Source organism: Phacochoerus africanus, chromosome 10 (genome assembly GCF_016906955.1).
Source record: "Phacochoerus africanus isolate WHEZ1 chromosome 10, ROS_Pafr_v1, whole genome shotgun sequence".
NCBI lineage: Eukaryota > Metazoa > Chordata > Mammalia > Artiodactyla > Suidae > Phacochoerus > Phacochoerus africanus.
The window spans coordinates 67497872-67563458 of NC_062553.1; the positions used below are offsets into that span (position 1 = coordinate 67497872).

General features: G+C 40.1%; 1 protein-coding gene across 2 annotated transcripts; it reads left to right on the forward strand.

Moving 5' to 3' along the window:
- Window positions 1-8615: 8615 nt before the first annotated feature.
- Window positions 8616-59082, forward strand: MOB1B (MOB kinase activator 1B). Of its 2 annotated transcripts, XM_047798956.1 has the most exons (6): window positions 8616-8941; window positions 33411-33577; window positions 40001-40094; window positions 48294-48427; window positions 51959-52122; window positions 55509-59082. In XM_047798956.1, the coding sequence occupies exons 1-6, from the start codon at window positions 8928-8930 to the stop codon at window positions 55584-55586; spliced, it is 651 nt and encodes a 216-aa protein (XP_047654912.1). In that variant the 5' UTR covers window positions 8616-8927; the 3' UTR covers window positions 55587-59082. The 2 variants fall into 2 exon arrangements, with proteins under 2 accessions (XP_047654912.1, XP_047654913.1); XM_047798957.1 differs by lacking the exon at window positions 51959-52122.
- Window positions 59083-65587: the final 6505 nt, after the last annotated feature.

Genomic DNA, 65587 nt, shown 5'->3' on the forward strand with positions numbered 1-65587 from the left:
CATCTCTCGGTCTTTGACAACATGTCAGCAGCTTGCTCTCTGGGAAACTTCAGCAAAGTTAAAAGTTAAGCTTCTCAATGGACATACTCAGTGGGGACTCCCCCATCCTCCACTACATTGCTGTTAGGCCTTGTCAGATTAAAGAAGAGACTTATTTGTTTAGTCTCCATGTACTTTTCAAGCTGCTTAGTTACCAAATCTTGTGCACAACATACACACCAGGCAAACAAACTTTTAAGAGCACAGCAGATTGAAGAAGCAAGCAAGCCTAGTGGACTGAGACTCCTGAGTCCTTGTGCTATATGAAGCAAACCAAAACACAGCTGGTGAGGTTAATTTTAGGCTTTCTGACCTTGGCAATGTCCTATCAGTTGGGGAAAAGCAGCTTTGGATGGGTTCAAAAGGAGGCTTCTTCCTCCTCCCCAAGCAGCTCTCTGGTAAAGTGGCCACGGGGTTTAGTTTAGTGGAAAAAACCATGCTAAACTTGACAGATCAAGAGAGTCAACATTTATTGAGCAAGTCTAAGGTCCATGCAAGAAATTTTTTTGGATGTTTGTCCTATGGACTAAGATTTTTTTCTTTTTTCTTTTTTTTGATATGCAAGAAATAGATTAAGATAGGACACTTATGAGAGATGCAAGCAGGCAGGCAAAGAGGCTTTGCCTGATTTTCAATGTTATACTCAAAGTATCACCTTCTGAAAAGTTCTACGAGACTGGCTTTTCAAAAACAAAAATAAATTTCCATACGCTGGTGCTTTTAGACACCAAAATGATTTGGGAGTGATGATTGGGGAAGTAGAAGTTTTGTTAACTTATGTTGTTTATAAATATATCAAGAATTTGTGAGTTCCCTTTGTGGCTCAGTGGTTAATGAACCCAACTAGGATCCATGAGGATTCAGGTTTAATTCCTGGCCTTGCTCAGTAGGTTCAGGATCCGGCGTTGCTGTGAGCTGTGTGGCAGGTCACAGATGCGGCTCGGATCCTGATTGCTGTGGCTATGGCTTAGGCCAGCAGCTGTAGCTCTGATTCAACACCTAGCCTGGGAACTTCCATATGCCTCGGGTGCAGCCCTAAAAAGTGGAAAAAAAAAAAAGAAGAATTTAAATGCAAGGAATAAATATATACTAATCACTTCTGAATGCATAGGATCCAATTCTCTGACCACTGAAATAGGTGAGGCCTCTGTAATACACTCGAATACAACATGGACTTTTCCTTCCTGACACACAATCTCTAATTTTGCTTTTATTTGTTCAACTGCCTGTATTTCCCAGTGTTCTGTAAGATTCATGATGGCAGTGACTACATCCTTGCTTTTTGCTCACAGAGGCCCATAAGAGACAATTAATATTTGAGCTGATAAATGAATAATTTGCCCCTAATCATTCCCTTAAACCTAGCATTCTATTGCACAAAATTCACCTTCAAAGGAATGAACAGCTGGAAGGGGAAGATACTGAGTTAGGTTTGAGATCAATGGAAGATTCTTCTTCTACTATAACACATTATAATGTGTTTTGACGCTTTATGGTTTTAAGTGATAAATGAAGGCACTGAGACACCAAGTTTTAGAAACCAAGCTTTAATATTTTCATTCTTTTCCATTACATTAAAATAATATGTCCTTGAGAAGCATTTATAACCATTCATTGGTTTGTCTCTAATGAAGATATAGAACTAAAATCTAAAGAGCATTGATAAGGATCAGGTTGAATTGTTAGCTATGTTAAATAGGACTGTGTAGCATGCCAAAATTCATTTAGAATATATTCATTCTAATGAGGCTACCCTGGGAAGGGGAACAAGAAATGGACTTTACTGAATTCGGATTATACTTACTATCTATGTGATTTTTTTTTTCTTTTCATAGCCCCACCTGTGGCCTATGGAAGTTCCCTGGGCCAGGGGTTGAATCAGAGCTGCAGCTGCAGTCTACACTACAGCCATGGCAATGGCCACATTGGATCCTCAACCTACTGAATGAGGCCAGGGATTGAATCCGAATCCTCACAGAGGTAACACTGGGTCCTTAACCAGCTGAGCCACAACAGGAACTCCAAGTTATGTGATCTTGAGCAAGTTACATAAATAACCTCTCAGCATTAGTTTCCTTATCCATAAAAGAGAGAAAACTAACACCTAATATCAATCTCATGGGCAAGTGTAAGGAATAAATGAAATAGAGATAAAATATACAAAAAGCTTATCAGAGTGTCTGGCCCATCAGAAATATTCAATAAATGGTAGCTATAAAAACAAAAACCAGAGTTTCCATGGTAGTGCAATGGGATCGGTGTCCTTTCTGCAGTGCCAGGACTGAGGTTCAATCCCCAGCCCAGCAGAGTGCTGGGGTTAGATCTCAACTGTGGCTCCTATCTGATTCTTAGGAACTTGATATGCTGCAGGGCAACCAGGGAAAAAAAAAAGGAAAAAAAAGAAAAACGAAAACCATATTATGTAACAAACTAATTAGATAGAATGATTATTACATCAATCTAGATATTATGTAACCAAAACATTATTGCACAACAGAATGTATTTTATCAGGTTACTAGGGATTCGTTGCCCAGATATACTTTATATAGGATTTGTTGTTCGGTATCTCTTCTTTCAGGGTCAGATCGCATTTCCAAACCAGAAAAGAACAGTTACTCAAGAAATGCCGAGGCTCAGATTTAGGTACAGGGTTGGAATTCAGCATTTCTTCTCTCTGGCAGCAGGAATGTTTGCTTTTAGTTTTACAGGTAAAAGAACATCTTTATCTATATATAGGCAGAAAACGGTGGCTAATGGGAGGACAGGGAATGAACTCTCTAGTCCAAAACCTCATTTTCTATGTTGACACTTTTTCTAGGCCTTTTCAAAATGAGACCGCCATTGGTTCGTTTTCTTTTTATTACAGAAAATTTCAGAACTAAACAAGAATAGACAGCACAGCATAAGGATGCTCATGTAACTCATCACCTGGCTTCGACAATTGTTAACTCATGATCGCTTCATCTATATTCCTACTGCCTTCCTCCTCCCACACTATTCTGAAGCAAATCCCAGGCATGTTCCTATTTCATCTGTAAATATTTCAGTACGTATCTCTAAGTTCTAAGAACTGTTAAAAAAAATAGTCACAATATCATCATCACAATTAATGGTCAGTCCTTAGTACCATCAAATATCCAGGGGTTAGATTTTTGGGTTGCCTCTAAAAGGCATTCAACTTTTGCTATTGTTCTTTGTCGGCTTGTTTGAATTGAGATGCAAATGACTTTACACAGTACAGTTTGTTCATATCTCTCTTATGTGTCTTTCAACCTTTAAGTTTCTCCTTCAGTTCTATTTTTTCCTTGCAATTCACTCGTTGAAGATATTAGGTCCCACATATTTTCCCTGCAGTTTGGATTTGTTGACTGCATTCACGTGGTGTCATTTAACCGGTTCATTACCATATTTTTCTGTTCCGTGTATTTCCTCTAATTTGATAAATTTGTTCTTCACATGTGATAACATATTCTTCCACCAGGATGCACATAAAGTGTGGTTGTCTCTCTTGTGATACTAGCAGCCACCAGTGATCAATGTCTAGATCCATCAATCCATTAGGGGATGCAAAACTGGTGATATTCTAATATTTCAGTCATTCCTATTTCTTTTTTTTAAACTGAAATTCATCTATAAGGAAAAACTTCCCCTCGTGTACTACTTGGGAACTTGGCTTTAATCGGTGTTATTTTCTTGGGGAAGGGTAAACGTTAATTAACACACTGGCATGATTAATTTATCCTATAAAAAGGTATAATAAATCATTTTCTTTTAGGTTGTAGAAACCCTCACTTTGAGATAAAAGGAGAATATAATTACAACTAAGGGAGAAGTAAATGATGATCCAAAAACTGAGATTTCTGGGAAGAGAAGAAAGAAGAAACAGAGATGGTTAAAGGTAACACTTTGTTACATCATTTCTTCCCCGGCATTTAAATTACTATCAAGGAGTTCCCTTGCGACCTAGCGGTAACAAAGCTGACTAGGATCCATAAGGACACGGGTTTGATCCCTGGCCTCGCCCAGTGGGTTAAGGATCCAGCATTGCTGTGAGCTGTTGTGTAGGTTGAAGATGAGGCTTGGATCCTGCGTTGCTGTGGCTGTGGTGTAGACTGACAGCTAGCTCCGATTTGACCCCTAGCCTGGGAACTTCCATATGCCTCGGGTGTGGCCTTAAAAAGCCAAAAAAAGAAAATTCCTATCTAGAAGCCCACCTATGGCTTTGAATACTGTTTACTTATGGAGGAATCCTGCATTCATACCTCCTGTTCGGATCGCTCCCGGAATTTCGCACAGTAGTCAAAACTCTACCTGACATGGCTATCTTGATGTCTAAAAAACATTTCAGAGTTAACATCTAGAATGGAACTTTTAGCTCCACCTCAGAATTGTGACTCAGATCTTCCCTATGTCAGTAAACGGCAGCACCATTCACCCGTTACTAATGCCAAAAAAATAGTCTTTGACATCTTTTTCTAATTCCTATAATCGATCAATCAATCATCAAGTGCTGTTGCTCTTGAGATTATGAATTTCTCCTTTCTATTATTAGAGACTCTACCCTAAACTAAGTCACAACTTGTGGAGATACAAGTGGGCTATGACAGGAGTCTTGTGGCTTTCCCTACTGACATGTCGGCCCCCTCTAGTCCATTCTCCACAAAAAGGGAGAGTAATCTTTCTAAAATGTTAACTGAGGATCAAAAAAGAATTGATAATTATGATAGTTATTAAAAATAACTGGGAGTTCCCGTTGTGGTGCAGTGGTTAACGAATCCGACTAGGAACCATGAGGTTGCGGGTTCCGTCCATGCCCTTGCTCAGTGGGTTAACGATCTGGCGTTGCCGTGAGCTGTGGTGTAGGTCGCAGACGCGGCTCGGATCCCGCGTTGCTGTGGCTCTGGCGTAGGCCGGTGGCTACAGCTCCGATTGGACCCCTAGCCTGGGAACCTCCATATGCCACGGAAGCGGCCCTAGAAAAGGCAAAAAGACCAAAAAAACAAAACAAAAAAAACAAACAAACAAAACCTGACAATTGTGTGATAGATTCCTTATGCTAATTTCTTTCCCTTTGCTTATGTTTGAAATTTTCCAAATTAAAAAAAATGTTATTCAGATTCTTTATCTTCTTACTTCTCCGCTGACTCCTTGGTGTTCTTAGAATAAAATCCAAACATCCTGCCTAGGCCTGTGAGCCCAGCCGGCCCTCTGTGTATATGTCCAGCCTTACCTGATGTCACTCTTCTTGTCCACTCTGCCCAGGCCGAAACCTGTCAGTTCTGAGAACTCTTTAAGTTCTTTCCGATCTTAGAGCATTCGTACTTGTTATTTCCTCTGCCAGAAAATGATTATTCCCTAGCTCTTTGCAAAGGTGGCTCCTTCTCTTCCTTCAGGCCTCAGCAATACTCTCACCTCCTTAGAGAGGCCTTTCTTAACAGCTCAATCTAAATCAGATCCTCTTCCTTCACCATCGACTCTCCATCACACTATTGTTTATATTTCACCACAATGTATAATTATCTTGTTGGCTTATATTTACACAAATATACTCACTTGTTTATTATGACGATAAAGTAACTTGAATGACTAAAGACATTTGTGGGTGCATACCCAACTCACCTTCTATTCTACACATTTTATAATTCTAATTCTTTGAAAAACTGATGGATGGGATATATGATTTAATAGTCTTGCCTCATAAACAAAGATTTATAAAGAAAATAAGATTTTGATCAGGAGAGCAACTTCTTGAAACTGAAATTTTAGGAAGAGAGCACTATGAAACATGGATTGGTGAAGGAGAATTTGGAAGTAGAAATCTCTATTTGAATATATCCGGTCTTTGATTCTAAATTGCCCAATATTTTTAATTGCTGATTAACTTTATTTATTTATTTATTTTTTCTTTTTTTTTTTTTCCTCCTCAGGGCTGTACCCGAGGCATATGGTGGTTCCCAGGCCAGGGGGCCAATCGGAGCTACAGCTGCTAGCCTACATCACAGCCATGGCAACGCAGGATCCGAGCTGTGTCTTCAATCTACACCACAGCTCATGGAAATGCCAGATCCTTAACCCACTGAACAAGGCCAGGGTTCAAACCCAAAACCTCATCGTTCCTAGTTGGATTTGTTTCTGTTGCACCAGGATGGGAACTCCTTGTGCTGATTAATTTTAAGGGACATTCATTGATTTAAATGTTGACTCTCTGGAATTATAATTTGTATTGTTAACAGAACACCTCTCTCATTTTTAGGACCAATATATTTAAGTTTTATCAGTTGTTAATTTCAGACAGTTTTTCTAATGGTATGATAAAGAAGAACTCAGCAGGTATCTCTGCGGATTCTATCCTCTGCCAATCATTGTCCTGACTCAGAGTCATAGGATTCATTCAAATTTAGTTAGACCAAATGCAAGGCTACATAAGCCAGCCTACAAACTAGGGAGCAGATGGAAACTGTCTGCCAGTCATTTGAAGCATGACAGAATTTTAGAAAAGTAAGATAACTTAGAAATCATTAATTACCCAAAGCCCTCATTTTATTATTATTATTATTATTATTACTATTTTGCTTTTTAGGGCCGCATCCATGGCATGTAGAAGTTCCCAGGCTAGGAGTCGAATTGGTGCCACAGCTGCTGGCCTACACCACAGCCACAGCAATGCCAAATCTGAGCTGAGTCTGTGACCTACACCACAGCTCACGGCAACGCTGGATCCCCGACCCACTGAGCTAGGCTAGGGATCCAACTCGAGTCCTCATGGATACTAGTTGGATTCGTTTCACTCTGTGACGATGGGAACTCCCAAAGCCCTTATTTTAAAGGGGTGAAACTGTTGTACTAACAGGTTAACAGACTTACTTTTGCCAAAGTAAAAGATAATATCCCAATCTGGTAACTCGTCTTACTTTTAGAAGACTCTTAAGGAATTGTATAGTATATCAGTGTCATATCAAGATCTGGAACACAGGGCCTCTATATCATATATCCATTATTTTCTTTTCTTTTTGCTTTTTAGGGTCGCACCCGAGGCTAGAGGTCCAATCAGAGCTATAGCTGCTGGCCTACACCACAGCCACAGCAACGCAGGATCTGAGACACATAATGCAACCTACACCACAGCTCACTGCAATGACAGATCCTTAACCCACTGAGCAAGGCCAGGGTTCAAACCCGCAACCTCATGGTTCCTAGTCAGATTCATTTCTGCTGCACCACGACGGGAACTATTTTCATTTTAGTAAGATAACTCCTCTTTTCCCCTCGTTTCCAACATCTTTGGAACCTTTAAGTCTTTTCAAATTATTCCAGTGACCTCTGCTATTCCTGAGATAGTATCAAGGCTTCAATATTTTTTTGCTTTTAAAAATGGTTTGATTTACCGACATGCCAAACTACTAATATGTAAATGCAACCTTTCATATTGGCACCTCCTTCAGGTCCATTAGCCAAGGGTGGTTTACTAGCTGCACATAATTTATGCTTTGTTTAGATTCTTTGAAAAGTTACTTGTAGATTTAGTGGGTGTTTTAAAGATGGACGTCTCTTTGCAATATAAACGGTTACCCAAAACGATAAAGCTGTGGTGGGCTTGTCATCGCTGGCAATTCTGATAAAGCATTTCCGAGGTTAAAGTCCATTATAGCCATTTGGCACATGATACACAAAACATTCTAGCAGTTAGAAAAGATTAGTCCCCCTTACTGAGGGACTTGCATTTCACACACTTAAGGGACCCAGGGCAAGGCTTTATAATCCATTTAAGAATGCTCCACATATCTTGAATATGCCATCACATCAATTTTCCCAGCTGCTGACGACAGCCTCACTTGCCTGTTAGTGACGGGCTTTGACCATCTCCTAGTTCAGGGTTTTAAAATATGCCCATAAAATGACAACTTGGGGAGTTCCCGTCGTGGCGCAGTGGTTAACGAATCCGACTAGGAACCATGAGGTTGCGGGTTCGGTCCCTGGCCTTGCTCAGTGGGTTAAGGATCCGGCGTTGCTGTGAACTGTGGTGTAGGTTGCAGATGCGGCTCGGATCCCACGTTGCTGTGGCTCTGGCGTAGGCCGGTGGCTACAGCTCCGATTGGACCCCTAGCCTGGGAACCTCCATATGCCGTGGGAGCGGCCCAAGAAATAGCAAAAAGACAAAAAAAAAAAAAAAGACAACTTAGATCCTTTCCTCTCATCTGGTGGAACCACACCCTAACCATTCCAACCAGATGAAACTCTCTCCTGTTTTTTATACACTTAGCAGAGAGACTCTGTAACCTTTCATCTGGGCACTCACAGTGGGCAGAACTCTGGTGGCAATTCCATCCCTCACTGCAGGACCCTGACATGCGGGCTTTGAAGCCCATTTCCTTCCTGACTGCTAGGCAGCTCCGAGTGCTCTGCCACGACCCCCACCCGGGTAGATTGGACTGACCCACGGGCTGGCCCTTGCGTACTCGTGGGGCGTGGTCCAGGGCTGCAAAGGTGTCCAGACCAAGAGAGACCCGGGACCACAGAGGGAGGGACGGGGTGGGCGCGCGTCTCTCTCGCGAGAGCTCGCTGGTGGAGGCGGAGAGGGGCTGGGGACCAGGAGGTGGGGAATAGCGCGGCGGCCGCGACGCTGTTCTCCCGGGAGCAGGCGAGCCTCCCTTTCCCCGCCTCCCTTCGCTTCCCCTCCCATTGAGTGATTCAAGCCGTGAGCTTCCCACTTCCGCCCCCTCTGCCTGCCATTGGAACTAGCAGAGCCGAAGAAGTTGCGGCCGCCGAGCAGCCGGCGCTCCCCGCCTCCTCTTCGTCCTCGTCTTTCTCTTCCTCTCCTGGCCTGGCCTGACCGCCGCCGCCCAGAGGCCTCGCGACCGCCGAGCCCGCAGCCCGCCCCGCGGCCGACATGAGCTTCTTGTTGTGAGTAGCCGGACCCCGCGCGCGCCGGCTTTGTTCAGGCGACCTGGGCCGCGGCCCCCACCCGCCTGCCTTGTCTCTCGCTGCTCGCGCCGGGCGTCCCCATCGCGCAGGTCTCCGGGAACCTGCCTCGAGAGCTCGCGGAGCCTGATGGCCGCCGCCTCCCGAACCCGCTTCGAGCACGCAGGGACTCCTCCAGCCCCCTCTCTCTACCCCGACCCCAAACTCGACACATCCCGATTTCTGCTCCCGCATTTCTGCATCACCCCAGCCTTTGCTCGTGTTCCTCTCTTGCGCGTGTTTGCACGCTTAGAGACCTCCCACTCTCCTGCACGGCCCGTTTCCGACGCGTGCCGGTTGCCGTCTCCGTCTGCCCTGCCATTGCTTTTTTCTAGGTCCTGAGCACAGAAGATAGAGCTTTCTACTTGCTCCTTTCACCCCAGGACCCTTTCACTCCCACTTAGGTTTTAGGAGTGGAAAGTTGGGGTGATAAGTCTTGTGAAGGTAACACTTTAACGAGGCTGCTTGTGGGCCAGGATCCCCTGGTGACAACCTGGGGTCTTGGGGGCTGGAGCGCCTTGCTTTCTCGAGGTGCCCCCTCCTGCCGGCGTGCTCCCCTGAAGAGTAAGGCTTTATCCTTTTAGACAACCACCAAGTAGGATCTGGGTGTGTGCCCTGGGTTGCTTAGGTCCACTGGGGAGTTGTTTTGCAAATCATTTGTAAATAGCAACTCAACGTCACATTTAGTGCTGGTCATTATTTCCCTTATCGTTTATTGCAGACGAGTTGAGGGGGGATGGGCAGAAAGATAGGGTGGCTGGATGGGAGTTTGGTGGCAGCAGACAAGCCTCAGGTCCTCATAAAACAGGACCTCACACCCTGAGGAATTACTTTTTTGAAGGCTTCGTTGTGATTCATCTCTGTTTCTTCTGTGGTTAGAAAGCTAATAAAAATTTGGAATTAAAACCCACCCTATATGTCCTTTACTGTTGTGGAGAAAATTAGCATTTATATTTTCTGTTCCAGTTTTCTTTTTTCCCCCACATCCCATAATTTTTTGTCATCACATTGATACCTGAATTTTGAGAATTCAACCCTTATTTTCACAAGCTGATATCTCCAATGTTAATCCTTTTTAGGGTGTTTAAGCAAAACTGAGTGATCACAGAAGGCTAACCCGCAGGCGAGCTTGCCAATATTTCTAGTGAGCACAGAGACGTCTGGCTTGTGTCAACCTGCCTAACACGTTTGAGCTTGTGAAACCTCTCTCTTAGGCTCATCCTAGAAGTGGATTCTGAGTTTGTCACATAGATAGTGTTAGATGAGATGACTGAACAACTTGGAAGTCTTTGTTTCCTATTTTAGTTTGACTCAAGATATCCAGGCATCTGGGCTTGCAGCTTCTTCTCACCTTGAGTAGTTTTTACATTACCCATGTTGGGTTTCTTCATAAAGTTAGAAGCTGTCTTTGAAATAGCAGTGTAGATGCGGTCCTTGGCTGCTTCTGAAGGGCCTGTGTTTCTTGGAACTCCTAGGTAAAATTGATTGAAGCAGGGAAGAACTGTATTTAGCTGAAACTAGGCAATAGAGAAAGTTTTGGTGGTATTTTCTGAATAAAAATACAATAGTACCCTACTTTTCCATGGCTCAGTATTTAATACTTACAGAAATGTGGTGGTTTAAGTTCATTTCTCCTGAAGCATATTAGCTACATAAGAAAAATCTTCCCATAACTACTGTATATAAGCACATTAGTGGGTCTGTACTATTTGGAACACAATTTTTCGGTCAGGTCACATGTAACAATTAGTAAATTCTCAAATATTTTGCTGGTGGGTTTGACAGTCCAAAAATTTAATCTAACATTTTTTTGGTTTTGATTTTTCCACCAGCAGTTTAGAAACAGAAGTGAAGACCTTATACATAGGTATATTTATTATCAGAAGTGAAAGAACAAAGTTTTGGTTATTATCTCCTTGTTGGTGTAGTTACTTTCCTGAATAGTATTTCTGTACCAACAGACAAGCAAAGAAAAAAAAAGAGCTGCAGTTTAGGAGTTAAATACAAACACTTTCCTCCAGTTCTTGGGAGCTTACTTGTAAGGCTGTTATAAGTGGATGAAACTGACGAAATAAGGGCAGTATGAGATAGGGTTATGAAGGTGATGATTCATAACTCCTGAGGGCTTTAAGATAGAAGGAAAGAATTATTGATTTAAAAAAATCATTCAAGAGTTCCCACTGTGGTGCAGTGGGTTAAGAATCTGACTGCAGGGAGTTCCCATCATGGCTTGGTGGTTAACGAACCCGACTAGTAACCATGATGTTGCAGGTTCAATCCCTGGCTGGCCAGTGGGTTGAGGATCTTACATGGCTGTGACGTAGGCTGGCAGCTACAGCTCTAATTCAACCCCCAGCCCAGGAACCTCCATGTGCTGTGGGTGCGGCCCTAAAAAAAAAGAAAAGAAGCTGACTGCAGTAGCTTGGTGACTGCAGAGGCATGGGTTTGATTCCTGGCCTCATGCAGTGGATTAAAGGATCCTTTGTTGCCACAGCTGTGGCTGAGATTCAGTCACTAACTTCCATATGCCATGAGTGCAGCCTTTTAAAAAACAAAAAGGAGTTCCTGTCATGGCTTGGCGGTCAGCAAACCTGACTAGTATCCATGAGGATGTGGGTTTGATCCCTGGCCTCGACCAGTGGGTTAAGGACCCGGTGTTGCCGTGAGCTGTGGTGTAGGCTGCAGACGCTCGGATCCTGTGTTTCTGTGGCTCTGGTGTAGCCCAGGGGTTTCAGCTCCAATTGGACCCCTAGCCTGGGAACCTCCATATGCCACGGTATGGCTCTAAAAAGACAAAAAGACAAAAAACAACAACAACAACAACAAAAAGCACCCCAACAGGAGTTCCCATCGTGGCTCAGTGATTAACGAATCTGACTAGGAACCGTGAGGTTGTGGGTTCAATCCCTGGCCTTGCTCAGTGGATTAAGGATCCGGCGTTGTCGTGAGCTGTGGTGTAGGTTGCAGATTTGGCTCTGATCCAGCGTTGCTGTGGCTCTGGCATAGGGCGGTGGCTACGGCTTGGCTCCGATTAGACCCCTGGCCTGGGCATTTCCATATGCCACAGGAGCAGCCCAAGAAAAAGCAAAAAGACAAAACAAACAACTCCCAACAAACAAAACCAACGAGGAGTTCCCATTGTGGCTCAATGGGTTAAGAACCTGACTAGCATCCATGAGGACGAAGTTTCATCCCGGGCCTTGCTCAGTGGGTTAAGGATCCGGTGTTGCCTCACACTGTGGTGTAGGTAGAAGACTTGGCTGGGATCTGGCATTCCTGTGGCTGTGGTGAAGGCCGGCATTTGCAGCTCTGATTCGACCCCTAGCCTGGGGATGTCCATATGCCAAAGGTACAGCACCCCCAAAAATCATTCATTGTGCAGGCACTGGTGTAGGCACTGATATCATTTATGAATAAAAGAGACAACAATTCCTACATTAGTAAAGCTTATGTTCTGGTAAATGACCATGAACACTGAACATCAGTATGTTACATAGTATGGTAGGAGGTTGTCAATGCCATGGAACAAAGTAGATCAGGATAAAGAGGCTTTAGGTAGGAAGGTGAGGTAGGTTCGGTAATCCTCAGATGGTATTTAGATAATCTGCAGCAGTGATACCTTTGTGTAGCTTTTTGTTTTGTTTTGTTTTTATTTTTTCTCACATCTGTAGTTGTATAATTATCATCACAATCCAATTTCACAGGATTTCCATACCTTTGTGTAGCTTTTGTACAAATGGCTCAGAATACATTTGCACTGTGTATGTGAATCTGACTGGGACAAAGCTTTGGTTGTGCTGCAGTTTGACCTCTGTGCATCTTCAAATTAAGCTAAATTCCTGGATGGTACATCCAAAAACTTTACAGAACCTAATTTAACTTTGTAGACTCAAATCTTTAAACACATCCTTAGCACCTGCTGCGTGCAAGGCATTGTGTAAGGTGTGATGGATAATTAATGGATGGTATAATAAGAGTTCTCTAAAAGGGTAAGGGGAAGTGGGAGATTTCAGTCAGAGGAAACATCATGGAGGCATGGAATTGCCTGTGAATTGTCCATTTTCAGGTTCTTCAAGAGGGTGTAGAATTTGAGAGCTAGATGGGACCTATCAGTAACATAGCTTACTCTCCTCTTTTTTGCTACAGTGGTAAAATCACCAACTTCAGGTTTCTGGCCTGATTTTGGCCTTGGTAAAATTAGAACACGGAGTTTTTCCTCTCCTGACATTTTTTGCATATAAAATTCAGGGAAATTAATGATCAGAGTGATCCTTAATAACACTCAAAAAGTACATGGAGGAGTTTCCCGATGGCCTAGCAGTTAAGAACTCTGTATTGTCACTGCTTTGGCTTGGGTTTTTTTTTTTTTTTTTTTTTTTTTGCTATTTCTTGGGCCGCTCCCGGGGCATATGGAGGTTCCCAGGCTAGGGGTCCAATCGGAGCCGTAGTCTCCGGCCTACGCCAGAGCCACAGCAACGCAGAATCCGAGCCGCGTCTGCAACCTACACCAGAGCTCACGGCAACGTTGGATCGTTAACCCACTGAGCAAGGGCAGGGACCGAACCCGCAACCTCATGGTTCCTAGTCGGATTCGTTAACCACTGCGCCACGATGGGAACTCCTGGCTTGGGTTTTTTTTACTGCTGTAGTTAAGGCTCCATCCCTGGCCCCGGGAACTTCCACATGTTGCCAAAAAAAAAAAAAAAAGTATATAGAGTGTTCTCTATGTTTCTAGCATTTTTAGATTACAAGTCTTTGTAAGCCTCTTCTGACTGATGGAATTCTCCAAAAACATCTGACTAGGAAAAGACCAAGCTATAAGCTTCTAATAAAGGCTAGCTGGTTGGAACAGAGTTAAAACAAATATAGTTAACTTTAAAATAGAAGTCTGTAGGAAAGGTGGTTTGGGAACGTGAATGAATACAAACCAGGTCTGCTTCCGTATAGAAAGAAACAAAGAGGTTGGGAAAGGAAGGAAGAAAGGAAGGAAATATGTATTGAGCATTATGCTAGGCAGTTTCCATTTATATTTTCAAGACAATAGCAATTTAGGAAAGGAGACCCAGGGTTTTAGCTGTGTTTACGTGTGTCTCTCTCTTCTCTCTTCCTATCTTCTTTCCTCCAAACACTGTCCTCCTACACCCCCAGATCCCAGCATCTTTGTTTTCAGGCAGATGATTTAACTGATTTTAGTGCTTCAGCATCTTCACCTGTAAAAGAATAGCTTGCTAGTGCTTACTATGTGCCAGGCACTAAATGCTTTAAATAAGTAACTCAGTTTAATAACTAGCAGCAACACTGTTTTTACAGATAAAGCAACTGGCAAAGAGAGGTTAAATAATTTGTTCAAAATTATGTAGCCAGTCAGTGGGGTAGCTGGGATTTGAATCCTAGCAGTCTAAATCCAGAGAACCTGCCTCATATTTCCTTATTTATAACTGATAAATTCTATAAAAAGGACTGATATTCAGATAGGCCTTGTTTTTAAACAGAGAAGTCCTTCATGACCAGTATTAATACCTCATATTGTTGGGACTGTTTTTCTTTTTTGGCCGTGCCTGGGCCAGGCCAGTAACCCAAGATGCTGCAGTGACAATGCCAGATCTTTAACTTGCTGAGCCATATGGGAACTCCAGGACTGTTTTCTAAGGGTCATCAAGAATATGGAGTTCCCGTTGTGGCACAGCTGAAACGAGTCCGACTAGGAACCATTAGGTTGCAGGTTTGATCCCTGGCCTCGCTCAGTGGGTTAAGAATCTGGTGTTGCTGTGAGCTGTGGTGTAGGTTGCCAAAAAAAAAAAAAAAAAAAAGGAGAATATAACAATGTCCTGGAGTTCCCATCGTGGCTCAGGGGAAACGAATCCAACTAGGAACTATGGGGTTGTGGGTTCCATCCCTGGCCTCGCTCAGTGGGTTAAGTATAAGTATGCAGCGTTGAGCTGTGGTGTAGGTCACAGACCTACCTAGGCCGGCAGCAACAGCTCCAATTAGATCCCTAGCCTGGGAACTTCCATATGCCGCAGGTGCAGCCCTCAAAAGACCAAAAAAAAAAAAAAAAAGAATATAACAGTGTCCTGATAACATTTTTTGCTTTCTCTCTCTATGGATTTTTGAGAATCATTTGGACATTTCTTATAAATGGAATCATACATAAAAAAAAAAAACAGTGAAAGAGAAAATAGAAATCTTTAAACTCAAATAATAGTTAAAAATCATTTTGACTTTCATTTTTAGCATAAAAATCATACACATGTTGGAGAAATCACAAAATACTGATAATAAAAAGAAATAAAAAAACACTCATAATCACACCTTGAGAAATAGTTACCGTATTTTGTGATATCACTTCCTAATCTGTTCTCAGTTTTGTTTGTATGTATTTAAAAATATATAAATGGATCGCTACTGCACATAGATCAGGTTTTTCATTTGTGAATTTTGTATGTCAATGTATACTTCTGGGAGTTCCCGTCATGGCTCAGCAGTTAACGAAACCAACTAGCATCCATGAAGATTTGGGTTTGATCTCTGGCTTCACTCAGTGGGTTAAGGATCTGGCGTTGCTTGAGCTGTGATATAGGTTGCAGACGTGCCTCGGATCCCACATTGCTGTGGCTGTGGTGTAGGCCAGCAGCTACAGATCCGATTGGACCCCTAGCCTGGGATCCATATGCTGCAGAAGTGTGTGTGTGTTTGCGTGTATATGTCTTTTGTCTTTTTAGGGCCGCACCTGGCAGCATATGGAGGTTCCCAGGCTAGGGGATCTAATCAGAACTGTAGCCACTGGTCTGTACCACACCTCACAGCAACGCCAGATCCTTAACCCACTGGGTGAGGCCAGGGATCGAACCTGCAACCTCATGGTTCCTAGTCGGATTCGTTTCTGCTGTGCCATGACGGGAACTCCCAGAGTTGTGTATATTTTTGAGGATTACACACTAGTCATGTTGTAGAACATCTCTGAGTTTGAAGGTGTCTGATGTTTCTGTGTGGTTAGACCTGATTATGCACTTGAGGTGAAAATATCACAGAAGTAGGAGTTCCCAGTGTGGTGCAGTGGAAACGCATCTGACTAGTAACCATGAGGTTGTGGGTTTGATCCCCGGCCTCACTCAGTGGGTTGAGAATCTGACGTTGCCTTGAGCTATAGTATAGGTTGCAGACATGGCTCAGATCCCAAGTTGCTGTGGCTGCGGTGTAGACTGGCAGCTGTTGCTCTGATTCGAACCCTAGCCTGGGAACTTCCATATGCCTTGGTGCAGCCCTAAAAAGCAAAAAAAAGTCACAGAAGTGATGTGTGGGTTTTTTTTGTTGTTGTTTTTTTTTTTTTTTGGTCTTTTTGCTATTTCTTGGGCTGCTCCTTGGCATATGGAGGTTCCCAGGCTAGGGGTTGAATCAGAGATGCAGCTGCTGGCCTATGCCAGAGCCACAGCAACACGGAATCCAAGCCGCGTCCGCAGCCTACACCACAGCTCATTGCAAAGCCAGATCCTTAACCCACTGAGCAAGGCCAGGGATCGAACCCGCAACCTCATGGTTCCTGGTTGGATTCGTTAACCACTGAGCCACGATGGGAACTCCCAGAAGTGATGTGTGTTTACAGTATCTTATCAGGTGTGCATAATGTGTGTCCATTATTGGAGGTGATTCATTTGATTAGACTGTCTATAAAGATTCTCCACCATGAAGTTATTATATACTTTTTCTCTTTGTAGTTAATATTTTGTTGGGAAGTATTTGAGACTATCCAACTATCCTATTCCTCATTCCATTTTCACCTACTGGTTTTACTGTCCATTGATATTTTTTCACTGTATTATGATTGTGATGCTTGCCAATGTTCTAATTCTGTCATAGCTTTTAAATTTATTATTTGACATTCTTTCTATAAAGGACACTTATTCTTCCCATTTATTTATTTCTTTAATATCAGTGTGGGCTCATGGTTTCCTGTTTTATTTAATGAATTATGATGTGTAAGTACTATTATTCATTTTGGTGCCTAGATTGTCTCAGTTTTGGCTAGTGGGAGTCCTGTTCGGACTGGCTTCTGGGTGCCTTTGATTTGCTCCTGTCTTTCCCTGAGCAGCCCCTTATCTTCTGGCATAACCAGATGTTCCAGGTTTATCGTGAACAGCCTCTGCCCCAGCCCTGTAACTGGCCATTTCTCTAAGGGCCTTAGTTCTGGCCAGTGAGAATAGTATTTGGAAACCAGAATTTAGATGACAGGTGTTCTTCTTACTATAGATGTTTTGCTGCTTTGAGCTATTTTTTCCAATACCTATCCATGTATATCAATTAAATTCACATTAATGCCTGCAATTCTGAGCACAGGCTCATTCTAGTCTTATCCGTTTATGAATTTTTCACTTTCTCCTTTGTCAGGGAAACCTAGCTCCTGTTATCCACAATATACCTTTTTGTTCAGACCTCTGTATATGTAGCTGTTCTCCTCCAGCTGTCATCCAGCCAACATAATTCCTCTCCAGAGCAGGTGTGGGCCCCTGCTTCAGTCATACTAAGGATGAAAGCAGTCTGAGATGCCACTGTGTGTGGTATGAGTGTGATAGTATCTTATGTTTCCTCCATAAATCCTGTGTTTATCTCAGAGATGTTGGGAGGATTAGAGACACTGAACGTAAAAGGCCTTGCTCAGTAAATTGTAATTGTGTGCAGCAGTGATACTGTCAGTATCTCAACAGTGTGATGGTTGCTTGTAGCTGTTATTTTTTATAAACACAGTCATTTTTTCTGATTACTAAATCATAGCCAGTTTCTGTAGGTTTATTGTTATATGTATCAGCGCTACTTTGATTTTCTAAAGCTAGAATTTAAAAGCAAGAGTTCGAAGGTAAACAAACATTATTTGGGCAATAGTAACCTAATTGTTCCTTGTAATGAAAAGATCGGATCTTCTTTTATTGCTAGTATTGTTTTATTTTCTTTTTCTTTTTCCTTTTTTGGCCTCACTGAGGCATATGGAGTTCTTAGGTCAGGGATCAGATCCAAGCCGCAGCTTTGGCAATGCAGGATTCTTAACCTACTGGGCCTGGCCGAGGGTTGAACCTGTGTCCCAGCACTGCCAAGATGCCGCCAATTCTGTTGCACCACAGTGGGAACACCATTATTGTTTTTTTTTCCTCCTAAGTTCTTTTGTTGTTCTCAAATTGAAATTTGATGAGACTAATTCAGTAATTGTATTAATTTTTGTGTGTTTCTTTGTAGAAATAGTTAACGGTTTAACTTATTTTCTTAGCAGTTCAGTGTAAATATAGACTAAAGTGGAAGCAGTGGGATAAAAGTCTTTTATGGGAACTTTGCTGGTATCTTGGTGCCCAGATCATGTTCCAGACAGATGGGCAGCAGTGTGACCTCCTCTTTGGAGAATCTGTTTGCTGGTGCCCTGTAGCATTGGATTTAACTACTGAAATAGCTCTTTGTTTAAAAACTCCCTGCTGGTTATAGGTTTTACCCACATATGCCTGGTTCCATTCTCCCCACTTTCTGCTGAATGTTCAGCTGGTTCTCTTATTTTCAATCCTTAAAAATTGCATTTTTGAGTCCGTGAACAACAAACTGATTTGTCAAAACTGAAGCCTCCAGACCAGAGCACAGTGTGGTTTGGAGGACTGATGCTTGTGTCTGTACCCCATGGTTAAGGACTCCCCAAGTTGTCTTCTCTGCCAGATGTTCATTCTTTTAATCAGTCCTTTGTTAACCTTCTCAATTTTTAATTTGGAAAATGGCAAGTTATCAAGGACTGAAATAAATTTATTTTTTCTTCAGTTATAGTTAGAGCTGAACTATACCAAAAAGCATATTCTTTTTTTTTTTCTTTTTGTCTTTTTCTAGGGATGCACCGGTGGCATATGGAGGTTCTCAGATGAGGGGTCCAATCAGAACTGCAGCTGCTGGCCTATGCTGGAGCCACAGCAATGCCATATCCACAGCTCATGGCAACGGTGGATCCTTAACCCACTGAGCAAGGCCAGGGATCAAACCTGAAACCTCATGGTTCCTAGTCAGATTAATTAACCACTGAGCCACTGCGGGAACTTCCCCCAAAAGTGTATTCTAGGTGGCTAGAGTTTTGGGAACCAAAATGTTCCTCAGTTGTGCTGCATTAATTTTAGCTTTTGCTCAAGTGGTAACATATTTATAAGGTGTTGGGACTATGTTGTTTAGTGATAACTACAGGTTCTAGAGATATCTTTACTTTTTTTTTTTTTTGGTCATTCAATATTTAGAAAAGGAAAGTACCACTGTCATTTTATTTAGCACTGTGGGAAGAAAGGCTACTCTTGACCCTGTGGTGACAGAAGGTCACCCCCAGGACCTAGGAGACCAATATCTATGCATAACTATAACTCTTGAGAAGTCTACTTTATAATTTATTCATTTATTTTCTTTTTTTGGCTGCTCTGCAGCATATGGAGTTCCTGGGCCAGGAAACAGATCTGAGCTGCAGTTGCAACCTACACCACAGTCGTGGCAATGCCAGATCCTGAAGCACCAGGGATCAAACCTGCAACCTGGTGCTGCAGAGATACTGTTGAACCCATTGTGCCACAGCAGGAACTCCAAGAAGTCTACTTTAGACTCTTAAAGTGTGGAGTTTTGGCATCACCTGGGAGTATCTTAGAAATGCAAGCTTTCAGGCTCTAATCCTTGAATTAGAATACATTTTTCATAAGGTCCTTAGGTGAAAAGCTCCTTCAAGTTGGAGAAGCCTTAGGCAATAGTTAGTAGAGTGGATGCCTGTGTATGATACAAAATAAAGTGAAGAAAAATCCTTGGGATTCAACATAATACTACTTCTGTCCTGGAGAGACTCTGAGGCCCTGACGAAGATTCTTTGCTTGACGAGACTTTCTTAAACCTTCTCCTAGGCCCATCTGTGCTCTTAATTGTAGAGTGTAGTTTTAGCAGGAACGCTGCTAGTAAGTTTAACTAGAATCCCCTGCTACCCTCAGTATCTGATCAGCTTCCTCCTCCACCACCATGCCCAGGTGATTATAATCAGTCTCGGCCTGTCTTTAGCAAGAATCTTGTTAGGTCAGTTTAACCAGAGTCCTTTTTACCCTGGTAATTTCTCTTAGTAATTTTCTGTCCACTCACCCCTGGACCTTGCTCCTTGGTTATAAATTCCCACTTGCCCACGCTGAGAAGTACCACTGCAGTGGTCCCTATGCCTATCTCACTCCTGAATAAAGTCTGTCTTACCATCTTTAACAAATCTCAGTGAACATATATATATTTTCCTTAGTAGGCCTCAAGTTTAGATTCTCTGGTCGTCTTTGCACATTGTAATTCTTTATTACTATTTAAGGTCTTTCCCCCCTTCCTGGACTGTGTTGTAACATTTGTTCACTGTTATATTTCCCAGCATGTTAGTACATTGCTTGGAGAATATGTCCTCAATATATAAATATTTTTGATTGACTGAAGGTTGTCATGGAAAGAACAGCCTTTGAGTAAGGAGACCTGGGTTTCAGAGTTTTTGGTCTGTCACTAGCCACACGACCTTGGGCACATCACTTAGTTTCTTCTCTATTTACTCTCTTTACCAGGGAAAGAAATTCCTATTCCATTGGGTAGATGTGAAAATTGAATGAGAGAATGTAAATGGAGGTTTTCAACAACCGGAGAGCCCTGTACAAACACTATGATTATCCTTGCTCGTGAAATTCCCAAGTCTAGTATGTAAACTCTTTCTGCATCCAAATTTTGTTTAACTATTTTAACAAATGCATGGTATTGCTGCATAATAACAGTACATATTTATTGTAATCTCCTGTGTATAAGCAAAATGTTAGGTGCTGCTGGTAGAGAGGTGAGGGTTCAGAAATAAATAGGATGTAGTTTCTGTCCTCAAGAGTCTTTAAACTGGAGACCAGCATGTTATATGGATGTACTTTTCAACAGTTTTGAATTCATTAGTTTTAAGTCCACTGGCTAATGAAGGTTAAAGATTATTGATATCCCATTGAGTATACACATTTCTTTGGGTATATGTGTGAAGTAGTTGCATTTGGTATTTATAAAAGTGATAAGATGTGTCTAGTATGTTCATGTATCCACAACAGCAGGAGTTTTGCAGATATGTGCTACTGTATTTTTAGGCAGAGGCTATTTCTTTTTGGATGGATTTGGGGGCCTGCCCTGCTTGATTTTGGCACTGCTGCCTCTCTTACTACACTTCAGCATTGTGGTTTTGAATAGGGAAAGGAGGTGGCCAGAATCTCTTGGCCCACTTTCTTCCTCCAGTTCCCTTGGGCTTCTCAGGGAGCGACTGGATGGGTGGGAGGTGGCTGGCAAAGACCCAAGGCACAGAGAGCCCCCATAACAGTGGTGTTTGCTTACCACTCCAGCCTCATCTGCTCCCTCCTCTCTTCTTTCCCCTCACAGCAGCCTTTAGCTATTTTATTAGTATTTCTTACAATGCCTTTCTCCTCCTCTGCCTGCCTTTGTAAATGCTGTTCTGCTGTTCTGGCTAGACTGCCCTTCTCCATTCCACCCCCATTTCTTTAGTTTAGAAGCCACCTCTTTTTTCCTGACCTGTGCCACTTCCCAATTTGTTAGATACCATTTCACTGTCCTCTCTAGTCCTTAATGTAGCCCATATCAAAAAGATACTGTATTGTCAGTTTTCAGGCCTTTCTTCCTTAGCAGAGAATGATGCAACAGTTTTAAAAACTATTTTTAAATCTCTACCATCTAGCATATGCCTATAATATATTACATACTTGGAAACAAAAATTTTATATGATATTACTTATTAGAGTTCCCGTCGTAGCTCAGCGGAAACGAATCCGACTAGGAGCCATGAGGACGCAGGTTTGATCCCTGGCCTCGCTCAGTGGGTTAATGATCTGGCGTTGCCATGAGCTGTGGTGTAGGTTGCAGACATAGCTAGAATCTGGCATTGCTGTGGCTGTGGTGTAGATCGGTGGCTACAGTTCTGATTGGACCCCCTAGCCTGGGAACATCCATATGCCACAGGTGCAGCCCTATAAAGAAAAAAAAATAAAAAAAAAAGATTAGTCTCATTAGAATTTGTTTATATAAGTACGTGTAGCCTTGGGGAATCACAAGATCCCAGAGTCTCAGCAGGTTCACTGAGCCAGGCCAGGGATTGAACCCGCCTCCTCACAGAGTCAACATTGTGTCCTTAACCTCCTGAGCTACAATTGGAACTCCCCACTGAGCATTTTTAAGTGTCATTTCCTGTATTGTGTATGGTCCTGCAGAACTGTGATATCTTGTCCAGGCTGATTTCATAGCTAGTAAGTTACAGAGACAAGATCAGAAGCTGGATCTTTACTCCAGATTCTTTGCCTTTATGCCAGAGATCATAATAGGCACTGCAGATACAAAAATGAAGAGGAGGAGTTCCCGTCGTGGCGCAGTGGTTAACGAATCTGACTAGGAACCATGAGGTTGCGGGTTCGGTCCCTGGCCTTGCTCAGTAGGTTAAGGATCCAGCGTTGCCGTGAGCTGTGGTGTAGGTTGCAGATGCGGCTCGGATCCCGCGTTGCTGTGGCTCTGGCGTAGGCTGGCAGCTACAGCTCCGATTGGACCCCTAGCCTGGGAACCTCCATATGCCGCGGGAGCGGCCCAAGAAATGGCAAAAAGACAAAAAAAAAAAAAATGAGGAGGACACAGCCTCTCATTTTAAAGAGCTATCTTGAACGAGAACAAGGCCTTTCTGATTTCTTATACCATTGTTAGCATTATTCCTGATGTCCTAAAATACCTTTTTACTACTTTTCCTGAGAAAGTCACTTTTGTGCTGTTTTATCCTATAAGTTTTTTGGTTTTTGTTTTTTTTTTGTCTTTTTGCCATTTCTTGGGCCGCTCCCGCGGCATATGGAGGTTCCCAGGTCAGGGGTCCAATCGGAGCTGTAGCCACCGGCCTACGCCAGAGCCACAGCAACGCGGGATCCGAGCCGCATCTGCAACCTACACCACAGCTCACGGCAACGCTCCTTAACCCACTGAGCAAGGGCAGGGACGGAACCCGCAACCTCATGGTTCCTAGTCGGATTCGTTAACCACTGCGCCACGACGGGAACGCCTATCCTATAAGTTTTGAATGTTCTTCCCTCTTCCCCAGATTGTCATATGGCTGGTTCCTTCTTCTCAGCTTTCTGGGCCTTGGGAAGGCCTTCTGTAAACACCTAATCTAATATAGTGCCTTGTCATATCACATTATTTGTCACATCATTCTGTTATTTTCACTATAGCACTTGCCACTGCCCAGCAATGTTTTGTCGGTTTCGTGTTTTGTTCCCCCTCTCCCCACCATTAGAGTAGGGATCTTGTCTCTTATTTGGTGCTGTAACCCAGGGCGGTGCTTAGAATATAGTAGGTGGTCAGAATATGCTAGTCAGATCAAAGAATGCAAGAGTGAATAAATGGATGAAAGAAACTGACTTATTGGGGTGGGGAGGGAATTTATTGGGAAGTACTTATTTAATTTTTTTGGCCATGCCTGCCACATGTGGAAGTTCCTGGGCAAGGGATCAAACCTGCACCACAGCAGCAACCCAAGCTGCTGCAGTGACAACAGCAGATCCTTAACCCGCTGTGCTACAAGAGAACTCCACCTTATTTTTTTAATAGTAAAGATTTTTCTTTAAACATTTAAAAAATTGAACTGTAATTCACATACTATGAAATTCATCCTTGAAGGTGTGCAATTCAGTGGATTTGGTATAATATTCATAAAGGTGTGCAACCATCACAGGCTCTGATTCCAGGACATTTTCATCACCCCTAAGAGAAACCTTGTATCATTAGTAGTCTCCCTCAATTTCTCCTGGCAACCACTAGTGTACTTTCTCTTTCAGTGGATTTTTCTATTCTGGACAGTTCATGTAAATGGAATCATATGGAGTTCCTGCTGTGGTGCAACAGGATCGGCAGTGTCTTGGGAGCTCTGGGATGCAGGTTTGATCCCCGACCCTGCACAGTGGGTTAAGGATCTGGCATTGCCGCAGCTGCGGTTTTAGTTGCAACTATGGCTCAGATCTGATCCTTGGCCCATGAATTTCGTATGCATCGGGGCAGCCTAAAAAACGAAAAACAAAACAAAACAATAAATGAAATCATGAAATATGTGACACTACATATTTTGTTTCTGAGTTTTTTCACTTAGCATAATAATATCGTAGAGATTCACCCATGTTAAAGTACTTCTTTATGGCCAAATGATATTCCATTGTATGGATATACCAAATTTTATTTATCAACACATCAACTGATGGACTTCTGAGCTGCTTCCACTTTTTGTCTCTTATGACTAATGGTTGTATGAACATGAATGTACAAGTTTTTGTGGACCTATGTGTCTGTTTTCTTGGGTGTATACCTAGTCATCTCTCTTCTCTTCCTCCAAACCCCAGGCGAGCACTGATTATTTTACTGCCTCTATAGCTTCTCCTGAGGGCCTTGTACTTGAAATCACACACTGTGTAGCTATGTCAGTCTGCCTTCTTTCACTTAGCAATATTCACGTAAGGCGTCTTCATTTTTTTTTTTTCTCTTTCTTTTGTCTTTCTGGCTTTTATAGGGCCGCTCCCGCGGCATATAGAGGTTCCCAGGCTAGGGGATGAATCAGAGCTGTCGCCACCGGCCTACACCACAGCCATAGCAATGCAGGATCTGAGCTGAGTCTGCAACCTACACCACAGCTCATGGCAACGCCGGATCCTTAACCCACTGAGCAAGGCCAGGGATCGAACCCTCAACCTCATGGTTCCTAGTCGGATTCATTAACCATTGCGCCATAACGGGAATTCCCTCATGTTTTTTGTTTTATATTTTTTTGACTCCATAGTTCATTTCTTTTAAATCCCTGGACATAATATTCCATTTTATGGCTATATTACAGTTTGTCAGTTCACCTATTGAAGGGCATCTGGGTTGCTTCCACCTTTGGCACTTGTGATCGAAGTTTCTGTAAACATTCACAGGCAGGCTTTTGGGTGGACATAGATTTTTCAGCTCAATTGGGTATATACCTGAGACTGGAATTGCTGGATTGTATGGAAAGATTCTGTTGAATGTTGTAGCAAATTACCAGACTGTCTTCCACAATGTCTGTGCCATTTTGCATCCCTGCCAGCAATGAATGTTGCTCTGCATTCTCACCAGCTTTTGGTATTGTTGGTTTTTTGGATTGTGGTCCCTTTCATAGGTGGGTAGTGGTATCTCACTGTTTAAATTGGTAATTTCCTGATGACAGATGATGTTGAGCATTTTTTCATATGTGTATTTGCCATCTGTATATCTTCTGTGGTGGGATTTGTCCATATCTTTTGCCCATTTCTTTGTTGGGTTGTTTTCTTATTGTTGAATTTTAAGAACCTTTTATATATTTTATAATAAGTCCTTTATCAGATATATGATTTGCGAATATTTTCTCCCAGGCTGTGGCTTACAGTGTCTTTCACAGAGCAGAATTTTTAATCTTAATAAATTGCTTATAGAGGAACCTCCTCCCCTGAAAGTTCTGAGCTTTAGCCTAATGTTAAATACCTGCTGCCACTTGCCTGCTTCTCAGAAGAAGGCCTGCAGAGGAGGGCACTGGGATTCACCTGCTCAAAGACTGAATCAAGGTCTTGTATGATTCCTAAAGAGTCTCAGGGTCCTTTCCCTCTCCTGCAGTCCAGATGGTGAGCCTGTAGCACAGTGAGAACCACTCTTACCTTCACTGAGTCTTCCAGTGGGCATGTTTTAGGCTAGTTTTTTTAAGACCTTCTCTGTCACTATATCTCATCAGTTTTTTTTTTTTCTTTTTTAGGGCCCTACTTGCAGCATGTGGAGGTTCCCAGGCTAGGGGTTGAATCAGAGCTTTGGCTGCTGGCCTGCGCCACAGCCACAGCCACATCCACACCAGATCGGAGCCTCATCTGCAACCTACATCACAGCTCACGGCAACGCCAGATCCTTAACCCACTGAACAAGGCCAGGATCAAACCCCTTGTGGTTCCTAGTCTGATTCATTCCTGCTGTGCCACAATGGGAACTCCCTCATCAATTTTTTTAATCTTATCAGATTTTTTCAATTTCTGATCTGCTCTTGGCCTTCTTTTTTGCTTTCCAGCAACATTAAGAGGTGTTTTTTGTTTGTTTGTTTTTTGGTCTTTTTGCCTTTACTAGGGCCCCTTCCCTCCGCATATGAAGATTCCCAGGCTAGGGGTCTAATCGGAGCTGTAGCCGCTGGTCTACACCAGAGCCACAGCAATGCCAGATCCGAGCCATGTCTGTGACCTACACCACAGCTCACGGCAACACCGGATCCTCAACCCACTGAGCAAGGTCAGGGATGGAACCCGCAACCTCATGGTTCCTAGTCGGATTCATTAACCACTGCGCCATGACAGGAACTCCCTTTTTTTTTTTTTCTCTTTTAACTCTTCTGACATTAATAGTAACAGCAATAGAATCACCAATAATAATAGTGATTTTAGAAAGATGTAAGGCAGAAGTGTAAATAGAGGTATGTTTGTTCTGAATCAAGGTTACTTTTTGTTACTCATAACTTTTAGCCTTTAGCTTTATTATTTATATAATACATTCTACTTGATTTTGACAATTTCTAACTTTTGCTGGTGCATATATGCCTTTCTGAAAGTATGAGTGTGTTTGGCAACCTTTTGGGGGAAATTGTATTTTTCCTTAGTGCAGTACTAACTATTCATATAAATTAGAAGAGATGTGAGGAGAGGAAATGGAATTAGTAGTTTGAAGATTGTTTTTAAAAATGTGCCTGCTGGAGTTCCTGTTGTGGCTCAGTGGATTAAGAACCCGACTAGTATCCATTAGGATGTGGGTTCCATCCCTGGCCTTGATCACTGGGTTAGGATTGAGCTTTGCCATGAGCTGTGGTGTGGGTCACAGACAAGGCTCAGATCCTGTGTTGCTGTGGCTGTGGTGTCGGCTGGCAGCTATAGCTCCAATTGGACCAGTAGCCTGGGAACTTCCATATGCTGCGAGTGTGGCCCTAAAAAGCAAAAAAAAAAAAAAAAAAAATAGCCTGCTAATAACACTCTCAGGATAAATGAGGCTTGTTTCATAAGTGACTTGATTAAACTGTGGTGATATAGGAAGAAAATTGTTAGAAATAATTGAATAGAACCAAAAGGTAGGCATTATATAGTGTTGGGTAATGGATGAAAGAATGGGCTTTAAATATTTAAATCCTAGATTTAAATTCCAGCTCCTTACTTTACCGGTTTTTGTAAGCATTAGCAAATTATTTAAATACTTTAAGTCTCAGTTTTGTTACCCATAAAATAAACTAATAGCATGTACATCATAGAGTTATGAGGGTTAAATGAAATATTACATGTAAAATATTTACAAATATAAGGCCTGCAGTAAGTATTAGTTAGTACTAATCATCATCATTACTGTCCACTTGTAGGAGTTCTCAGCCTGAAGTTGACTGGAACAATCAGTTAATGAGTATTTATCAAGTACCTGATCTCTAGTATTGGACTTAGACCTATAAAAGGAGCTACTACTGGGAATGACAGGGTGGTACCTAGAGGAAGAACGGAGAGAACTAATACTTGTGGAGTTCTCACCACAGGGTTCAGCAGCAGGGCAGGTATTATTCCCATTTATAGATGAGGAAGCTGAGGCTTGGTGATGTTAAGTAGCTTGTTCAAGATCATGGACTGTTGTTGAATCCTGCTTCTGCTATTTAATTAGCTGGGTAGTCCAAGTAAGTCACTTAATTTTGAACTATGGAGTTATTGACAAAGAGAAATTGATGTTAATTTGCTTCTAATTTTGAATGTATTTACATGTTCTTCAGTGTCAGAAATATACAGATATATATATTCTTCTAATCTTTACTAGTGTCCCTGTTTTGAGATCTTTATAAATCCCCCCTAATTCCTTCAGCCTTCAGATTTTCCAGTCCACCTTAGAAATTATCAGAAATTTTGTTGATAGTAGGATTGAACAATAAAGAGTTAAAATTAAAGCTCATGGTGTGTGTGGCTGTGTTGAAATGGTAAGAAATGGTTTATGGGGAGTTCCCGTCGTGGCGCAGTGGTTAAGGAATCCGACTAGGAACCATGAGGTTGCGGGTTCGGTCCCTGCCCTTGCTCAGTGGGTTAACGATCTGGCATTGCCGTGAGCTGTGGTGTAGGTTGCAGACGCGGCTCGGATCCCGCGTTGCTGTGGCTCTGGCGTAGGCCGGTGGCTACAGCTCCGATTCAACCCCTGGCCTGGGAACCTCCATATGCCACGGGAGCGGCCCAAGAAATAGCAACAACAACAACAACAACAACAACAAGACAAAAGACAAAAAAAAAAAAAAAGGAAATGGTTTATGGGAATAAATATAGGGTCACAATGGGGACTAATTATTCTTTAGGGTCTCAGAGGAATTAAATGATGCTTTTGAAAGTTACAAAAGTTGGATCAAATTGGATGACTAAGGGATGTGTGTTCAGAGTTTTCCCTAAAAACTCAGTTATTTACTTGTCAAACCATCCTGTCTTTCTCTAGAAATTGATTGGCCTTCAAATATGAGTAAGAGGATTGGGATAAACAAACCCAAACCTGGATGTTTATTTGGAAAGAAAAGACCTCAGGGTAATGCTGTGAATTGTCAATCACATTTATGTACTAATCAGAAAGCTTTAAATTCTCATATAGTTACAATGCCCTGTTGGGAGCTATACAAGGGAAACTGGCAATTGAATCCCTGTCCTCTGAGAGCAAAAAAGTATATAGCTACTCTCATACCTTCTTATGGGATTTCAAAAGGGTACAGCTTATTTTGGCGGGAAATCAGAACTTATGTACAAAAAAATGTATATGCCGTTTGGCACAGCGATTTTGTAATAGTTTTATTTTTCATAATATGAGGATACTTACGGAAGCATTGTTTGAAGAAAATGATTACCAATAGGTGACTGGTTAAAAATACTATGGAGTTCCCATTGTGGCTCAAGTGGGTTAAGAACCCAAATAGTATCCATGAGGATGTTCTGTCCCTTGCCTCGCTCAGTGGGTTAAGGATCTGGCATTGCTCTGAGCTGTGGCGTAGGTCACAAATGTGGCTTGGATCTGGCATTGCTGTGATTGTGGTTAGGCCAGCAGCTGCAGTTCTGATTCCACCCCTAGCCTGGGAACTTCCATGTGCCACAGGTGTGGCCCTAAAAAGCAAAAACAAAAAAACAAAAAATTATGTATCTCTATAAGGAATTACTACTTAATCTTTAAAAAGAATAAAGTAAGGTCTACTTTTATGTTAATATACAACAATCTCCTAGATATGTTATGTGAAAAACATTGTTTAGTATAACATGATATCCAACAATTGAGTAAAAATAAACAAAAACAGGCACAAGCATTCTTTTTTTTTGCTTTTTAGGGCCACACCTGCTGCATATGGACGTTCCCAGGCTAGGAGTCGAATTGTAGCCAGCCTACGCCACAGCCACAGCAGGCACAAGCTTGTGTAGACAGTCTCTGGATACATAAGATATTTCTTCTGAGATTCTTCTGATACACAGATTTCTTCTGAGGAGGGTGGGGTAGGAAGGCTACATACTTTCTGTTACTGAAAATATCTTTGAATTTTGGCATCACATATCTTAACTTGTCTTGAGATATATGCATTTTGCCATGTACATTATTACTATAAGAGCTTGCACTCATTCATGAGGACCTTTGTGAACATGCTTTGATATTTGTGCTTTTGAACTTGAGGACTCTTGTCAGCTGGTCTTTAGACTTGGGAATGAAGAACAATATTGACCATCTCTTCCAGAGTAGGGTGCATCCTGGTTGAAGTTTCAAGTTTCAGGTAAAAGTTGAAGAAAAAGCTGAATATAGTTTTAAAAAATAATATTTAAAAAAAAACAGAATTTTTTTTTTTTTTTTGTCTTTTTAGGGTCACACCTGCGGCATATGGAGGTTCCCAGGCTAGGGGACGAATCTGAGCTATAGCTGCTGGCCTACACAACAGCCACAGCAACACCAGATCCCAGCCACATTTGCAACTTACACCACAGCACATAGCAATCCCGGATCCTTAACCCACTGAATGAGGCCAGGGATCAGACCAGCGTCTTTAATGGATCTTAGTCAGATTTGTTTCTACTGAGCCATGACGGAAACTCCAAAAAATCAGAATATTGAAATGGTTATTTGTTCAAGTGGAAGGGTCAGAGAGAAGGGAAATTTGATGGAGGACTTGAAAGCATTTTGGAAGTACAAATGTACATGGAAATGAGGAACGGAAAAAGGAGTCGCTTAGGGAACTAAAACAATTTTATAAACATTATCTCATCTCTAGATTATACCCTTTTGTAAAAAGTTATTTTTTAGACTTTCAAAAAACAAAATAAAGAAATTGAAGCCCAGATGATAATGTGAGTTTTCTAAGTAACATAAGAAGAAAATAGCAAAATGAGGACTAGGATCCTGTTTTCATGATTTCCTGTCCAGCCCCATGATTATTCTGAGATCATCTGAACCTTCATATGGGAATAGCACCAAAACTCAAAACGAAACATTAGAAAAAATTCTACTTGGAACTTAGTGTGTAAAATCATTTGTTTCCAAAGTAAGGCTATATTTTTCCCCATCAGTCTTAGGTAGGAGGTGAGAGGGGGAATAGAGGTTGAATCCAGCTTTGGACATTGCACTACCTTTTCTTTTCTTTTTTTATTATGAGTCATTCTGGTTCAGGAAAAGAAAGGATACTGACATTTACACAGCATTTTACATTTTTTTAATTAATTTTTTTGGTCTTTTTAGGGCTGTACTCGCAGCATATGGAGGTTCCCAGGCTAGGTGTCTAATTGGAGCTGTAGCTGCCCGCCTATGCCTCAGCCACAGCAACACCAGATCTGAGCTGCGTCTGTGACCTACACCACAGTTCACGGCAACGCCGGATCCTTAACCCACTGAACGAGACCAAGGATTAAACCTGCGTCCTCATGAATGCTAGTCACATTCGTTTCCGCTGAGCCACAAGAGGAACTCCAAATTTTACAGTTTTAGACTCTTTTTTCATATTCATTATTTTTTCATTTTTCAGCTCTATGAGAAAGGTAGTGGTGATATTTTGTTATTGTTATTAGGTTTTAACTGTTAAAGGAAAAACAGGCTCAGGAAAGTTGGATAATTTGCCTGAGATACCATAGCTGATGTGTCAAAATTGGCCTTCACAAAATCAAACTCAGATGTGTTTTTTGATTTCTACCCAAGTATAAGGTCTTTGAAGTAGATTTGTTTAGCTTTGTGGAAGACCAGTTCTGTGTGGGTCATCAATCAAGAAAACATGTAGGAGCCTAAAACTTCAGGGCAGACTGGTTCCGTAAGTAGAGGGCTTGCTGGGGGCAGGGGAGGCTCTGAGCGGCCTGAGTGCAGACACAGCGGAGATGCTTGTTCTCTGCCAGCCCTTTCTGGAGCAGCTGTCATGTCTGCAGTTGCCAGAGGGGTCTGGGCAGCGGGCTTGTTAAAGGGGGTCTACTTAACATGCACCTGATGGATGTTAGGAGAGCTGTTTTTGTAATTAGTCACCCAGATATATATATATATTAGTAAAATGCCTTTTTATAAAAACATTGGTGGTTTATTTCTCACATGAAACTTTTTTTTTTTTTTTTTTTAATTAGGGCCGAACTCATGGCATATGGAGGTTCCCAGGCTAGCGGTGAATTGGAGCTATAGCTGCCGGCCTATGCCTCAGCCACAGCAATGCAGGATCCAGGCCACATCTGTGACTTACACCACAGTTCACGGCAACGCCAAATCCTTAACCCACTGAGGGAGGCCAGGGATCGAATCTACAACCTCATGGTTATTAGTCGGATTTGTTTCTGCTGCACCACAACGGGAACTCCATCGCACATGAAACTTTGATAAAGAGGACACAAAATAAGGATCATGAAATAAGCCTCAACTCGGTAGGCATAATGATCTTTCCTGTGTTTTTATATTTTAGAGATGCTGGGAGAGAATTTGCTGTTCATACATCATCTGATTAAACTGAAGGAGAGTTTTCACACTCCACTGTGGGTCCAGAGCCTGACTGTCTAATATTTGACTTTGGGGCTTATTCTGAGTGCACTGGAAAGCCACTGAATGGTTTCAAGCAGAGCAGTAACATCATCTGATTAGTGTTTGTGAAGAGATTTCTTGACTCCTGAGTAGAGATACCTGGCAGGGAGAGGAGCCAGTGTTAGAGCTGAGAAGCATCATTTTATACTAAATAATCACCAGAGTAGAGGCTTACATTTAAATGAGAATGCCATTATCTTAGAGTGAAAAATACCTATCATTTGAATTGTATATTTGGGTGGACTAGTAGATTCTTAGTTTATCTGAGGATGCTCAATAATTTTTTAGTACTGATTATAAAATGCAGCCAGGGTTGGGAACTTCCGCCTTATCTTGGGGAAAAAGAGAGATCTTGGGAGTAAGCTTGGGAGAAGTGAAAAGCTTTGGAGAACCTGAAAAGTATATGACTCTTGTTTCTTCTCTTTTGAATCTTATTTTCAAATTCATATGTTCAAATGTCTGAATGTTATGGTTGTATGAATTTAGTAACATTAAACTTTATGCAATTCCCACTTACCCAGATTCTTCTAATTCATTCTTTCCCTATCTTCCTTTTTATAAAAAGAGAAGGGGAGTATTGAGAATGGATGAATGTAATATAATTTGATAAGAATTTGCCAGTGTTTACAGAAGAATCCATCTCTCAAAAATTCTTAAAACCATTTCTAAGACTAGTTTCATTTGACCCATTTGAAAATATATTTGTATGTGTCTATATAGACACACATTTAGGAATTTGAACAACTCTGTTACTGTTAGCTACTTAGCTGCATTATCTGGAATTTTGGATTAAGATTGCTGCTACTTCCTATAATTGGATAGAAGAACATGTAGCTTTTCTTTCTTTCTGTAGGATTTTGTGCTTCATTGATGAGAATTATATCTTTATGCTATTTACACAAAGGAAACAAATTATTTGTATTAGGATGAGAGACTTATAGTAGGGGTGAGAAGGAACACAATGACTAAAAATTATTACAGAAGCACTTTTTTGTTTCTATAGATTACAACGTATAATCCTGAATTGCTAATTTATTGTTTGATTAGTTGGATTAGTTATAGCTAAAAGTTCTTTTTCTTGTTGGGAATGACAGTAGGGAATGTAGAGAAGGTTCGAAGGCATTTGGGGTAACCAAACACAGTAGTTACGGCAACGATACTGCCAGGATTTAATGTAGCTGGTACAATTCAGGGCTCTTTGTGCACGTTTAGGATCACGTTTCTGTTACTCTATCCAGTAATATAGGGTAGCAGACTTTGTTGAATGTCATGCCTTCAACACTGAGGTGCCTTTTTTCTATTCTATTCATAGTGGTAGTCGCTCCTCTAAAACGTTTAAACCAAAGAAGAACATTCCAGAGGGTTCTCACCAGTATGAGCTCTTAAAGCATGCAGAGGCTACGCTTGGCAGCGGAAACCTGCGGATGGCTGTCATGCTTCCTGAGGGGGAAGATCTAAATGAATGGGTTGCAGTGAACAGTAAGTAGCCTTCTGTTTCTCAGTAGACTCTCGATTTTAAATTAGGTTAGTAGCCTCATTGTAGGTGAGTACTGGGGAGCTATGTATTCTAGAATTTAGCTAGTAACCTAATATGAGAATATAGTGATAACTCAATCCACTTTAACCTTTATAGTAATTTATTTCTGAATATGGAGTTAGTGAAATTCTTATCTCCTGTTACAATACAAAGCATAGATATAACCATCTTCATTGGAAAAAAATGGTAATAGCAGCAATTAATATTTATGAAACACTGTTTAGCACTCTGCTGTTCTTTCTACCTGGATTATTTGTATTTGTTTATTTAATTTTTTATTGAAGTTTAGTTGATTTACAATATTCATGTATATAACAGTGATTCAGTTTTTTATAGATTATCCTCCATTTAAAGTTATTATAAAATAATGGGTATATTTCCTGTGCTGTACAATATCTCTTTGTAGCTTATTTATTTTATACATGGTTTGTACCTCTTAATCCCCATCCCTATTTTGCCCCTCTCCCAACTGGAAACCACAGTTTGTTCTCTATATCTTTGAGTCTGTTTCTGTTTTGTTATATTCATTCATTTGTTTTATTTTTTCGATTCTGTGTGTAACTGATATTATGCAGTATTTGTCTTCTTGTGTCTGACTTACCTTTTACCAAGCAGAATGCCCTCCAGGTCCATCCATCTATCCATTGTTGTTGCAAATGGCAATATTTCATTTTTTGTTATGGATGAATAATATTCCAGTGTGTGTGTGTGTGTGTGTGTGTGTGTGTGTGTACATACCATATCTTCTTTATCCTTCATCTGTTTATGGACACTTAGGTTGCTTCTATATCTTGGCTCTTCCATATGCTACTGTGAACATTGAGTTGCATGTATCTTTTCAAATTAGTGCTTTCGATTTTCTTCCATGTGGATTATTTTATTTCATCTTTACAACTTCATGATGTAGGTACTGTTAGCATTTGGCTTTGAAGTATTGGATTATAATTTTTTTCTTATTTATAGTAATCTTCCCAAGTGATACTTGAGGAAGGGAATAGGTTGAGGCTAGACAGATATTTTTGTTCACTGACAGTGATTAAGTAAACATTTCGGGTACTTAAAAGAGTGAAGGGGATTTGTTGATAAGATTGGCATCTTAATGGCCTTTTGGCTTCAGTTTACTTGCCAGATGAAGACAAATGGTAGAAGATGAGAAATTTTACAAAATCAACAACTAGTCTTACAGCCAGACATCAGAGCCTGGTTTTGAACATTCTGCTGCTAGAAAGAGTGTTAGCTTAAAGAAGATAGACAGTTCTAGGTTTTGGAAAGAGCCAGATGGATGACTTATAATTAATTTATGTGGCACAGAATCTTGAGGCCCTATCTTTGTAGAAAAAACCCAGCAGTTTTTAAGTGCCTGCTTTACAGTAGATACTTTTTTTTTTTTTTAAGCGCTCTGCAATAAACCCAGCTTTAAAGGGAGGAAGCTGAGATGCAGGGATGTTAAGTAACTGAACCATTAAGTGTAGGAGTTGGGGTTCAAAGCCATAGGCTATCTTCTACTCACGTGGTGGGTAAGGCAAGATTTACTAAGTTGCAGAGTCATTGCTTAGTAAGTCTTGACTCATGGAGAAGTAAGAGGGCAGAGGAAAATTTATAGGATCAAATTTAGTGTAATGCTTATTACTGCTCTACTTTCATCTGTAATTAACTTTGACTCCTTTAAATCAATTTTTAAAATTCTTTGCTCTAGAAAGTCTGAATTAAAAAAATAAAGTGCAGCTTATGGGTAGTTAATGGAATGAAAGAAGGTATTAGGATTGCATAAATAAGAAGGAACAGAAACTTAGCTGGAAGTAACCATATGTGGTGTTCGTTCTTAAATATGTGGATAAATATATTCTTTCTGCCTGAGAAACTTAAAAAGATATATTTTCCCTAGGGAGCATAGGCAATAGGGTGTGAGACTCTGGCTGGATAGACATCAGTGATTCTGCAGTACTTCTTGTATGTTTCTTGAGTTAATTTGTACGAAGTTCTTACTGACTTTTTGCTTTATATTAATAGAAAGCTACATTGAGGGGAAGCCGTTTGCTTCCACAATTTATAATTCCCTTTGTAAAAACAAAACCCTAAGTGATATTTTCCCTATTACCCTGTAAACTCGATGAGGATATGGGATTGAGTCAGTTTTGTTACTTATTCTTAGAGGCTAGCATGGTTTCTCACACATCTAAAGGTTGTACCCATACACTGTTTGGGAATAGGTACAAGTATTCTTTGTTTGGGCCCGAGTTATGTGGAGCATACTTATGCTATACTCTAGGATATTATTATTATTTTTTTTTTCTTTTTATGGCCACACCTGCAGCAGAGGGAAGTTCCCAGGCTACAGGTCAAATCAGCTGCAGCTGGGGCCTAATGCCACAGCCACAGCATTGGTGGATCTGAGCTGCATCAGTGGCCTACACTGAAGCTTGTGGCGATGCCAGATCCTTCACCCACTGAGCAAGGGCAGGGGTTAGACCTGCATCCTCACAGACACTATGTCGGGTTCTCAACCCACTGAGCCACAATGGGAACTCCATGAATCTTTTTTATAAAGGGCCAGATAGTAAACATTTTAGGCTTTGCTGGCCATAAGGATTTTATTGTGTCTTTTCACCTCTGCTGCTATAGCACGGAAGTTGCCATAGAAAATATTTTCCCAAATAAATCTTTCTATTCCAATAAAACTATTTACAAGAAAAAGATAAGAAAAAGAGATAAAAACAACACCAAAACAAACAAACAAAAAGAGATAAAAACAAAACAAAAGCCAAAAAAAACTATTTATAAGAACAGGTGGGAGTTCCCGTTGTGGCACAGTGGTTAACAAATCTGACTAGGAACCATAAAGTTGCGGGTTCGATCCCTGGCCTTGCTCAATGGGTTAAGGATTCGGCGTTGCCGTGAGCTGTGGTGTAGGTTGCAGACGCGGCTCAGATCTGGTGTTGCTGTGGCTGTGGTGTAGGCCGGCAGCCACAGCTCCACTTAGATCCCCTAGCCTGGGAATCTCCATATGCCACAGGTGCGGCCCTGTAAAGACAAAAGACAAAAACAAAAACAAAAAAAAAAGAGGTGATGCACCAGATTTGGCCTATGGTCATAGTTGGCTAAACCCTGATCTGGGGTGGGTGGGACTGAGATTATAGTATATGAATGTACAATTATTTTTCTAGTAGAGGAGAAAAATAGACTAAGAAAAATAATCCTGAAGAACGTAAGAAAGAAAATAAAGAGAATCATGTAATAGGTAGAATAAATAGATAGCAAATAGTAAGATAGTAAGTCGAAGTCCAAGTATTAGTTATTGTATTAAATAACTTTTATTGAACAAAATGCTTCAATAAAAAAGACAATGATTGTGGAATTCCCGTTGTGGCACAGTGGAAACGAATCTGACTAGTATCCATGAGGATGCAGGTTCGACCCCTGGCCTTGCTAAGCGGGTCGGGGATCTGCGTTACTGTGGCTGTAGCTCCGAGTAGACTCCTAACCTGGAAACTTCCATATGCCACAGATGTAGCCCTAAAACAGCAAAAAAAAAAAGAGGGGGGGGGGGGGAATGATTGTGTCAGGATGATTATAAACAAAACAAATCTAAATTTTTAGAGACATTTCATTTTATTTTATTTTTTGGCCACACCCACAGCATATGGAAGTTCCTGGGCCAGGGATCGAACCCAAGCTGCATCTGTGACCTATACCACAGCTGCAGCAACACCGGAGCCCCAACCCACTTCACTGAGCTGGGGTTGAACTGGCAATGCCACAGAGACAAGCTGGATTATTAACCCACTGAGCCATGACGGGAGCTTCTTATTTCTAAGAGACACATTAAGCTGCTCTGTTGTCTGTGGCAGCTTCTATGCTATAGCAGCAGAGGTGAATAGGCACAATAAAATCCCTATGGCCAGCAAAGCCTAAAATGTTTACTGTCTACTATCTATGCTTTAAATAGATGTGAACACTAATTTAAAGAAAGATGATATGTCATGTTAATATAAGAGAGTAGACATCAAGGCAGAAAAACATTAATAAAGAAGGAGATTTTATTGTTTGTAATTTTTATTATTTTTTTTCCTTTTTAAGGTTGCACCTGTGGCATATGAAAGTTCCTGGGCTAGGGGTCGAATTGGAGCTGCAACTGCTGGCCTATGCCACAGCCACAGCAATGCCAGGTCTGAGCCACATCTGTGACCTACGCCAATCCTTAACCCAACATCCTTACAGACAAGATTGGGTCCTTAACCTGATGAGCCACAATAAGAACTCTAAGAAGGAGATTTTAAAATGAAAAATGGCTCAGTTCACAGAGAATATATAAAGTTCTGAATATGTCTTTAATAATACATATTACATCAGAAATATATTAAAATCAATTGCCTAAATGAAAATAAGAAATAGAAAATCCATGGTGATGGGAGATTTAATTATTCCTCTCTCAACAATGTATAAAAAGTGTAGAGGAAAAAAAATCAATAAGGAATTTGAAAAATTAAAGCAGCTCGATTAACAGACTTCACTTGAGGGACATATGATCTAAGCACCTCAGATTATAAAATACACACTTTCAGAAATTGAAAGGATTGCAATTATTTAATATAGTTCTTTGACAGTAGTGAAATTCAGCCAGAAAACAACAAAAAATGAGGAAATCTGTCTGTATATGTTTGCAAATAGTAAATCTCAATGGAAATTGGAAAATATTTTGAACTAAAAAAAGATAATAAAAATATTATATGTGAAAACTTGTGGGATGTGGCTAATGCTGTTAGAGGGAAATTAAGAGCCTTACTTATGTATATTAGAAGAATAAAAAGTATTAAAAATGATCAACATCACTTTCCAGAGTTGAGAAAAACAACAGCAAATTAAGTACAAAATTTAAAAAAGTATCAGTAATGATAAGAGTAGAAGTTAATAAAATAGAAAACAAATGTAATAAAGAAAATCAACAAAAAATAAAATAAAAAATGATAGATCTTTGGAAACTCTAATAAAATTAACAACCCTTGGTAAGACTGATCAAGAGAAAGTGAGAGAAAAGACAGCCAGTATCAGGAATGACAAAGTAATTATCACTACAGATTTTATACAGCATTAAAAGTCATAAGAGAAGTTCCCTCGTGGCTCTGGTTACATGGGTTCGATCCCTGGCCCAGGAACTTCTGCATGTTTCAGGTGCTGCCAAAAAAAAAAAGTTGTAAGAGAATATTATGAAAAAGTTTCAAGTTTATGCTGGTAAAATCGAAAAAGCACATATATACATATGTATATATATATGTATATATGTGTGTGTATATATGTATGTATATGTGTGTGTATATATATATGTGTGTGTGAGTGTATATATATATGTGTGTGTGTGTGTATATATATATTTTTTTGTTTGTTTGTTTGTTTTTTGGCTGTTCCTCTACAGCGAGCCAAGCCACTGCAGAGACAATGCTAGATCCTTAACCACTGCAACATGGTGGGAAATGTTTGGCAACATCTTCTCATAGGCTTATTGACCATCTGGAAACTTTTTTTTTTTTTGGCTTTTTAGGGCTGCACCTGTGACATACGGAAGTTCCCAGGCTAGGGGTCGAATTGGAACTGTAGCTGATAGCCTATGCCACAGTAATTGCAGATCTGAGCCATGTCTGTGACAAACATCCTTAACCCACTGAGCCAGGTCAGGGATTGAACCCTCATCTTCATGGATACTAGTCGGATTTGTTACTGCTGAGCCACAATGGAAACACCCTGGAAACTTCTTTTGTGAAGTGCCAGCTTAAAACCGTCTAACATGTTTTACTCTGTTGTCTTTTTCTTAGTGATCTGTAGGAGTTCCTTATATATTCAGAATACAAGATTTTTATTGATTGTATGTGTTGCAAATAATTTCTCCCACTCTCTATTTGCCTTTTTATTCTCTTAAGAGAGTCACTTAATAAACAGAAGCTCCTAAATTCAGTGAGCCAAAAATTATTTGTTTGTATACTTTTCACCTGTTCTTTGTAGAGGAAAGAACACTGATAGATCTAACATTCTACTGGAATAAAATATTCTGTTGGAGTAAAATTAAAATTAAAATTTTTAGGAGTTCCCATCATGGTGCAGCAGAAACAAATCTGACTAGGAACCTTGAGGTTGTGGGTTCAGTCTCTGGCCTCGATCAGTGGTTAAGGATCTGGCATTGCTGTGAGCTGTGGCTTAGGTTGCAGGCGCAGCTTGGATCCTGTGTTGCTGTGGCTGTGGTGTAGGACGACAATTGTAGCTCCGAATGGACCCCTAGCCTGGGAACCTCCATATGCCACGGCTGTGGCCCTAAAACAAATAAAAATAAAAAATAAAATTTAACTGTTTACTTATAACTGTTATTTGCTTTGCAGCTGTGGATTTCTTCAATCAGATCAACATGCTTTATGGAACAATCACAGATTTTTGCACAGAAGAAAGTTGTCCAGTGATGTCAGCTGGCCCAAAGTAAGACATGGTTCATGATCAATTCTCTTTTTTGATTTATCTTATAGTTCTTAGATAAGAAGAAAATTTCTGACCTTATAATTTCTGTATTTAGCATTTTCTTCAGTGATAGACTAAAGACTAATATGGTAAGATCAGATTCCTTAGCCTGAGCTTTATGGTGCTCCCTATTGTATTGTCCTGTATCCTGCCTTTCTTCTGTATGCTTATGCTTCTAGTCTCTCCAAACTAGATTATTGGAAATGCCTCTATTTCTTTTTTTTTTTTTGGCTGTGCCCTTGGCGTGCACAAGTTTCCGGGCCAAGGATCAAACCTGAACCATGGCAGTAACAATACTGCATCCTTAACCTCTAGGCCACCAGGAAATTCCTTTGTTTTTTCAAAATTGAAATATGGTTGATACACAATATTAAGTTCAGGTATGTCTCATAATGAATTGACACTTCCATACATTATGACATGATTATCATAAGTCTAGTTACCATCTGTACCCAGAGTTATTACAGTGTTATTGATCATACTCCTTATGTTGAATGTTATATCCCTATGCCTTGTTTATTTTACAGCTGGAGGTTTATACATTGAATCCCTTCACCTGTTTTGTTCCATTCCCACCCTGCTTCCCTCTGGCCTTTTGTTCACTGTATCCATAAGTTTGTTTTCATTGTTTTTTTTGTTGTTGTTGTTGCTTGTTTTTTCTTTGTTTTTTTGGGCCACACCTGCAGAATGCGGAAATTCCTGGGTCAGGGATTGAATCTGCACTATAGCAGTGACCCAAGCCACAGCAGTGATATTGCCAGATCCTTAACCTACTGAGCTGCCAGGGAACTCCCCATTGTTTATTTTTTAGAGTTCACATATAAATGAGATCATATGGTATTTTTATTATTCTGCCTGGTTTTTTTTTTTTGGTCTTTTCTAGGGCTGCACCTGTGCATATAGAGGTTTCCAGGCTAGGGGTCTAATCAGAGCTGAGACTGCCAGCCTATGCCAGAGCCACAGCAACGCTAGATCTGAGCTGCATCTGTGACCTACATCACAGCTCTTGGCAATGCCGGATCCTTAACCCACTGAGCGAGGACAGGGATCAAACCCAAAACCTCATGCTTCCTGGTAGGATTCGTTAACCACTGAGCCACGACAGGAACTCCTATTCTGCTTGTTTTGATTACTATAGCTTTTTTATTTTTTATTTTTTTGCTTTTTAGGGCCACACCTGCAGCATGTGGAGGTTCCTAGGCTAGGGGTCACATTGGAGCTGCAACTGCTATCCTACACCACCTACACCACAGCCACAGGAACAAGGGACCTGAGCCACATCTGTGACCTACACTACAGCTTATGGCTACGCTGGATCCTTAACACACTGAGCAAGGCCAGGGATTGAACTTGAATACTCATGGATCCTAGTTGGGTTCGTTAACTGCTGGGCCACGAAGGGAACTCCTACTATAGCTTTGTAGTATAGTTTGAAATAGGGAGTATGATATCTCTAGCTTTGTTCCTCTTTTTCAAGATTGCTGTGACTAATTGGAATTTTTTTATATTTCCTTACACATTTTAGAGTTACTTTTTCTAGCTCTGTGAGATAATGCCATTGGTATTTTGATACAGATTGTACTGAATCTGTAGATAGCTTTGGGTAATATGGTCATTTTAAAAGTAATGATTCTTAGGAAGTTCCTGCTATGACACAGTGGGTTAAGAATCTAACTGCAGCAGCTTGGGTTGCTGTAGATGCACAGATTCAATCCCCAGCCCAGCACAGTAGATTAAGAATCCCTGGCTTAGGAACTTCCATATGCTGTGGATACAGCAAAAAAAATAAATAAAAAATAAAATAAAAACAAAAGTAATGATTCTTGGTATTCTGTGGTGGCCTGGCAGTTAAGGACTTGGTATTGTCATTGCTGTGGCTCAGGTTCAATTTCGGGCCTAGTTACTTCTGCAAGCTGTGGGTGTGGCCGAAAAAAAAGACAAGATTCTTCCAATCTGTAACCAAGGTATATCTTTCCATATGTTAGTATATTCTTCAGTTTTTTTCAATAAATATCTTATAGTTTTCAGAGAACAAGTCTTTACTTTTTTGATTAGATTTACTCCTACATATTTTATTCTTTTTGATACAATTGTAAATGGGATTTTTAAAAATTTCTCTTTGGGATAGTTCATTATTAGTGTATTACAATGCAACAGATTTCTGTGTATTAAATTTCTGTCTTGCAGCTTTACCGAATTCATTGATGATCTCTAGTAGTTTTTTGGTAGTGTCCTTAGGATTTTCTTTTTTCTTTCTTTCTTTTCTTTTTTTGCTTTTTAGGGCTGCACTTGTGGCATATGGAAGTTCTCAGGGTTGAATCAGAGCTAAAGCTGCCAGCCTACACCACAGCCACAGCAATGCAGGATCCGAGCCACATCTGTGGCCTACACCACAGCTCATGGCAACGTTAGATCTTTAACCCACTGAGCGAGGCCAGGGCCAGGGATCGAACCCGCATCCTCATGTTTCCTAGTCGGGTTCGTTAACTGCTGAGGCGCAAAGGGAACTCCAGGATTTTCTATGTTTAGTATCATGTTATCTGCAAACAGTGACACTTTCACTTATCCCTTTCTGATCTGGATTCATTTTATTTAGTTTTATTGTCTGATTGCTTTGACTAGAACTTCCAATACTATGTTGAATAAAAATTGCCAGAATAAGCATCCTCATCTTATTCCTAATCTTAGATGAAATGCTTTCAGCTTTTCACCATTGAATATGATGTTAACTGTAGGTTTGTCACAAATGGCCCTTATTATGGTGAGATATGTTCCCTCTAAATCCACTGTTTAAAAGTTTTTATCATTAATGGATGTTGAATTTTGTCAAAAAGTTTTTCTGCATCTGTTGAGATATCATATGATTTTTATTTTTCAGTTAGTGTATCATACTAATTGATTCGTAGATACTTAGCAACCTTGCATCCCTGAAATTAAATACTGCTTGATCATGGTGTATGATCTTTTTAAAGTATTGTTTGATTTGATTTACTAATATTTCATTAAGGATTTTTGCATCTATGTTGGTGATACTAGCCTCAAATTTTCTTTTTATATAATGATTTGTCTGGTTTGGGTCAGAATGATGCTGGCCTCATAGAATGAGATAGGAAGTTTTCATTCCTCTTTAATTTTTCAGAATAGTTTGGGAAGGACAGGTATTAATTCTTTAAGGTAGAATTTATCTTTAAAGCTATCTGGTCCTGGACGTTCCTATTTTGGTGCAACAGAAACAAATCTGACTAGTATCCATGAGGATGTGGGTTCAATCCCTGGCCTCGCTCATTGGGTCAGGGATTCAGCGTTGTTGTGAGCTGCAGTGTAGATCACAATCAAGGTTCAGATCCTGTGTTGATGTGGCTGTGGCTTAGGCTGGCAGCTGTAGCCCTAAAAAGAAAAAAAAGCCATCTGGTCCTGAACTTCTGTTTGTTGGGAGGTTTTTTTTTTTTTTAACTGATTCAGTTTCATTAATAGTAATTCGTTCATATTTTCTATATCTTCCTGATTCAGTCTTGAGAGATCATATGTTTCTAGAAATTTATCTGTTCCTTCTAGATTGTTCATGTGATTGGCTGTAATTGTTCATCGTAATCTCTTATGATCGTTTCTGCCTTCTCTGATATTGTTTGTAACTTTTTCACCTTTGATTTTATTTATTTGGGTTAATTTTGTTTATTCTTTTCAAAGAACCAGCTCTTGGTTTCCTTGATCTTTTCTACTGGCTTTTTTTTTCAATTTTTTAATGTGAAGTGTAGTTGATTTACAAGATCATATCAATTTCTGCTGTACAGAAAAGTAACCTACATTCCTTTTCTTTTATTATCTTCCATCATGGTCTATTCCAAGAGATTGGATATAGTTCCCTGTGCTATACAGTAGGACCTCATTGCTTATCCATTCTAAAAGTAACAGGTTTTTTTTTTGTTTTTTTTGTTTGTTTGTTTTGCTTTTCAGGGCTGCACCTATGGCATATGGAGGTTCCCAGGCTAGGAGTTGAATTGGAGCTGCATCTGCTGGCCTACACCACAGCCACAGCAACATGGGATCTGAGCTGAGTCTGTGACCTACACCACAGCTCATGGCAATGCGGGATCCTTAACCCTCTGAGCAAGGCCAGGGATCAAACCTGCATCCTCATGGATACAGGTCAGGTGTGTTACCGCTGAGCCACAGTGGGAACTCCCTAGATGTAACAGTTTGCATCTCCTAGCCCCAAACTCCAAGTCCATCCCCTTGGCAACCACAAGTCTGTTATCTATGTCTGTGCGTCTCTTTCTGTTTTGTAGGTGGGTTCATTGCGCCAAATTTTAGATTCCGCATGTAAGTGATATCATATGGTATTTGTCTCTTTCTGGCTTACTTCATTTAGTATGAGCATTTCTAGTTGCATGCATGTTGTAAATGGCATTATTTTGTTCTTTTTTAATGGCTGAGTAGTATTCCTTTGCATACGTGTACCACATCTTCTTAATCCATTCATCTGTCTGTGGACGTTTAGGTTGTTTCCATGTGTTAGCTATTGTGAATAGCACTGCAGTGAGCATAGGGGTACATGTATCTTTTTGAATGAAAGTTTTGTCTGGATATATACCCAGGAGTGGGATGGCTGAATCATATGATAGTTCTAGATTTAGTTTTCTGAGGAACCTCCATACTGTTTTCCATAGTGGTTGTTTTTTTTAGTATTTATTTATTTATTTAATATTTATATATTTAGTCTTTTTAGGGCTGTACCCTCGGCCAATGGAAGTTCCCAGGCTAGGGGTCAAATCAGAGCTGCAGCTGCCCACTCACACTAAGGCCACAGCAGTGCAGGATCCAAGCCACATCTGCGACCTACACCACAGCTCATAGCTGGATCCCCAACCCACTGAGTAAGGCCAGGGATCAAACCCATGTCCTCGTGGATACTAGTCGGGTTCGTTACCACTGAGTCATGACGGGAACTCCCCGTTTGTTTGTTTAATTTTTATGGCCACACCTGTGGCATATGGAAGTCCCCTGGGCCAGGTATTGAATTTAAGCCACAGCTGTGGTAATGCCGGATCCTTTATCCCACTGCTTTGAGCCAGGGATTGAATCCATGCCTCTTCAGTGACCTCAGCTGCTGTGGTTAGATTCTTCACCCATTGCACCACAATGGGAACTCTATTTTTTTTTTTTTTTGGTTTCTATTTAATTATATCATGTTCTGTTCCTCTATTTTGTTTCATTTTTCTAGTACTTTGGGTGTGAGCTTAGATTATTTGAGGTTTTTCTTATTTCCTGAGGAAGGCTTGTATTGCTATAAAATCTCCTCTTAGAACTGCTTTTGCTGCACCCCATTTATTTTGGATATTATATCTTCATTTTCATTAGTCTCCAGGTATTTTTTGATTTCTTCTTTGATTTCTTCAGTGACCCATTGGTTATTGGGTAATTGCTGTTTAGACTCCACCTGTTGGTAATTTGGTAGATTTTTTTTGAGTTCTTTCTACGTTACTATTTATTTTTATCATTAACCAAGAAATGAATATTGTGGAATTTGTAGTTTATAACTTCATACCATCATGATGGAAATAAATTTCAAAAAGAGTGGACTGTCAAAGGTGGAATAAAAAGGTTGGTGGGGGAGTTCCTGTCTTGGCTCAGTGGTTAACAAATCCGACTAGGAACCATGCGGTTGCAGGTTCCATCCCTGGCCTTGCTCAGCAGGTTAAGGATCCAGTGTTGCCATGAGCTGTGGTGCAGACGTGGCTCGGATCCCGAGTTGCTGTGGCTCTGGTATAGGCCGGCAGCTACAGCTCTGATTAGACCCCTAGCCTGGGAACCTCCATATGCCACCGGTGCGGCCCTAAAAAGACCAAAAAAAAAAAAATTTGGTTGGTGGGGTTTATAAGATGAAGTCATCTTAAGTATAAACATGACAAGAGAAAAGCAAGGAATCAGGAAGTCATAGTTATAAACCTTAGAAGCATAAGCAATATGCAGTTGTCCTAATTTTCGAAAAGCCTGAGGACACTGAAAATTGATATTTTTTATAAAGCTTCAGGATATTGAAGCTGATTTTTTTAATTTGTTGTGTTTGGTTTTGACTTTTGCATTTAAAAATGAATATAAAGGAGTTCCCGTCGCGGCTCAGTGGTTAACGAATCCAACTAGGAACCATGAGGTTTCAGGTTCCATCCCTGGCTCTGCTCAGTGGGTTAGGGATCCATCGTTGCCATGAGCTGTGGTATACGTCGCAGACAGACACGGCTCGGATCTGATGTTGCTGTGGCTGTGGCGTAGGCTGGTAGCTACAGCTCTGATTAGACCCCTAGCCCGGGAACCTCCATATGCCGTGGGAGTGGCCCTAGAAAAAGGCAAAAAGACAAAAATAAATAAATAAATAAAAATGAATATAGACAGCTAAGAATCATTAACCAAATAAAAAACATGATTGTGAGAGAAAGGCAAAATGTTAAGGTTTCTTAACATAGGGAGAAAACATGGATAAGTTCTTGTCTTTAAGTGAAGACTAAGTAATAATGGCTAAATGTCCTACCATTCATATTCTCTCTCTCCTAAGAGGATCAAACAAGAATAGGCTTAAGTCACACTTGAGACTTTAGTTTTATAGTAGGGAAGCTCTCTTGACTGTGAAAGATTAATAGTGGGAAAGGATGCCAAGAAATGTTGGGGAATCTCCTCTTGGAGACCTTCAAAGTAGGCTTTTGACATTCCTCCCTCTTGCTCAGTGTTGGCAGTAAGGTATGCTGTCAGAATATTTGTTCAGGTATATCCTATTTAAGATTTACTGTTCAAATGTAATTTAGGCTATGATGAAATAGAAGGCATCCTTATTTATCCTATCTCAAGGTAATTTTCATTTTTTGAAATACCCTTTTGTATTTTTCCAGTATATTTTCTTTCAGCTCCTTTGCTAGGCTACCCACCTATTATTTTGTCAGTCCAAACTCTGGGACACAATTAAAAAAACAAAATTGATTAAAAGAGAGAGGCTAAGTGGCAGAAGTAACCTGTTGGAAACTAAAAAACTAAATGCTAGTACAGTTTAGACATTTGTGTACATTGGAGTTTCAGCTCCATGCTTATTCCTTATCTTAAAAATCAGGTTTTGTGCATGTGTATGTAATTAACTGTATTAGTGATCTGTTGTACAGTTTTTAACAAATCTGCCTTTTCTATTAGTCTTTGTTCCTTGAGAATAAAGTGTCTTTCATATTAGTGTTCCTTATTCAAGGATAGTATTCCTTGACACAGTATTTCTCACATGGTAGGTGCATATTAAACATGTATTGTACCAAAGGATAGTGCCTTGTTAATACCCGGATACTATAGGCATCTTTATTTGGGTGGCCAGTTTTTCTCAAAGGGCATGTTTATTTCCTCAACCAAATATACTCAAATATTGAACCATTCTCTTCTTCCTTCATCTTACTTTGGCATTTCTGTGTCATTGTCTCTCCTTAACCCAAAACTTAAAGCCTCAAGTTAAAAAGAATTGTAGTGCTTAAGGATAAATGTTTTTTGAGGAAGAAAAATAGTTGTAAAGATTAACTATGGTTATTATAGATGTGAGAAGTAAGCTAGGGTTTCTATTATGAAAATTTATTAATGTGTGTTATTCTAAAATATAAATGCTATAGATGAAGGAAAGCTCACAAAAAATGAGTTTGGTAGGATCTGCTTAGTTTGGATCCTGATAAATGCAAAATAGTCCAATAGTAATTTTAAAATGCTAAATTTGGTGTTCCTCTTGTAGCTGCACCGGTTAAGAACCCGACCAGTATCCATGAGTTTGTTGGCTTGATCCCTGGCCTCGCTCAGTGGGTTACGGACCTGACATTGCCATGAGCTGTGGTGTAGGTCACAGATGTGGCTTGGATCTGGCATTGCTGTGCTGTGGTGTAGGCTGACAGCTGCAGGTCTGATTTAGCCTCTAGCCTGGGAACTTCCCTACACCACAGGTGAGGCCCTAAAAAGAAAGAAAAAAAAAAAAAGGAAAAACAATGCTGAATTGAAGTACTAAAGGCAAAAAATCCTTCTTTGGAGGAGATTATTTAAAATATGTCCCGAATACATTCACAATAAACATACATATGTAATATAAAAAATATACATGTTATGTATAGGTATATACTGATATTCTGTGTGCTTTTTATGTTTCCAATGCAGATATGAATATCATTGGGCAGATGGAACAAACATAAAGAAGCCTATTAAGTGCTCTGCACCAAAGTATATTGATTATCTGATGACGTGGGTTCAAGACCAGTTGGATGATGAGACATTATTTCCATCAAAAATTGGTATAGTTGTTTTGTATAACTGCGATCCATCATCATTTATCTAATTTCTCTTGTTTTTAAGGCTTATTTGCTCTGTATTCCAACAACCATGTTAGATTACCGTACCTATCAAAATATTTCTAGTCTTATATACATAAAAGTTTCTTTTTCATACCAAATTTATTAGGAACATTAAGGTAAACCTCATTACAATTTTATTTTATTTTTTCTTTTTTTGTCTTTTTAGGGCCCTACCTGCGGTATATGGAGGTTCCCAGGCTATGAGTCAAATTGGAGTTGTAGCTGCCGGCCTACATCACAGCCACAGCAACGCCAGATCTGAGTCACATCTGTGACCTACACCACAGCTCATGGCCTCCTTATAATTTTATTTTATTATTATTATTATTATTTGCTTTTTAGGGCCGCACCCACGGCATATGGAAATTCCCAGGCTAGGGTTCAAATCAGAGCTATAGCCGCCGGCCTACACCACAGCCACAGCAACACAGAATTCAAGCTGCATCTGTGACTTACAGCACAACTCATGGCGATGCCGATCCTTAACCTACTGATCGAGGCCAGGAATTGAATCTGCAGCCTCATGGTTACTAGTCGGATTCATTTCCACTGAGCCACGACAGGAAGTCCTCCTCATAATTTTAAACAATTAAGATCAGTGTATCTCGGATAGAGCAAACCTGGCCTGTGTTAGGGAAAAAAAAGAGACTGGACATTTGGTAGGTAGCTAGTATTATTTGCCGCAGTCATATCCATTTCTTTTTTAGGAAGGGAATTTATATGGCTTTAAAACCAATTTATATGGCTTAAAACCAATTATATTTGTGGCAGAGAGACCCACAGTGTGAACCTTAATAGACTGTGAGATCAAACTAGGTGAGAAGAAAACAAGATTTGAAGACTTGCTCTGTTATCAGCTGAGTGACTTTTGCTTTTTTTTTATTTGTTGATCTTAGGAAGGGCTGACCTTTCAAGTGGAAATTGTTTACATTTAGATAGTTTATATGATTTTACTGTGTATTAATTCCTTACAACTGTGTTTCCTAAAAAACTTAAGAATTTGCTCTTTTTCAACTTTTTTTTTTGTCTTTTTGCCTTTTCGAAGGCCGCTTCCCGTGGCATATGGAGGTTCCCAGGCTAGGGGTCTAATTGGAGCTGTAGTCACCTGCCCACGCCAGAGCCACAGCAACACGGAATCCAAGCCGCGTCCGCAACCTACACCACAGCTCACGGCAACGCCCAATCCTTCACCCACTGAGCAAGGCCAGGGACTGAACCTGCAACCTCATGGTTCCTAGTCAGATTCGTTAACCACTGACCACGACGGGAATTCCTTTTTCAACTTTTTGACTATACTTTATGCTTTTTTAGTTTTGGAGAGAAGGATGTGGTAGAGGAGATAGCAGGAGACAGCAGTGTAAATAGTTGCTGTTATTAACTGGTTTTTTTTGCCGTTTCTAGGGCCGCTCCCTCGGCATATGCAGGTTCCCAGGCTAAGGGACTAATCGGAGCTGTAGCCGCCAGCCTACGTCAGAGCCACAGCAATGCCAGATCCGATTTTGTCTGTGACCTGCACCACAGCTCATGGCAACGGTGGATCCTTAACCCACTGAGCAAGGCCAGGGACAGAACCTGCAACCTCATGGTTCCTAGTCGGGTTCATTAACCACTGCGCCACGACTGGAACTCCTAACTTTATTTTAACCAATTTCAGACTTTAGAAAATTTGTAAGAATCATGCTCAGCATCCCTCTATTTCCTTCTTCTGAGTTCTTTAGTTGCCGACATTTTAACACATTTGCTCTCTCTCCCTCTCTTCTCCCCTCCTCACAGTCTGTCTGTGAGAGTAAGTTGCATAGATGAAACCCCTTTCTTTATCTATATGTGCTTCAATGTGTATTTCCCTAGAAAATCACAGGAAAATTGTCAAACCAGGAGATTAACACCAATACAATACTCTTGTCTAATTTATAGGTCTTTTTCCAGTTTTTCAAAATTTCCCAGTCATATCCTTTAAAGTATAAGAAAGTCTTTGGCATTTGTTTTCATTCAGTGTTGTGTCTCTTTAGCCTCTTTAATGCAAAATATATGTACTTGAGTCTTTTTTGGTCTTTCATATCAGTGACTTTTTTTTTTTTTTGGCCATGGTATGCAGTGGCTTGATATGGGATCTCAGTTCCTAGACCAGGAATTGTACCTGGGCTGCAGAGATGAAAGCGTCAAGTCTTAACCACTAGACCACCAGGGAACTCATGATAGTGTCATATTTGAAGAGTGTAGGCATACTGTTCTTTTGGGTTTTTTTGTCTTTTGTCTTTTTAGGGCCACACCCCCAGCACATGGAGGTTCCCAGGCTAGGGGTGGTATCAGAGCTGCAGCTACCAGCCTACACCACAGCCACAGCAACTCGGAATCTGAGCCCTGTCTTTGACCTACACCACAGCTCATGGCAATGCTGGATCCTTAACCTACTGAGCAAGGCCAGGGATTGAATCCTAATCCTCGTGGATACTAGTTGGGTTCGTTGGACACTGAGCCACGATGGGAACTCCAGCATGCTATTTTATATAATGTCCCTTTATTTTGGTTTGTTTACGTCTTCTTGTGACCTGTGATATTTTTAAATGTGCAGTAGGCACTGTGGTGACATTGAACCCAGCAGGACCAGTATTTGGCTTAGGTTTTGCCAACCTGGTTCATGTGGTCAGTTTAACAAAGGATATAGAATTTTGTATTTTTCTAGTTTTCTATTTATTTAATGCTGTAAAAGTGCTCTAATTCATGAAACAAGTATCTCTAATTGAGCAGAGACCACAGCTGATTTCATGATACATGTAGACCTGTAGTAGTAAAGAAATAATTTGCGTAGAAAAAAATGCGAAAATATATCACAGGCATTTTATTTTTTAAAGATACATCTCTTTTTTTTTAGGGCCACACCTGCAGCATATGGAGGTTACCAGGCCAGGAGTCTAATCGGAGCTACAGCTGCCAGCCCACACCACAGCCACAGCAACGCCAGATCTGAGCTACGTCTTCAACCTACACCACACTCAGGGCAACGCCGGATCCTTTATTCACTGAGCGAGGCCAGGGATCAAACCCTCAACTTCATTGTTCCTAGTCGGATTCTTTCCCTCTGTGCCACAATGGGAACTCCTATCACAGGCATTTTAAACAAAACTGAACATGGTGATTTTGTGTTCAGCATAAGAACTCTGAGGATCAGAGTATGTGTTTTAGCTCCATTACCATCTCAGGCATTTGTTTACCTCGTTTTGGTAAAACGGTGGTGTGTTAGAGGCCAAAGGGCTAAATTGAAGACAAGTTCTTATTCTATAGAAGCATTGAAGTTTAGTTTCATTCATGATATGTTGAGAGCTTCTGAAAAGTACAGTGGGTATATCAGTAGTAATTCATCAGTACTTCTTTTCAGCCTTGTCTTGGTAAGTTACGTTTCCATTTGCTAACTAACTGATGCTGCCTTGTTCTCTTCTTGTTAATAGAGAGGGTTGTTTATCTATTTACTAGGTGTCCCATTCCCGAAGAATTTCATGTCTGTGGCAAAAACTATACTCAAACGCCTCTTTAGGGTTTATGCTCACATTTATCATCAGCATTTTGACCCTGTGATCCAACTTCAGGAGGAAGCGCATCTCAATACATCTTTCAAGCACTTTATTTTTTTCGTCCAGGTAAGTTGGATAAGGAGGTCGTTTTTGCTCAGCAAAGGCAGTTATGTACAGAGTTATGAGTGAATACTGCATCCGTACTGTCGGGATAAAATTTGCCCTATCTCGCTAGTCTTCATCCTCCTTAATACTTGCCATGGTTATAAAGACTGGTCTTCAGTGTTTGAATTCCATTGCAAGCCTACAGTGAATCTGAGAGGTCTTACCTGGGATTTGGTTCAATTAACAGATCGTAATGGAGGAGCTGAGTAAGGAACCTGGCTAATTTGGTGGACATATAGATGAACTTGGTCTCTGAGCACTTCTCCTATTCCTCTTAACCCTCAATTCCTGGGTCCTTCCACTCTGGATATTTTTTCAGCAAACTCTGACATGGAAATGGACTTTAAATATCATACCTTTTCCCCCTCCTTTTAAAAACCATTTTCTGAGTAATTTTTGCATTAGGGGCTGTTATTCCAAAGGGGGAGGAATGTCCCAAAGAGTGTTGATACTTCAGAGGTCCATTAATCTTTAATCTGACTCCTCAGTTGACCTCCTCCTCTTTCTCTCTTTAGTTCTCAGAGAATTGGCCTTAGGGATGTAGACTAAGAGGAGTGAGTCTGTTCTTGCCCTGCTATAATAATTAGAAAACTGACAGGCAGGAATGAAAAAGAGATAGACGTGCATAAGCTGACCAGCCATTTTTCAGTGGTGGTTAGAGAAGGGAGATGGTAGGCAGAAGTCCAAGGCTGAGATCCGTGTTGTTTTTGTGTAGCTGTGGACATGAACTTAAAAATGCCTTCCCCACAGCCCCCTCCATAAAGAAGAACGTGTTTATTTTCCCTCTGTACACTGAGGGCACACATTCTGTATCTCTTTGTTTTGCTTTTTAGGGCTATACCCAAAGCATATGAAAGTTCCCAGGCTAGGGGTCGAATTGGAGCTGCAGCTGCCGGCCTATACCACAGCCACAGCATCGCAGGATCTGAGCCTCGTCTGTGACCTACTCCACAACTCATAGCAACGCCGGATCCTTAACCCACTGAGCTGAGGACAGAGATTGAACCCGAATTCTCATGGATCCTACTTGGGTTCATTGCCACCGAGCCATGATGGGAACTCCATGTTTTGTGTCTTAATTTCACCTATGTAAACACATTTTAGGATCTAATAACTTGCCTAAACTGTTGCTCTGGGCAGTTATTTTACAGTGTATTCCTTCTACGGACACCAATAGAAGCATAGAAAGTGTTATCCTAAAATTTGCATCTATGCTGCGGTTTAGGCAGAACATGTTTGCTTGAGGTTTTAGTGGTTTGGGAGAGGATATTCTGCCACCAGAAGATTTTATCTTACTGTACCGTGTGATCTTAAAGAACACCTAGCCTATAGTAAGAGATGGTATGTGGCATTTTTATCTTACTGTACCGTGTATGTGGCATTTACCATAGCTGAGCCTAGTTACATCTCAGGACACTGTCACCTTCTTAAATTGGGTCTAGGGAGTTCCTGTTGTGCTTCAGGGGTAACAGACCCGACTAGTATCCATGAGGAAGTGGATTCGATCCCTGGCCTCGCTCAGTGGGTTAGGGATCTGGTATTGCCGTGAGCTGTGGTGTAGGTCGCAGACTCGGTTTGGATCCCGAATTGCTGTGGCTGTGGCGTAGGCTGGCAGCTGTAGCTCCGATTCGATTCCTAACCTGGGAACTTACATATGCCATGGGAGCAGCCCTAAAAAGCAAAAAAAAAAAAAAAGGTGGGTCTATTAATTATTCAGTGTCACCTCTTATTTGAATGAGAGTGGCTTCTGCCCCGGGCCTCCCAGTTGAGAGGTGTTGCTCTGGCCCTTCTCCAGTGGTACTCATCACTACAGAAGGAGGAATCCACAGGGCCAAGAACATACCCAGCTAGATCCCTTCCCATAGGTGCTTGGGCACCTGAGATGCAGAATCTTCTGCTGACATGGTCCTAAGTGTATTCCTGGGTTTGCATGGATCTTTTCCTTTGGTCCAGCTTTTAAAGGAAGGTCATGTTTCTGGACCCAAAGGATAACCAGATGGCAGCTCTTCATGAGTGTCTGAGGACAGTGCCTTTATAAGCTAATCAGTGTATCCATATTCCTTCATGTGAAACCCTCTGAAGTACAGGATGGAGCTGGGGTTTGATAGGGTAGGTAGGTTTACTAGGGACCAGGGCCTGTCTCTCCTCATGTTACTACCTTCCAGTACAGAATCCTGAGGAATCTAAATTTGAATCTGCTTTCCTGGCTACTGTGAAGGTGTTTTTGTCAAGGTAGGAGCATTGAGCATATATAAAAATAAATTAGTTTAATGTAAAATATTATAATTTAGTCACATGATATACATCCATTTGTGTTATTGGTCCAGATACTACAAATCTTTTTTTTTTTTTTTTGGTTTTTAGGGCTGCACTTGTGGCATATGGAAGTTCCCAGGCTAGGGGAATCAGAGCTAAGGCTGTCAGCCTACACCACAGCCACAGCATTGCTGGATCAAGCCACATCTGTGACCTACACCACAGCTCACAGCCATGCCACAGCTTCAACCCACTGAGCAAGGCTAGGATATTAGTCAGGTTCACCACTCCTGAGCCGCAGTGGGAATTCTGGATGCCCCAAATCTTAGTGGTAGGCTTGCTATTAAATATGCCTTATTTTCCTCTGTACTTACTATAGTACTTGGCACATGGTGGATGCTAATAAATCAATGAGATTAGTAGCTCTGAATGCCCCATTGTGACAATATCGAAAGGTCAGAAGTATTGACAGCCTGTATTTATTAGGCTTATAATTTACTATTCAGGGGAAATCTATTCAGAATTGAATTTCAGAATGACAGTGGTGCAGAAGCACAAATAAATCCAGGCTTTCCTATTCTTTACAGGATTTTATTTATCATTTGTGGACTCCACATTATTCATGTCATTCTCATACCACATCTTATGGTAGCTTGCAGCTATGCTGAACTAACTCCTTTATTCTTCATATAATGCTGAAATTTGCCTGAGATACTAGATTTTTTTGGTCCCTACTAGGTTGACTGTACTCCTTTCAATAGGAAGCAGCAATTCCCATTTACTGAGCATTTACTTTAGCCAGGGATTGCATCAAGTGGTTAACACACAGTATCACATTTAGATCCCACAATAACCTTATGATGTAGGAGGATTTACCCTAATATTATTAAAGATGTAAAACATACATCAGAAGTGGTTAACTAATTTGCCTAAAACACAGAACTAGGGAATAGAAAAAAATTTTTTTGAAAAAAGATTTGACTTTTGTTTATTTCAAAAGCTAATTTCTAACAAATGTTAATAGGAGTCTGTTTGGGAATGAGATGTAAATAATATGTTTTTGCTCTTTCTTCTGCCTTTGTCATGCATAGGAATTCAACCTTATTGACAGAAGAGAACTTGCACCCCTCCAAGAACTGATTGAAAAACTCACTTCAAAGGACAGATAAAAGGATGCAGACTTGCGCAAATTGTTCCTTAAATGAGGCTGTGTGGAGTGCATTTGGATTTTGTTTATATTTATCTTGGTTGCTTTTGTCTTAGGTTTGGGGGGCTTGTTTGGGTTCCTTTTTCTTTATTCTGAATAAATGAAACCATATCCTATTGCTAGAGGAAGCCAAGAACCATTCTCCATACACTTGATAGGGTAAATTTTGTCTTAGTGGCGTACAGTATTTTTTTTTTTAATTTGGGGAATTTTTGATAATATTAGAGGCAGAGAGAAAATGCTTATTAATTGGACTGCTGATGGATGGCGGTTCTCCATTGTGTAAATTGTGGCTGATTTTTGAAGTCCCCAAAAGTGTTATGTTTTTAAGTGCCTTGGCAGGCTCACTTCTGAGGTGCAAAGCACAGACATGGAACTGAACAGGGCTTGAAACAATATTAGGATTACTCTCCAGGGCACTTACTGGTGCATGTTTTAAAATACCTATTGATAAAAGCCATAGCTTACCTAAATTGGTGATCTCCAGCTTTTACAACATTAAAGAAACACAGTTTGTAAAGGTTTGCATGTAGAGCACAAAAAATTAGTATTTCTTAATTATTTTTGATATTGATAGTAGTTCTGTTCAACAGATGCTTAAAGTTCTACAAGCAGGTCTTTTCCATCTCTTGATATCTGTGATATTGAAACTTGAAGATGTTGAAATGTAATACCTTTTACATTTTGGCTTCTTTCTACATGTTAACTGCACTGTAGGTGTAAAAATTCAGGTTATATATAGGTTTGCCATCTTCAGAGGTGATGCTGAACTGTGAGGTTTCTTAGCAATTGCCAAATGAGCCATAAGTCTGCAGAATCCCCTTCTACTTTGAAGAGGAGGGGATAGGAGTGTGTGTTTGGTTGGGGGTGGGGGGGGTTAGTTTGTATGGGATGTTAAGTATGGGGAGTCAAGTTCAAGAAAGTCTTGTCTCAAAACCCTTGAATGGCATGAAGATTTTAATCAATATCTTATAAACACAGTCTTAGAGACTCTCCTTTTAGAAATGAACTTCCATGAGAAGTTAAAAATAAATTATTAATTTTAGATATAGACATAAACTTTGAATTTAAGAACTATTTGGGGAAATTGATCACTTTTCAGCATTTCCATTCAGTGAATGGAGCTGGTGTTTGCCTGTCATTTTAAAATGATGCAGTACCTTCTTTGCTTATTATAAGCCCAACTTGAAGCATTCTGACTTCTGATTTTTTCCACTGTGAAAGGAAATCTTTCTCTTTATGGCGGTATCAAACAATGAAAGTGCTAAATTAGTAGTTATTAACTTTTACTTTTTTTTATGACATTCTAGCAAACTATTCCCTTAAGTAAAAAATTCAGAAACTTAATTTTTTAAAACATGAACATTTTCCACCTCAGTTCTATTCTTGAGAAATATCCTTTTTAGACTTCCAGTTTTAATTTTGTCATATCTGGTAAATGTTTCCTTCTGTTAGAAGTATATATTCTTCCTTCACTAAGAAATGTATGCCTTTTTCCTTGTAGAATAGAAATCTTGCTCTGAAATTGTATAGACTAAAAACATAGTAGAAAATCTAGAATGAAATCAATTTGTTTTGGCCATTAGCAAGTAGATTAGTGATACATTTTAATGCCGTTATAATTATGATCACTAGGAACTGCCTTTTTCTCCATTTCATTTCTCGCAGTCAGTCTCCAAGTACGAATGGGGGAAGTAAAAGGAGAGCCTAGCAGAGGCAAATATATTGGACATTCATTGGTAATACTTATTTGTAAACTGCAGTGAGAACTAGCTGATTTCCTTAGAAAAAATCTTTTAGTATTCAGATATATAATTCAGCCACTGTGAGTTGATTCAGAAATGAATTTTGGTGTTTAGTGATTTGGGGTCCTGTCTACTCAGCAAAGTGAAGCATGTAACTATTCCATATACTTTATTTGACTTCATACCAACCTAGTAACAGAGGGGTTGCAATAGCCAAGTGTGGAGAGAAAAGTGAAAAATTGTTTTTGTTTATTTAAGCCTTATACAGTAGTACACTGTACCAATGTTAATTAAAATTATTTTAAATTAAGGTTTAGTCATAGCACTTTCTTTTCCACTCTATGTAGATAGAAGTTTCTTGTCACTGTGCCAGAATCTCAGGTGCCTGCTTCTAAATATTCCTTTAAACAGAGGTATTGGGAAGTAAGGAGATATGTTTGTGTATATACGGTAGTAACAAAGTAGAGACATTCTCCCAGGGAGAGGCCTGGCATTGTACACAGTGTTATATGGCTGCAAGTAAGGAAACACCAGAGCATGTGAGAAATAACTGATAGAGTAAAAATTTGCTTTGCTTCGGTTGGTTCCTGTGAGCAGGTGTTAGTAAAAATGCCTTTTATAAAATAAGGATCAAAAATCTTGGTTTTGCATTAGAGTTTGCTTATAAATGTCTATTGGAGGAGTTCCTGTCATGGCACAGCGGAAACGAATCTGACTAGGAACCATGAGGTGGTGGGTTTGATCCTTGGCCTTGCTCAGTGGGTTAAGGATCTGGCGTTGCCATGAGCTGTGGTGTAGGTCAGCAGCTGCAGCTCCGATTAGACCCCTAGCCTGGGAACCTCCATTTGCCATGGGCATGGCCCTAAAAAGACAGAAGACAAAAAAAAAAAAAAGTCTATTGGATTCTTTCTACGTCTCTTAATTATAAATAACCAGGATAATGGTCATCCCCTCCCCACCCCCTGCTCTTCATGCAGAGATATAAAGTAGAACTGGTTTTCTCATCCACTGGTGAAAGCATGGAATATAAAGTAGTAAGTTAACATAGTTTTACTGTCACAATGCTTTGGTTAAGTGTTGATGTGAAGCATGTTTTAGGAATTGAAATGATGGAGTAATGGGTGTAGAGAGAAATTAATTACAGAAAGAGTGAAAATCTTTTCATTGGCTGTAGATGGTGCTACTGGCTTTTATCTGCTGGCTTGATTATTCTGTTTCCCATAAAAACCATAGCATCAGGCTGCACTGAAATAGTAAGTATGTGTTAGCTGGTAGAGGCTTTGGAGGTCATTTTATCTTAAATTGAAAGATTTTTAGATTACTATCTCTACCTACCTTTGTCATTTGTAAATGCTAAATGGTGAACATAAAATTAGGTAGGAAAGGACATATTTAGTGTATAATAAGTATGTTGAAACCTGAGTTTCTGCCTGGCTTATCAGGAAAGATAAAACACTATAATCTCTTATATTCAGGAATTATAGATAATGTGGATATTTATATTTTACACATGATCACCGCACTCCATTTTATGTATTAGCATTTTCCTTGCTTATGGGAAAATAGAAAAATGACAGACTTCTTTTATACCTTTGTCTACACCCTCTCCAAGAGAGGTTTTACTAACCACTGAAATGGTAACATATGTGAGATACAATTATTAAGTTGTAGGACTTTCTTTTAAAATAAATATGTCATACCTTAAACATCCAATTGAGAACTGATCTTCAGAGTGGTTTCTTTGGGAGCACTACTTATTCCAGCTGTGCTGCAAAGGTTTAATGTTCCTGGGATGCTTTCAGAGATGTTTGAGAATCAGTGGGTGACTATGCAAGAAAATCTATTTCATCATTTTAGTTGCACTGAAAAATTTCTCTGGAAGCTTAATCTGACCTATATCATTGGAGTTCCCGTCATGGCTCAGTGGAAACAAATCTATTATCCATGAGGATGCAGGCTCGATCCCTGGCCTTGCTCAGTGGGTTAGGGATCTGGCGTTGTTGTGAGCTGTGGTATAGGTTTCAGACACAGCTTGGATCCCATGTTGCTGTGTCTGTGGCGTAGACTGGCAGCTACAGCTCCTATTCATCCCCTAGCCTGGGAACCTCCATATGCCGTGGTTGTGGCCTAAAAAGCCAAAAGCCAAAAAATAAAATAAAATAATGACCTAGATTATTCATCAAAATGACTTTGGTTGTTTTCTTAGAACTAAACTATTAAAGAAGTTCAAAAGAATATGCCATAGGCTCTGAATTTGCAGAAAAGAATGTTTTGAGCATTGATTTGTAACATCTTTTTTTTGACCATACCAGCGGCATGAAGTTCCATAGCCATGGATGGAACCTGCGCCTCAGCAGTGACAAGCCAGATCCTTAACCTGCTGAGCCACAAGGGAATTCCTGTAGCATCATTTACTAAAGGAATAGTTTCCTGATGTGACTACTTTGAAGTAGACAGTATCATTTGGATGTATTGTCTTATTTTATTTCTTAAATATAGTTTATCTTACAGCTATATTTAATAATTTTAAAAAATCAAAGTCTTTTTCTTATTTTCTAATTTTGGTTCCTTTCCCTGATAACTTTTGGATTATATCTTGACTGCTGTAGGGTAGTTTTGATTGAAGGGGTAATTTAAAAAAAATTAATGGATCCAATATTTAAGATAGAAGTAAATAAAACAGCCTTTTATCTCCATCCTTTTTTTTTTTTTAACTTATTTTTACTCAAATGAACAATTTGAATTTAAATACTGGAGATCATTGTACAAAGAAATTAGAATAACTTTTATATTAATTATGCTGAATTTAAGTCTGTGTATCACAGATAAAATATTTCAAATTGTATAATCATTTCATAGGTCATTTATAACTTTAACATTTTCAACCTTTTTTTAAAAGATATAGACAAGAAGTGTATTTGAAAATGTCACTGCATACCAAGAGGAAAACTTATTTTAAAACTTATCTGGGATATTAAAGAATATACCATTTCCTAGAAACACTACTCTAGATCTGTATTTTAAGGACCACTCCTAAAATAATTTAAATATCAGAGTTTTGTCATAATGTTAAGTTTTATCATAGGAATTACTGTTTTTCAGCTATCCGTTTAAGCTGTTTAGAGGTAAAGCTATTTCAAGATTTAATGGAAAAATTTAATTTTAAGATGTAGTAACAATTGTGACTGCAGACAGTCTGAATTTTTGAGGCTCTCCTAATGAGGTTATCATAGAGAAAAATTCATTTTGAAGGTGTAAAACTGTGCTCTATGTCTGCCACTTGTAGCTGAACGGATACTTAAATTTTGACAAAAGAGAAAATACAGACTGAAATACTGAGTATTCTCAGTTTTGCAAGTGTGATATGGATTTCCTTTTCTGCATATAATAGAAAAATTGAATTCTCAAAGATAGTGAAATCCCTAGCCTTTCCAAGCTGTATATTTACCTGTCATCTCCTTCTCCATAAATTACTTCCTTTCAGTAATGACTTTCCTGACCTCTCCCTCCCCCCAGCCTCCCATCCCCCCAATAGGTGGAAAATAAAACAGGTTGATTATGTAGGTCCTCACTGTTAGTGATTGTAAAGTAATTGTTGTCAATACATAGGTTGCAGCTGAAGTGTTGGAAAGATATAACTTACAAAAGCATTTTTGGTTTGTGTCGGTTGACAGCTTCCTTTAAACTGTGTCACTGAAGCTGAGGTTATTAGTGATATAAGTTTAAATTTTTTATTAATATTTAATTTGTTATATATTAGTTCTTAATTATGTGTTTCTTACAGGTTTGCACATGTTTTCATTTTTATTTCGTTTACTTAATTGTTCAGGTTGTAAAATAGATTGGCGCATTTTCATTCTAAGAACACTTTTCTCCTTAAAACTACTCTGCAGAGATAACTATTTTTAGGGGAAGTGGTTTTTTTTTACAGGCACTAAATTGTATTTATTTTTGTACACACATAACTAGGGTGGTCAGGGCACCAAGCTTGTAAGGAAAACTTAACTTTTCTTTCATTTGAACTTTTCCTATACATTACAACTTAAAATTATCTAGGAACAGCATCATGAAATCTAGGTTGAGAGAGAATACGGTATACATGGGACTACTTCAGGTTTTAGTAGAATCATTTCTGGGGACAAAACCCAAAGAATACTGCCAGTGCTGTAAACGGAAGCATGAGGCCGAGTTCACACTGGCCACGTGCTGTGGAGGATGAGTAAAGACAGGCTCCTGCTCTTATGGAGACAGACAGCTTCCCGCTATATCAGAGTAGCTGAAAGAAGGAAAAATGGTCTGAGACATGAGATGCAACATGGGCGCTGTATTGTAAACTGTGCCGAGATGACTCGAATTGTAATTATTATTGATCACACTTCATCATTTTTGTTTTAACAGGGGATACTGAATGTTAGAAAATCTGCAATATGTTTTAATTGAGAGATGTAAATAATGTATACAGACTTCTATGTGATGGCATTGGAAATATTTAAATTCTAGGGTTTTTTTTAAAGGGAGAAACAATGTTTATTTAAAATAATAATAAATAGTTTCATTTGGCCATGAATCCTGACTTTGTGTTACTGTTTATTTTTGCTATGGATATTCCCACACTGAACACACTCTGAGAATTATTAAGGTGTGTGAACTATGTTGAACATTTAAAACTTGTTAGGTTGGAGTTCCTGTCGTGGCTCAGTGGTTAATGAATCTGACTAGGAGCCATGACGTTGCCGGTTTGATCCCTGGCCTTGCTCAATGTGTTAAGGATCCGGCATTGCTATGAGCTGTGGTGTCGGTTGCAGATGCGGCTTAGATCCTTCATTGCTGCGGCTGAGGCGTAGGTTGGCAGCTACAGCTTGGATTAGACCCCTAGCCTGGCAATCTCCATGTGCCTCAAGTGCAGCCCTAGAAAAGACAAAAAAAACAAAACCAAAAAACAAACAACAAAACCCAAAAAAACCTTGTTAGGCATTATTTTTTTGATGTCCACAACAACCCTAGAAGTTAGTATTTCATTGTCTTCCATACTAGAAAACTAAAGTTCAGAAATTGTGTAAGTCACTGATTAGGACTAGGGTTTAAAGACCCAGATATTCTTGACCTTGGGAGTTCCCACTGTGGCACAGCAGGTTAAGGATCCAGCATTGCCACAGATGTGGCATAGGTTGCAGCTGCAGCTAGGATTCTCTGGCCCAGGAACTTCCATATGCTGCAGGTATGGCAGAACAAAAATGCTTGACCTTGAGGCCAATGATTTTGTTTATTTTCTTAAATATATTATTACCATGAGAACAGTTAGCAAAATAATTGTTTTTCCATCAAGCTAAGATTTTTTTTCTCATATTTTGTCTTCACTATAGACTATTAAGGGATATTAATAAACAGTATGAGATAATCTTCATTTTATCCAGACACCTAAGTTCCAAAAGGAAATATGTGTTTTAGAGTATTGTTAAAGTATCATTATTTAGAGGTATTTATGTTTAGAGGCATTTATGTTTGGACCATTAGGTCAAGAATATTTTGATGATAGTAGCTACAGTAGCCCAGTGTCACTTGTCAGTTACTGAGATAAAGACTAGGAGTAGAAAATGTTAGTCCATGCTGATGTGGACTATGTTTGTGTGCTTTAATAAAACACCTTGTTATACTGCATACATAGTATGTACAAAGCATCTACTGTGTGTAAAGAAAAATAAAAACTATTTTGATAATTAGGTTCATTGGCCTCTAGTGTACTAAATTTAAATAGTTAATTATTACACAGTATTGTGTGGAATGATGCATTTTGGTAAGAGTTCTAAATAGTTATTCCCTTAGGAGTTCCCATCATGGCTCAGTGGTTAACCAATCCAACTAGGAACCATGAGGTTGTAGGTTAGACCCCTGGCCTTGCTCAGTAGGTTAAGGATCCGGCATTGCCCTGAGCTGTGGGGTAGGTCGCAGATGTGGCTCGGATCCTGCATTGCTGTGGCTGTGGCATAGGCCAGTGGCTATAGCTTGGATTAGACCCTTAGCCTGGGAATCTCCATGTGCCTCAAGTGCAGCCCTAGAAAAGACAAAAAAAAAAGACAACCCCCCAAAAAAACCTAAATATTATTCCTTTAATTCTTCTTCTTTTTTCTTTTGTCTTTTTGCCATTTCTTGGGCCACTCCCACGGCATGTGGAGGTTTCCAGGCTAGGGTTCAAATCGGAGCCATAGGCACTGGACTACACCAGCAACCCCAGATCCAAGCCATGTCTGCAACCTACACCACAGCTCACGGCAATGCCAGATCCTTAACCCACTGAGTGAGGCCTGGGATCGAACCTGAAACCTCATGGTTCCCAGTTGGATTCATTTCTGCTGCACTGCAACGGGAACTCCTAGACCAATACTTTTTAATGTAAAATCAGTCAAACCAGAGGTTTCAAACTGAGGTTAATAGTCTGTCCCAATTAATGTGAACACTCTAATGCCTCACTGCAAAATATTAGTGTATTTGACTTAGCACTTCTGCAGGAGGGTAAAGAATGGTTATGTAATATATATAGTATATGCAAGTATGTGACTTCTAAATTTAAAATTCAGAAACAGTTGACTACAGGGGTTTTAGATAGGGCCTTGGGGACAAAAATCAGGGAGGTGATTTTGAATGTGCTTTTCTCTTGTCTCTTCCTTGTGTTATCCACTGGTTATGTAGGAAAATGGGAAATTGACCTGAACTTGATGTTAAACGAGTTAGGTTCCTTGTTTCCACATTTACTTCATTTGTATTTTTGAGGTACACTCTTTAAGCTCGGAGGAACTCAAGTCCTCACAGCAGAAACTGGCAGAACTGGAATTTGAAACCAGTCTTTAAATTTCCAGTGCTTAAACTCGTAATCACTGTACAAGTACTTTTTTTGTGGTTTTTGTTTTTGTTGGGTTTTTTGGGGGGAGGGGGAACCACATTCAGAAATTTGTGCTTCTCAACCTCAAACATCAGATCCATATGGCATTTATTCAGTTCCACTTTCTTCCTATTTGAAGGTCTCTGGGACCCTGCCTCATTTATCTCAGGGTTTTTTCCCTCAAGCTGGGATGTAGAATATAACACCCAGTAGCTTCTCTGGCTTCCTTGCCATACAAATGACTATTCAGGCCTTTTTCATTTTAAGAATCCTGCTATTAAGCACTATAGGGATAAACAAAGGCAATATGCATAAATAATAGCATAACAACACAATATTGGAAAGTTACAAAAAATGATTTTTGCTGTTTTCATCCTCGAGTTCCCAATGGAGTCACATTTTGATTTCTGCCCTTTATTTCAGAACAGCTTCATTTATCCGCCTTGTTGTGATTCCACCTTTAGATTCATTTCGGATCTGATTGACAGTTGTAAGGTAGAAAAGATTAACAGGGCCTTTGGTTTCTGTAGACAATTTGAACTTGGGCACTTCCAGCCGGGGCAGTGACCTGTTTACTAGGTCTTTACCATGACTGAAAATGAATTCCTCTGGGTGTGTCTGCATTTGTCCCCAATTAGATGAGTCATCCAGCAGAGGACATGGCATATAAGGAAGCACTCAAATATTCAACATACATTTGTTAACCACCAGGTGTAGGGCAAGCAAAGTTAATTAGCTTATAGTATGCTGAAAAGAAACCTACTCAGTGTGGTGACTTATTCTCATCACTGTAGGAGTGTAGAATTTTTTTCCTCTCAGGCTCTTTGGCTGATCTAATCATTGATGTAAGACAGATTAACAGCGGAAAAGCATTTAATTACATATAAAGTCCCCTTAAAAATATGAGAATCAATGAAATGACCAAAGCGGGAAGCTTTTATACCTTCTAGACAAATAATAAATTTGTGAAGAAGCCACAAGAGGAAGGGTTTGGGCCAGTTGTAGTAAATTGATGAAGCAGTAACAAGGTTTATTTATCCAGCCTTCTCTGCCCTGAATTCCCAATCTCTGATAATAAGGATGCTTTCTACCCTCTTGGTACAGGGAGGGTACCTTTTACATGAGAGGTTTATTTCCTGCTTTCAGATAGGAACAAAGGGTCAGAGTGTTCTTGTTTAATCCAAAATAATATGCCAGAGTGGCATATTCAGGGTGGCATATTCCAACCCCTTCAACACAAAGCGCCATCTATATCAGGATATGAGAGATCAGGAGGTGGCATCTGAAAACCTAACTTTCTATCCCATTACCACTCACTGACTTGGAGACTTAACAAGTAGC

Excerpts from the sequence above, each read along its gene's own strand:
- MOB1B (XM_047798956.1), top strand. Across the intron at positions 33,578-40,000 it reads TGAATGGGTTGCAGTGAACA|CTGTGGATTTCTTCAATCAG; the intron begins GTAAGTAGCCTT and ends TTTGCTTTGCAG. Across the intron at positions 52,123-55,508 it reads ACTTTATTTTTTTCGTCCAG|GAATTCAACCTTATTGACAG; the intron begins GTAAGTTGGATA and ends TGTCATGCATAG.